This window comes from Populus nigra, chromosome 12 (assembly GCF_951802175.1).
Source record: "Populus nigra chromosome 12, ddPopNigr1.1, whole genome shotgun sequence".
Lineage (NCBI taxonomy): Eukaryota > Viridiplantae > Streptophyta > Magnoliopsida > Malpighiales > Salicaceae > Populus > Populus nigra.
Genome location: NC_084863.1, coordinates 14387933 through 14459602, shown reverse-complemented (window position 1 = coordinate 14459602; position 71670 = coordinate 14387933). Strand labels below are relative to the sequence as shown.

At 33.7% G+C, this 71670-nt stretch overlaps 5 protein-coding genes across 14 annotated transcripts; 3 read left to right on the top strand and 2 right to left on the bottom strand.

The window, feature by feature from the left end:
* Window positions 1–19735: 19735 nt before the first annotated feature.
* Window positions 19736–26371, bottom strand: LOC133669529 (uncharacterized). Of its 9 annotated transcripts, none has more exons than XM_062089710.1 (10): window positions 26056–26371; window positions 24836–24938; window positions 23818–23937; window positions 23377–23445; window positions 23079–23194; window positions 22859–22913; window positions 22581–22701; window positions 20852–20899; window positions 20610–20726; window positions 19736–20435 (listed from the first exon to the last, which is right to left on the bottom strand). In XM_062089710.1, exons 3-10 carry the CDS (start codon window positions 23929–23931, stop codon window positions 20218–20220), a joined length of 858 nt encoding a protein of 285 aa, XP_061945694.1. In that variant the 5' UTR covers window positions 23932–23937; window positions 24836–24938; window positions 26056–26371; the 3' UTR covers window positions 19736–20217. The 9 variants fall into 9 exon arrangements, with proteins under 9 accessions (XP_061945694.1, XP_061945696.1, XP_061945697.1 ...); XM_062089712.1 differs by having other exon boundaries at window positions 23818–23921; window positions 26056–26367; XM_062089713.1 differs by having other exon boundaries at window positions 20632–20726; window positions 26056–26357.
* Window positions 26372–30297: 3926 nt separating this feature from the next.
* On the bottom strand, window positions 30298–31157 carry LOC133669280 (protein EPIDERMAL PATTERNING FACTOR 1). Its single transcript, XM_062089351.1, has 2 exons — window positions 31008–31157; window positions 30298–30778 (listed from the first exon to the last, which is right to left on the bottom strand). The coding sequence occupies exons 1-2, from the start codon at window positions 31114–31116 to the stop codon at window positions 30501–30503; spliced, it is 387 nt and encodes a 128-aa protein (XP_061945335.1). The 5' UTR covers window positions 31117–31157; the 3' UTR covers window positions 30298–30500.
* Window positions 31158–38581: 7424 nt separating this feature from the next.
* On the top strand, window positions 38582–42540 carry LOC133669179 (lipoyl synthase 1, chloroplastic). 2 transcript variants are annotated; one of them, XM_062089230.1, is made up of 7 exons: window positions 38582–38729; window positions 39550–40240; window positions 40472–40562; window positions 40662–40819; window positions 41264–41435; window positions 41714–41824; window positions 42178–42540. In XM_062089230.1, the coding sequence occupies exons 2-7, from the start codon at window positions 39663–39665 to the stop codon at window positions 42259–42261; spliced, it is 1194 nt and encodes a 397-aa protein (XP_061945214.1). In that variant the 5' UTR covers window positions 38582–38729; window positions 39550–39662; the 3' UTR covers window positions 42262–42540. The 2 variants fall into 2 exon arrangements, with proteins under 2 accessions (XP_061945214.1, XP_061945213.1); XM_062089229.1 differs by having other exon boundaries at window positions 39425–40240.
* A 9180-nt stretch (window positions 42541–51720) lies between these two features.
* On the top strand, window positions 51721–54712 carry LOC133669066 (uncharacterized). The gene is made up of 6 exons (XM_062089077.1): window positions 51721–52003; window positions 52096–52228; window positions 52586–52689; window positions 52777–52948; window positions 53053–53184; window positions 53276–54712. Exons 1-6 carry the CDS (start codon window positions 51963–51965, stop codon window positions 54638–54640), a joined length of 1947 nt encoding a protein of 648 aa, XP_061945061.1. The 5' UTR covers window positions 51721–51962; the 3' UTR covers window positions 54641–54712.
* Window positions 54713–68729: 14017 nt separating this feature from the next.
* On the top strand, window positions 68730–71470 carry LOC133669364 (ethylene-responsive transcription factor ERF053-like). The gene is made up of 2 exons (XM_062089463.1): window positions 68730–69071; window positions 69223–71470. The coding sequence occupies exon 2, from the start codon at window positions 69250–69252 to the stop codon at window positions 70654–70656; it is 1407 nt and encodes a 468-aa protein (XP_061945447.1). The 5' UTR covers window positions 68730–69071; window positions 69223–69249; the 3' UTR covers window positions 70657–71470.
* Window positions 71471–71670: the final 200 nt, after the last annotated feature.

Genomic DNA, 71670 nt, shown 5'->3' with positions numbered 1-71670 from the left:
ATAGTAAAAATAAACCGAATGTACACAGCAAGGAAGAAACGGGTGCAACATATTTAAAGGCAGCAAAGGAAAAAAATAGTTAAGACTTACCTGCTGGTCTCACTGTTTTATTTTCTGCAGAAGATGAAATGAAACTAAGCGAACGTTTGTTTTCTCTATTCTCCTCTCTTCTCTACCAATAACCCCAGAATGCAAGATAGAAAACTCCCTCTATTTACTGCGTTTTTTACTCTGCCTCTCTTGTGTTTTTTTTTGTCTCTCTTTGCTGTGTTTTTCTGTCCCTTACTCTCTGTTTTTCTCCTATGTTTCTACTCTCTCTTTGCTATTTTTCTGCTCTCTTTCTGCCGCCTTCTGCTAGGTCATTAGAGGGGTTTATATATAGTCTAACATATCTCTATTTAGGAAAGATTTAATGCATTAATTCTAGGATATAAATCCCTACTGATTTGCAGTAAGAAAACGCAAAAGGAAGCTGCAATATTCTGATTTTGTGCTGGTGCTTTACGTCTGATTTCTTTCCAGTTTTAGAGGAGGATGTGGCTCTTTTCTTTCCTTCCATAGGGCCAGCTGCTCCCTTTGAAATGAGGCAAGAAAAAAACGTGGTTGCAGCTCCAAAATTCAGGCATGATGATAAAGGAAAAACAGCAGGAATTTGCAGCGAAAAAAAAGGAAAGAAATCAGCTGGAGGGTGCAGCTGCAAGGTCCTATTTTCCTTATTCGGTGTGGTAAAAATCCTGTCATTTATGATGATCCAACCCCCTTATCCAGCTTTCAATGTCCTTCTTCAATTCAATCCCTCAATTTAGCACATTTCGATTCAGTCCTTGGTCCAAAAAAAAATCCTTCGAATCAGTCCCGCGAACTTGGGCAAAAATCCTTCATCGCGGTCAGGAATCCCTGCTTTCACACTAGACTCCTGATCAATCCTAAGAAAACCTGATGATTTTGGTAGTAACGGGGAAGGATAAAAAAAAATAGCAGAAAACAGGTCAAACAAGGTTTCAAAACACAAAATATTTCTTTCTGTGCTTTTGTCAATCTTCTGGTGAATATGAGCTAAACTCCTATACTCTGTTTAAAAAAGGTATACACCGTCTCTAGCACGTGGGGTCCGAAAATGAGTAACAACACCTGTCGCCTGCCTCTCCTTTCTCCTCTTGTTTTTTTTTCACAGTGACGAAAGGTGTCGCGCATGAGCGACGTCGCTGCGATCGTCCACCCTCAATGTATATGGGGGGGTATATATATCTGGTAAATATAGGGAGACATGGAATTCTTTGTCTGTTAGCAATGAAAAATGGTGTGGGAGTCGCCACCTAGTATTTTGGTCACTAGGAACCCTAACTGGTCTCAGAGATCGGGCACGGGGACTGGTTGCGTAAAGGGAAGGTATTAGCACCCCAAATACGCCCTACCTAAGGTAAGCTGCATTGTTTATTTGTCTGATAAAATTCAAGGTCTCATTGTGTTTCCTAGTTGTTGGTCCGTCTATGGTTCAAGAAAAGTCCTCCTCAATAAGGAGGTCCTTATCTTATCGGGTAAAACCTAACCGTTCTAACGTCTATGTATGTTGGTCCGTCTATGGTTCAAGAAAAGTCCTCCTCAATAAGGAGGTCATTATCTTATCGGGTAAAACCTAACCGTTCTAATGTCTATGTAAAAAACCCATATTTTTAATATCAGGAATACGTTTTAGGTTTAAATTCGTAATCCCATATACTAAAATAAGACAAAAAGATTTTTTAGAATTTTTGAAATATTGGCCTAGTTCTCATGGCTTGAATAAACTGGTTATTAAAGCCAAAATGCATGCTAATACATGTATTGTTTTGAAACTTTCTTTGTGGTATGAAAAATATGATGTTATAATATTTATATATATATATTGGAGAGACTAGGCCGTATGCATGAAAACAAAACATTTTTAATTTATTTTATTTTTTATGTCTTGACGAAAACCGGGTATTTTAATACCGGATTTGTATCTTTACAGTATAAAAATACAAACCGATATTGATCAAAATACAGTAATAAAATTACAACAAAATCCCATATTTTTTAAATAATTTTTGCAGAATTTTCGTAATTTATATATATATATATATATATATATATATATATATATATATAATATTAAATGGGCTGGGCTGGTCCGGCCCAACCAACTGGGCCGGACTCAGCCCAAAAGGTGTTGGGCCGATCTCGGCCCAAAAACTATTATTCTCTTCTGGGCCAGGCCCGAACCAGAAGACAGGGCTGGGCCAGGATCTGCCTGGCCCAACAACCAAAATGGGCGGGGGGAATTATTTTCCCCCCCACCCCTGCATGCAGAACGCTATTCGTTTTGCATGCAGAGAAGGAAAAAAACAAACACCAGGATGGGGGGGAAGAAGGGTTACCTGGCGTGGAGGAGGCGGTGGCTTGCTGCGTTTCTGGCGGGGCTGTGGCGGAGGCCGGTGGCGGTGTCAAGCGGCGCTGTGGTTCCAATGGCAGTTCCAAGCGGTGCTACTGTCTCCAGCGGTTCGGCGACGTTCTTCCCGGTTCGTTGCGGTGCTTTCGTTTTCTACGTCCCCTCGCGGTTTCTAGCTTTCCTTCCTCTTAGTGTTGGGTTTTCGGTGTCTCTCTCCTCTGTTTCGGTTGTTTTTCTCTCCTCTTCTCTCTCTTTGTTTTTTTTTTTTGCTTCGGGTTCTCCCTCTTTCGGGTCTTTTCCCTCCTCTCCCTCCTCCTATTGCTGTTGTGTTGGGTGTTATTTATAGAGCCAAGTGAGTGGCTTTTCGCTGTGGATCATGGGGAGCGGGTCACGCGGCGGCTGGTTGGGGGCGCCGCTGTCCAGGCGTGCCTCCCTCGGTTTCGGCAGCGCGGCGGGTGGTTGGCCAGTGTCTTCGGTCGGTGGTCCAACGGCGTGGGGCTTCGGGTTGGCGGTGGGCTAGAGGGGCCAACAAAATTAAACAATACTTCTTTTTCCTTCTTCCCCGCTGCATGTTTGGGGGAAGAAGAAAGGGGAACAGTGTCATTCAAAACGGCACCGTTCATCCCTCTTTCCTTTTTTTTTTTTGATAAAATGTATGAAACGGCGTCGTTTTGGAGAAAACGCTCCGTTTCATTTAAATGTGGCGCCAGAATGTGCCAATTTTCAAATCAGCCCTCAATCATCTTTTGTTTATTTCAATTGTGTCCCTGCCAATTTCGGTCTCTGCCCCTCTTGTTGGCCGCGTTTTTCACTTTGGTCCTTGGCCTCTGATTTATGCAATTGAGCCCTCAATTGATTAATAAACTTTCAATTTCTTCAATTAGGCCCCTGAATCGAATAATTGCAGCCCCTCCATTTACGCGCCTCTTCCAATTTGGTCTCTGGTTTCGGATTTTCTCAATTAAGTCCCCAATTGGCCCTTAAACTTCAATATTTATGCAATTAAGCCCCTGATTTGACCTAATAAATTCCTAAAAAATATATTTGGCCCCAGAACTTAAATTTCTTCTAATTAAAGCCCAAATTGACTTAAAAATCAATTTTTCTAGCAATCAAATCCCCTATAAATTCATTTCAAAAACCAATTAAGTCCATAAACATCCAAATTTGGGCTTTTCTCCTCAAATTTCAAATTTTCCTTCTCAACAGGGCTCTCCTCCTTCAAGAATATACTGTCAAAAATCCAATCTTTGTATTTTTAACCTCGTTGACCAATTTTCCGACCATTTTCTGAGCGCTTCTGCCTCCTGTTATTTTTCTAACCTCCTTTGGCTATATATATATATATATATATATTGTGGGGACCCAAAAATGGGTTACAACAAAAGGATCAAAGAAAGAAACCCCTATGTTCCCCTGTTATCTGCGGTTTTTTAAACTCCCTACCTCTCTTGTGTTTTGCTTCTTTCTTTTGCTATTTTTTTCTGCTCCTCTTCCCCCGGTTTTCTCTTCTTTTTATGCTCTTTTTTTCTGCCCTTTGCTAGGTCATTAGAGGGGTTTATATATAGTCTAACATATCTCTATTTAGGAAAGATTCAATGCATTAATTCTAGGATGCAAATCCCTGCTGATGTGCAGTTGTTCTGAAGTGTATCTTGTATAGGGTCTTTGGTAGTGATTTTGGTTGTTTGACAGGTTATTTGTTCGATTAGGGGAAAAAGGTTGGTTAAAGTTCATGTGTGAGAATTGAGAGGTAGGTACTTGTGGATTGTGGGAATCTACTTTCTTGCCCTTATACCCGCCTTCCAAGTTGTTAATATCGCCTTCTCTCTTTCTTCCAATAAAGCCCTTCTTTTCCACCGGCACCGCTATACGCCCAGCTTTAATCCCTTGCTCTATCCTTTCAGCTATGCGTACCGTATCATAGAAATGTTGAGAGGAACTACCCATTAGGTGCTCATAATAAGGTGCCTTGAAGGTATTAGCAAACAAGCTCACCATCTCTGTTTCTATCAAAGAGGGTTGGACATGCATTGCCTCATCCCTCCACCTTTGTGCATAGGCCCTTACTGACTCTTGGCTCCTCTTCTCCATTGACATTAGACTTGTTCGATCTGGAGCAATTTCCAGGTTAAACTTGTACTGTTTAAGAAAAACCTCCACCAAATCTCTCCAGCTCTTGATCCTGATGCTGTCTAACCTCATGTACCAGCTTAAAGCGGATCCTGCTAGGCTATCTTGAAAGAAATAGATTAGCAATTTATCATCACGGATTACTTCCGCCATTTTATTGCAGTAGGATCGAAGGTGAATGTTTGGGCATTCCAAACCGGTATACTTAATGAATTCTGGTATCCGAAAATCTTTTGGCACTACAATGTTTGGTACCAAACATACTTCGGCTGCTCGCATAGGGTCAAACCAGTCATTACCCTCAACTGCCCTTAATCTTTCTTCCAGAGCAAATAGCTTGTCTTGGTCTATCAAACTGGGAGACCTATTATCCGGGACTCCCTCCGTTGTTAAGTCCACAGTGATTGGAGCGTGAGTTGGCTGGATAGGGGTGATAGGCACAAAATGTTGTTCATTGGCCGAGTTTGCCCCCTGGTTTTGAGATGCTTGAGGGATGTGAGCTGCTGGCACTCCTTCAAGTTGTTGTGCTGATGTTCCCTCCCCATTCTTAGCTCTTAGAAGCTGCTCAAGTAAGTCGGTTAGCCGAGAAACTTCATTCTTTACGGACTCCAACTCGGTCTGATAATGTGACTCTAAGTGAGCTCTCTCTTCGTTCTCCATTCTCGCTCTAGACCGGGTGTTGTGGATTTTGGATGTGGGACCTATGTTTCATGGTCTGGGATGCGTGGAAAAATATAAATGAATGTATGATAAAGAAACAATGTATGAATGTATATGTAATATGAGTTTGTTTTTTTTTTTTCAAAAAAACGATCGATGGCCAACATTCCTCTTGTGTAATGGGCATGGACTCTTGTTGTCGCATTCCTTATCAGGAGTAGTGCTACTCAAGTTGCTGCTTTGGTAGGCTTATATATATATATATACAAAAGATGGGTCAAAGCCCCTTTTCATTAATATTGGCTAATACATCTCTTGAAAAGATGGTACAAAATAATAAAAAGAAAAATACATCAATCTTCCTCTTCATCCATAACTCTAGCCACTGGTAGGAAAGCGAGGCCTCGATTCTCAATTTTCTCTAAGAAGGCATCTGTATCAGCCAAGCTTTATCGATAACGAAAGATGTCCCTTCCCACCCTTCGAGCATTGGCTCTAATAATCCGTGCGTGAATGGCAGCTTCATCCATTTGCTCATCTACTTTGGCCATCTTCTCTATAAGCAACATGTTGTTCTGATTCAAGGTATTGTTGTTGGTGTCGATCTGTTCTTTATGTTTTTCTGAAACTTCCAACTTTTTGGTCAACTGTTTCACCTTTTCTCGTTTTTTGTCAAACTTCACCTTCAGCGTTCTAATTTCAATTTTCTTGGCTGCCAAATCTACCTTCAAAACCTCCTCTTCATTCCCCTTTCTTTCGAACTCTCGTCATATATTTCTTGTTTAACTCATCATACTTCTCAATTCGGTCCAACAACTCTGTTTGAACATGCAAGAATTTGTCCTCGACATTCTCTTGATAGCCGTTGAAGTCGGCTTTCAACGCTTCCGATTTAGAGCTGCTTTGCATCCAATCCAAAATCAGTCTTCCTTTTTCTTTCTCGGACTCTTCTATTATGGCCTTTCCTTTGCTCAATTGCAACTCCCACATCCCTATTTTCACATCTCTGGATTAGAGCTGTTCATTTAGAAACACTTTGCTTTTATCTCCTTCCATCATCATCATTTCTAATGCTGCTTTATCTCCCTTACTCTTTCCCAATTCTATTTAAAGCCTTTCTAATTGCTCCATAAGGTCTTCCTCATTACTGACCTTTTTTCTTTTCAATGACCCTCCTTCAATTCGTGAAGGCCATCTTTAAGACATGGCTTTTTCGAAGCGGTAATCGGGGTCAAATTCCTCCACCTTTCATATCCTTCACTTGAGCTAGGGTCTCTCAAACTTTCCGACTCCTTTTGAATTACAGTCAAATGGCACCAATCTTGTTTGATGGTTTCAAGAACTTCTCTCGCGGATTGATCCTTAAAAAACCCAAAAAATTCAGCAAGTCCCACAGTTCTTGGGATGTGTTGTATGCCACCTAATTGTCTTATCACCAGAGCCGGAGCATAGCTGACATAACCTGTGATCCCAATTAAAGGTACCCAGCATTTTTGTCCACAACTTACTATGACATCAACTGATTTAACCCAAGGGGCCTTCCAACTAAAGCTGCTACTAGGTAACTCTTGTAGTTTTTTCATCTAACCTTGATCACCCAGGATTCCCCATTCTTCTTCCTCCACTATCTTCAAGGGTTTTTGGTTAAACCACCAAAAATTATTAAAGATCGGCTTCTTGGTTTCAACATGGCTTACCATCCAGATGTATAATAACTGAGTACAACATCTTACTGCGCCTTTCCCCGTCTTTCTAAAATGGTTGAGGGTCAGCAAGGTCTCAGCTAATATGGCAGTTGTAGGGTTGACATGAGTATTTTCATATTCCACGAATGCAGCAGCAGCTTTTAGACTTATAACCCCTTTTAAGCTTGGAAATAACACGAGACCATAGATCCCCAGAGCGATTAACCTGTCTCTTTCTAGCATTGAGACGTATTGCTCTTTTTTCCTTTCTAATTCAACTTCCAGAAATTTCCACTTTAAACCGCTGCCATTCTTCTCTAAAAATCTGCTCAGATGTGGAATCTTCAATAATTTTGACAACTCAGGAATCACCTTGTCATTTCTCAAAGGAAAATAAACTTGGTGCAGGTGTTTGGGAAACTCCATCAACATTCCATACTCCTCTATAGTGGGACACAAATCCACATTTCCAAAGGAAAAGCATCTGTAATCGGGATCCCAAAAGTTAATCAATGCTTTGATTGCTGGGTTCAATACTTCTATCTTTGCCATTTCCAACAATCGCCCATACTTCCCGAAAAATGCCGCCTCATCAATGTTCTGACTATGGCCCAATATTCTCTTCATCTCATATACTACGCAATTCAGGTCTTTGACTACTGGAAGCTTCCTTGCATCATATCTAGAGCAATCTCCCTCTGATAGTTGTGACAATTCAGAATTCTGCCCATATTCTACAGTAGAAAATTTGGTAATGATGGCCATCTTATCGTTTCAAAAGACCTGAAAACCAAATGTTTTATGGTTTAGGTTGTTTTATGCAAAATGTACTTTGTGGAGCATACACCCTATAGTCGGTTCTAAATCTTTTATGCTTGACGAGGGTAGGTTGGCTATTTAGTCTCTAAAAAGGGTCTCTTGTTGTCCCAGTGATTGCCCTCGTGGAGGCAATATGGGGGCTTGTAGGCAATGAGATGGCACATGTACCAACTATTGCCAGTCTAAGCACTCAGCGAAGAGTTGGGGTTTACACAAACTTAAACCTTGACTAACAGTCGTAAGGTAAGCTGTTAGTCCCCCACTTAACTTAAAGTTCGTGTGCTCTCAATAATCAAAGTAATGTGATGCATGAGATAGTTCTATATAATGCATGAACAATATGTGTAAAATATATGTAAAATATTTAAAGCATATACGCATAAGACAGTTCTATATTTAACAACAAACACACGAAAACAAAAACAAATCAGATAAAAACAAAGCTTAGTCCACAAGGTCCCCAGCGGGGTCGCCATTCTATCGCGCGTGAGCGACGTCGCGGCGATCGTCAACCCTCAATGCATATGGGGGGGTATATATATCTGGTAAATATAGGGAGACATGGAATTCTTTGTCTCTTAGCAATGAAAAATGGTGTGGGAGTCGCCACCTAGTATTTTGGTCACAGGAACCCTAACTGGTCTCAGAGATCGGGCACGGGGACTGGTTGCGTAAAGGGAAGGTATTAGCACCCCAAATACGCCCTAGCTAAGGTAAGCTGCATTGTTTATTTGTCTGATAAAATTCAAGGTCCCGTTGTGTTTCCTAGTTGTTGGTTCGTCTATGGTTCAAGAAAAGTCCTCCTCAATAAGGAGGTCCTTATCTTATCGGGTAAAACCTAACCGTTCTAACGTCTATGTATGTTGGTCCGTCTATGGTTCAAGAAAAGTTCTCCTCAATAAGGAGGTCCTTATCTTATCGGGTAAAACCTAACCGTTCTAATGTCTATGTAAAAAACCCATATTTTTAATATCAGGAATACGTTTTATGTTTAAATTCGTAATCCCATATACTAAAATAAGACAAAAAGATTTTTTAGAATTTTTGAAATATTGGCCTAGTTCTCATGCCTTGAATAAACTGGTTATTAAAGCCAAAATGCATGCTAATACATGTATTGTTTTGAAATTTTCTTTGTGGTATGAAAAATATGATGTTATAATATTTATATATATATATATATATTGGAGAGACTAGGCCGTATGCATGAAAACAAAATATTTTTAATTTATTTTATTTTTTATGTCTTGACGAAAACCGGGTATTTTAATACCGGATTTGTATCTTTACAGTATAAAAATACAAACCGATATTGATCAAAATACAGTAATAAAATTACAACAAAATCCCATATTTTTTAAATAATTTTTGCAGAATTTTCGTAATTTATATATATATATATATATATATATATATAATATTAAATGGGCTGGGCTGGTCCGGCCCAACCAACTGGGCCGAACTCAGCCCAAAAGGTGTTGGGCCGATCTCGGCCCAAAAACTATTATTCTCTTCTAGGCCAGGCCCGAACCAGAAGACAGGGCTGGGCCAGGATCTGCCTGGCCCAGCAACCAAAACGGGCGGGGGGAATTATTTTTCCCCCCACCCCTGCATGTCGAACGCTATTCGTTCTGCATGCAGAGAAGGAAAAAAATAAACACCAGGATAGGGGGAAGAAAGGGTTACCTAGCGTGGAGGAGGCGGTGGCTTGCTGCGTTTCTGGCGGGGCTGTGGCGGAGGCCGGTGGCGGTGTCAAGCGGCGTTGTGGTTCCAACGGCAGTTCCAAGCGGTGCTGCTGTCTCCAACAGTTCAGCGATGTTCTTCCCGGTTCGTTGCGGTGCTTTCGTTTTCTACGTTCCCTCGCGGTTTCTAGCTTTCCTTCCTCTCAGTGTTGGGTTTTTGGTGTCTCTCTCCTCTGTTTCGGTTGTTTTTCTCTCCTCTTCTCTCTCTTCATTTTTTTTTTGCTTCGGGTTCTCCCTTTTTCGGGTCTTTTCCCTCCTCTCCCTCCTCCTATTGCTGCTGTGTTGGGTGTTATTTATAGAGCCAAGTGAGTGGCTTTTCGCTGTGGATCATGGGGAGCGGGTCACGCGGCGGCTGGTTGGGGGCGCCGCTGTCCAGGCATGCCTCCCTCGGTTTCGGGTTGGTCGGTGGGCTAGAGGGACCAACAAAATTAAACAATACTTCTTTTTCCTTCTTCCCCGCTGCATGTTTGGGGGAAGAAGAAAGGGGAACAGTGTCGTTCAAAACGGCACCGTTCAGCCCTCTTTCCTTTTTTTTTTTGATTAAATGTATGAAACAGCGTCGTTTTGGAGAAAACGCGCCGTTTCATTTAAATGTGGCGCCAGAATGCGCCAATTTTCAAATTAGCCCTCAATCATCTTTTGTTTATTTCAATTGTGTCCCTGCCAATTTCGGTCTCTGCCCCTCTTGTTGGCCGCGTTTTTCACTTTGGTCCTTGGCCTCTGATTTATGCAATTGAGCCCTCAATTGATTAATAAACTTTCAATTTCTTCAATTAGGCCCCTGAATCGAATAATTGCAGCCCCTCCATTTACGCGCCTCTTCCAATTTGGTCCCTGGTTTCGGATTTTCTCAATTAAGTCCCCAATTGGCCCTTAAACTTCAATATTTATGCAATTAAGCCCCTGATTTGACCTAATAAATTCCTAAAAAATATATTTTGGCCCCAGAACTTAAATTTCTTCTAATTAAAGCCCAAATTGACTTAAAAATCAATTTTTCTGGCAATCAAATCCCCTATAAATTCATTTCAAAAACCAATTAAGTCCATAAACATCCAAATTTGGGCTTTTCTCCTCAAATTTCAAAATTTCCTTCTCAACAGGGCTCTCCTCCTTCAAGAATATACTGTCAAAAATCCAATCTTTGTATTTTTAACCTCGTTGACCAATTTTCCGACCATTTTCTGAGCGCTTCTGCCTCCTGTTATTTTTCTAACCTCCTTTGGCTATATTATATATATATATATATATATATATATATATATATATTGTGGAGACCCAAAAATGGGTTACAACAAAAGGATCAAAGAAAGAAACCCCTATGTTCCCCTGTTATCTGCGGTTTTTTAAACTCCCTACCTCTCTTGTGTTTTGCTTCTTTCTTTTGCTATTTTTTTCTGCTCCTCTTCCCCCGGTTTTCTCTTCTTTTTATGCTCTTTTTTTCTGCCCTTTGCTAGGTCATTAGAGGGGTTTATATATAGTCTAACATATCTCTATTTAGGAAAGATTCAATGCATTAATTCTAGGATGCAAATCCCTGCTGATGTGCAGTAAAAAAACGCAAAAAGGAAACTGAAATATTCTTATTCCTATTCTGATTTTCAGCACTTAATTTCCATTGATCAAAGGGTGGTACAACTCCTTTCTTTCCTTCCATAGCTGGGACCATGAGGCACCAGCTGTTTCCTTTGAAATGAATCAATAAAAACGTGGTCTGCAGCTCTCCAATCAAGTAGACAAACATGGAAACCAGCAGGAAATTTGTAGAGAGAAAAAAAAAGGAAAGAAATCAGATGGGTAAGGGTGCATACTGCAAAGTCTTATTTTCCTTATTCGGTGTGGTAAAAAATCCTGTGATTTATAATGATCCAACCCCCCTCTCCAGCTTTCAATATCCTTCTTCAATTCAGTCATTCATTTTAGCACTTTTTGATTCAGTCCTTGGTCCAAAAAAAATCCTTCGAATCAGGCCAGCGAACTTGGGCAAAAATCCTTCTCGCGGCAGGAATCCCTGCTTTCACACTAGATATTCAAACGGGAATATCTTGAGCTTCTGATATCAAAATCAACCAATTCAAAAGCCCAAATTCATCTATGTGTCCCAGACTACAACTTTGATGGAGGATTCAAATTGAGATAAAATCGTTTTAAAGAACAGAATCTAGCAGTAATCGGGTTGATCAAAAAGGATCTTCTGATCTAATTCAGAAACTGACAATGCTGAGAATCCCGATATGACTGAGAGTATGACCTAAGAACAAATCATCAAAATTTATGGCGGAAATAGAGTTTTTTTAGTGCAAAACTCGGGTCAGGATCCTTCTCGCAGCAGGAATCCTGCTTTCACACTAGATATTCAAACTGGAATATTTTGAGCTTCTGATATCGAAATCGACCGATCCAATGACCCAGTTGGGCAGCAGGCATGCGTGGTTCAAACCACGTGTGCGCTGCACAGGGCGAAGGTAATAAAATTACCTTCGCCCTGTTTTCTTTTTTTGCAACAAGAGATGCAGAAACAAAGGGAAAAGGAAAGCCTTAGCTGGTGATGATGAAGGAGAAGGTGGAGACGAAGATGAAAGTGATGGTCTTGTATAGAGAATGTTCTTCTTTCCTTTGCTCTTGTGTTTTTTTTTTGTTATGGATTCTCCTTTTCTTTGGTTTTTTTCAATTTTTTGTTCCCCTGTTTTCTGCTCGTTTTTTCTCGATCTCTCCTCTTTTTCCCCTCCTCTCCTCTAGTAACTCACTGGACCTTTATAGGGGCAGAATCAACTAGTTGTTCCCTAGTGTTGCAACCTAATTTTTGACTCATGTTTTGATAAAAAAAAATTAAAAATTTTTTAAAAAATAAAAATAAAAATAAAAAATAAGGATTTACATGTGGCGATAACATAGAACATCAGGGTTAAGGAAGCAATATGTCAAGGATATAATTACTAAATCATATATAATTACTGCAATATAAAATATCATAGATATATGATTTGATTCGTGCTGGTTATGGAAAATAATCACTATAGTAAAAAATACCATATATATAGGATTTGTTGGTGTTGGTTCTTGTAACCCATTTTTGGGTCCCCACAAATAAAATAAAAAGAAAATAATAAAAAAAGAAACATTGTTCATCTCTCTCTCTCTCTTTCTGCACGCTGCCTAAAGCCACACGCCCCTTAAAACATGGAACAGTGACCGAACCTAAAGCCTCACGCCCCTTAAAACATGGAAAACTGACCGAACCTAAAGCCCCACGCCTCCTGTCTTGAGACCTCACCCGCTCCCCTGCTCCCCACGCGCAACAGCAGCCCGCTCCCCTCTAGCCTATAAATACTGCTCTCAACACCATCACCCGCTCCCCTGCTCCCCACGCACAACAGCAGCCCGTTCCCCTCTAGCCTATAAATACTGCTCTCAACACCAGTAGGGAGAGGATTTTTTTGGAGGAAAGAGGGCTCTTTTGAAACTGAAAGGGGAAGGAAGTTTGAAATGAAGATAGCCACTGTGAGAGGTTAGAAAGAGAAGAAACGAAATAGAAAAAGAGAAGGGGAGAAAACGAGGAAGCTTTGAAACAGAGGGAGGGAAATACAAACACACGAACACTGCCAGGGATCGTCATTTTTTTTCCAGCTTCACCCATCCCGCTGCAGCACCATTGAAGAAAAGGCAGCAACCAGCTCCTCTGCAAGGAGAAGAAGAACGGTGCCTCACTCCTGGAACCGCTGCCATTCCCTTTCATCAACACTGCCAATAACAGCAGCACCATCACTGGAAAGAAGCCACGAAAAACACAGCAGAGAAGAGGAAGAGCAACCACAGCCAGCCGCCGCGACACCAACGCCACCTGGAGCGTGAACACAGCAGCACTGCCCACGCCACCACCAGCACCTCCACGAATCCGCTGCAGAGAAGGAAGAACATTGTTGACAGAGGGAACAAAGGAAACCAAGAGAAGAAGCAACGCCTCTGCAAAGGGGAAGAAGAAGAGGAAACAGCAGCTGTCATCGAGCTTCCCAGCCACTGCCACCGTCAGAACCACTGTGAGCCCTCGTCGGCTGCCTCTCCACCGCCACCAACATCACTGTGAGTGTTCGTCATCGCACTTCGCCCCTTTCGATTCCACGTCCAGGTATGCGTTTTACATCTCTGTGCATGTGATTTCCTGTGGCATTTTCACTGTTCAAGTGAATTATAATTCACTTGAACAGTACTATTTACATGTATTACTGAGCATGCACGCGTGAGCGTGCCTTTTGTTTTCCCAGGCGGGTCACTGGTATGGGCCAGTGACCCGGTTAGGCCTGCTGGGTCCAGCCCAGCCACAGGGACCGAACTGGATACAGCCCAAAATAAATAAATAAATAAAATAAAAAATGAAAATTCTTCAAAAATTAAATCAAAGAATCTGTGATTTTCCGCAATTTCATTACTGCATTTTGGTCAATATCGGTTTGTATTTTTATACTATAAAGATACAAATCCGGTATTAAAATACCTGGTTTTCGTCAAGTCATCAAAAATAAATAAATAAATAAATAAAATGTTTTGTTTTCATGCATACGGCCTAGTCTCTCCAATATATATATATATATATATATATATATATATATATATATATATTATAACATCATATTTTCACACAACAAAGGAAATTTCAAAACAATATATGTATTAGCATGCATTTTGGCTTTAATAACCAGTTTATTCAAGCCATGAGAAGTAGGCCAACATTTCAAAAATTCTAAAAAAATTATTTTGTTTTCTTTTAATATCTGGGGTTACGATCTTATACGTAAAACGTATTCCAAATATTAAATTTTTTGTTAACGTCAGAATTACCCAATAAGATAAGGATCTCCTTACCGAGGAGGACTTTTCTTGAACCATACCAACAACTAGGAAACACAACGAGACCTCAGATTTTATCAGACAAATAAACAATGCAGCTTACCTTAGGTAGGGCGTATTTGGGGTGCTAATACCTTCCCTTTACACAACCAGTCCCCGTGCCCGATCTCTGAGACTAGTTAGGGTTCCTAGTGACCAAAATACTAGGTGGCGACTCTCATTTCATTTTTCACCGCTAAGAGACAATATTTTCTTGTCTCCCCACATTTGCCAGATATGGATATTATACATTTCTTGATAAAGGGGAATATTCGCCACGACGCCGTACCCATGTGACACTGGTTATAGAAGACAATCTCTGCAATAATTATTGCAATATTTCCTTAAATAAAACGTGTAGAGATTTTTTATATAAGTGAATATCCAACCATATACACAAGGGGGATGAAAAATTGACATAGAACAATTTTTAAAGAGAGAAATTTAGAGCAACCACGAAAAAACCTAAACCTAATTTTTTGTATTCGGCCGAAACCAAGTCGTGCCTCCACCCGTGGCCTTTGATTTTTTTTACACGGAGACCAACCCCTCTCTCCTTCATCTAGCTGACTCTCCCTCACGAGCTCTCCTCTCTTTAGCCAAACTAGAGAAAACTTTGCTTTGGCCTTGGAAAATTTTTGGTTTCCCTCTTCAGCCAGCCATAGATCAATAGTCTCCTCTCAGCCGACCCGAGCCCCCATCACTCTACTCTCTCGGCCTTTCTTCCCTCTCTCAGTCGTCCCCATCTTCCCCCATAAACCACCCAAACCAGCCCTCTCTGTCTTCACCGATCTGTCATCCTCCAGCTCACTGAACAAGAGCTACCATTTCCCATCTCTCACTCAGCTGTTTCTCCTTGACCATCACCGCGCAGCTCGTGAAGACCCGTCCACCCCCGTTCTTTCCTTCATCTACTTCAACCAGCCCCGGAACCAGCCAAAGGACAGCAGCCCCACAGGCCATTCAACTTGATCCGCTCATTTCCCTCTAACCAAAGGGGAGCAGTCTGCAGGCCGTCGTCTTCGCCAAGACAAGAACTAGCCACCGACAGCTGCACAGACCGGACAAAAACCCAAAGCCTAGCAGCCAGCGACCCCCTGTGGTCTTGCCACCACCTGAGACAGAGAAGAATAGGAAAGGAAAAGAAAAGAACAAATTTGTAGAGAGAAGCAGATCCAAAACGGAGAAGAAGAGAAAGAAAACAGATTCGTGAACAAGAAACAAAAAAAACTTAAATCAACTGTTGTTTTGTGTGTTTTACTCTTGTTGCAGGTGATGGTGATCTTCACCGCCGGCGAGGAAGGGAAGAGGAGAAGAAGCCAGGCTAGATCCACCCGTTTCGAGACGTTCCCTGCAGAGGCGGGTGGAGGAGACGCGCCGCCACTGTTCAGGTGGTACTGAAGGCCTTCCCTGTAATTCCAGATTGTTTTAGAGCTATTTTGTAATTTTTTATTTGTGTGATGTGTTGTTGTTTTATTTTAAATTTTTGTTATTTGTAATTACATATGGGTGTATGAGAAAAAAAAAACATAATAAAAAGGGATGTGTGTGTTGTTTGTATTTTTTTTATGTATGTTATTGGATTAAAAAATAAAAAAAAAGAATTTGATGTTTTAATCTGCATATGATCAAGTATCTGAAGGACAAATAAAATTATGTTGTATTTCTCGTGAAAATGTAAGAACATGTTTCTACATATATTCTGGGATTTAATAGCTGATTTATTAAAGCCTTAAGAATTTGATTAATATGTTTAACTGCGATTAACTGTAATGTGTGTTTTTTTATAAAGAAAAATATAAAAAATATTTTTGTGTGTTGCATATGGCCAATACCTTAACATATTTTGAATGTTCTTTTAAAAAAAAAATTATTTGAAGTTTTAAAAATGTGTTTTCGCATGGATTTCTTAAACACAACAATAATTATTTTCTTGCATTTTCGGATTTTACAACATGTTTATAAAACTCCAAAAGGTATTGGCCAATATTCCAAAAAATACAAAAATCTTATTTTGGGGGAATTCATCTATTATTCACCGTTAATGTTTGGATAAAGAAATCCTAAAAGGATGAATATTCAAAATATTATTGGGAATAACTTCTTATTATTCACCGTTAATGTTTGGATAAAGAAATCCCAAAGGGATGAATATTCAAAATATTATTACGAATAACTTGTTATTATTCGCTGTTAATGTTTGGATAAATAAACCCTAAGTGGTAAATATCCAAAATATTTTCTAGAAATAATAAGTTATCACACATCCTTGAAAGAAGTCTCGATTAGAATCGAGGGCTTTTCAATTTTTTACTCCACGGTTTACGAGCCGTAAAAGTATGAAACACTAAGGCAAAAGGAGGCTTTTAAAGCGCTCTGAATTTCCTTAGATTTCTGAATTTTTGTCCCTCCTCCTTGCGATTTTCGAGTCGCAAAACTCTTGAAATACTAAGGGGAAAATGAGCTTTTAAAGCACATGGAATCTCCTTGGATTTCTATCTTAATAAATTTAGTTTGAATCAAACCTAGGAAAATTGATGGGATTATAAGACACCAACACCATAGCAATTATAAGGCAAACCAAACACCAAGCAGCTTACCTTAGGTAGGGCGTACTAGGGGTGCTAATACCTTCCCTTTACGCAACCAGTCCCTTGCCTTAGAATCTCTGAAAGACCAGTTAGGTTTTCTATTAACCATAATACTAGGTGATGATTCCCTTATTCACAAAAACAAGCAAAGACCCCGAAATCAATCGAGGATCACCGCGACGACACGCTCCGCTCGCGAAGGTACGACACCCAGTACGCCTCTTATTTCCTTGGCAGAGGATAAGTCCTACGGGGACTTGGATATGGGATTCAATCCTTATCTTCTCTGGGATCGTCATCCTGTGTAGAGTGAATCGGCTCCGTGTTTGGATGGAACAGAAACACCAACAGTCCTGCCATTGTTGGACTATTGGTGGCAGACTTCGACTCGGACTCCAACGGCCTGTTCGGAGGGGGAGCCTGATTGGATTGGGGACCTTAGCAGACCAAAATCTATCTGTCCGTGCTTGTGTTGAGTTGTCTTCCTAAGCAGGATTTCTTTTTTTTCCAGAGGAATAAGACGATGGCCATAAATGAAAAATGGCGTCGTTTCTGGACTGGGCAGCCGTTTTTCAATCTGGTCCTCCAAGTTTCAAAAACCCTTAATCTGATCCCTGGTAAGAAATGCAGTTCCTTTTACAAGATGGTCCCTGGAACTTAATCAATTGTAATTTCAACCTTAAATAGCTCGGAAATTTAATATTTATTCAATTATGCCCCTGATTTCATTAATTAAACTAAATCTAAGCTTAATTAAATCTTCAAACTTATTTGTTTTTCAATCGAACTCCCAATATCATTAATTAAACCGAATTAAAGTTTAATTGAAACCCCATACTTGTTAATTCTTTCGATTTCTTTCAAAATTAACTTTCAAAGTCATAAACCCAACATGATTAACCCCTCAAAACTTCCAATTTGTGTTGTCTTGATCCCGACCTTGATTTTTCATTAATTTCATTTTTTTGAATTTTATGTTGTCCAGAATCAGTTTATGACAAATATCATATAGGGTCAAGGGCACTTAGGTCTTTTGATAAATTGAATAAAAAATAGAGAAATTTTATGGCACCTGCAGCGCCTCCCGACATCAAAAAGGCTAATTGTTGTCTCTACTGACAGATCACGTGAAGGTGCATCTAATGGGGCTACGCATGTAATACGTATCGAAGTAGTTAGGCGGCAATAAGATTTTTTTCTCCCCCTTTCTTTTCTCTCTCTTCCTATCGAAAAATATGCCAGCCTAGCTAAAATTAAAGGTTATCCTCAATTTTCTTGTTATTTCGATTGTGGCTCTTAATCTTTATTTGTTTTTATTTTTATTTTTTTTTCAATTTTACCCCTTCGTATTTTCAATTATTTGGTATTTATATCAAATTTGATCCTCATTCTTTTTATTATAATTTTTTAATGTTGTTTTTAAACTTCATCCCTTATAATTTGATTTCATTTGATTTTTATGTCAAATTAAGTCCTTATTTTTTAATTTTTAATTTTTGCCTTGGTTCCTTGTTTTAAAATTGATTTTTTTTTTCAATTTCATCCTTCAATTTTTTTTTCTTTAGAATTGGGCTTCCTTATAATTGAAATATAAATTTAAAACTTATTTTAAAAAACATATAAAAATATTATTTTTAAAAAATGTCAAAATTAGAAGAAAATAAAGAAAGAAAGAAAGAAGAAAGAGGTCAGGCTCTGCTGGGCCAGCCAAGCTTGGCCCATTTAGAATGGGTCCACGTGTCAGTCCTTAATTGTTTTTTAAAAAAAAAGGCATGTCGTCTACCCTAAATTTCTTAAAAAGTCAGATGACATGTCATCCATTAATTTTCTCAGATTTCGACTACTATGATGATTGGAAAATCATTGTTTTTTTTTTTTTTGCTTAAAAACTAATTTTAAATTCATTTTTGACCCAAAATACCTAGAAGAAAGCCTAAATACGTTGTCAAATTCATAAATGGCTTTAAAATACCTAAAAAAACACACACATAAAAACTCAAGCTCAACTCGAAACCAAAAATCTTCTTGAGTTTAGATCTGTTTTTTAGGTATTTTCAAGGTGAAAAAAAACCTAAATAAAACTCTCATTGTCAAATGAAACTCATGAACTTCAAGATCAACCATTTTAGTACCCAAAATAGGTGTCAATACCAATTTTTTCTCTCTACCACTGGAATTCAGTGATCTCTCCTTCTCAACTCTTTCAAACTAGGGACTAAAAAATATAAAAGAAAATAAATTTTTATACCAAAACTGAATTGCAAAAATATTGAGGGATCGAATAGGTATATTTTAAAAAGTTGGAGGACTAACTTAAACTCTTTGTGATAACTTTGAAACCATCACCTATTTATGGAGTCTTTTCTACTTTTATTCTCTATCTTTTAATTTTGTTTTTATTTAACAAATTTAATTCAATTATCCTTTAATCTAGCCTAAAAAAAATGCAATTGTGGAAAAAAAATTTGAAAACCAAAAAAATTAAACAATAAGTCCACAGTAAAATATAAAATGATGAACAATATTGTTGTATATTATGTTTTACTTACAATGTTTAGATTTTTGTTAATTAGTTCAATGATGTGATGATTCTAAATTTCCGCTCCCCGCCTGAATTTAAAGAGTACACAGAATTCTTTTCCAAGAACTTTTGCAAAAATTTATGGATTTGCCTAACATCCAGTACTTAATGTAAGAGAGTTCTAATGTTTTCTTCAGTCATATTTTAATTATTAAGATTCAAATTTCATGTCATGTAAAGTTACAATGAGTAAAATATTTCTTGTGCCAGCAAAGGTTTCAGAATTGAGCTTCCACCAGAAAAATAGCACATCATCATGGGAATTTAATTTAAAAAAGTTGCAAATTACAATAAGTTCATACATTCTTCAAATCAAGTTTGCGTATGCAGGTGACTGCATGCATGTCTCCATCGTCTGTACAATGTGCCATCCTAATCCTCTCAAAACCTCTTTCCTCTCTGACTCAAAAGTGGAAACCATAGGAAACAGGAATACTGTTGGACACAGGGAAAACCCCCTCTGTCCTGGATACAACATTGCTTGTCATCAGTCGACTGCTGGAGGCCATAAATATTAATAAACATAAAAGAACCATGTATGTTAGGAATTAGAAGCAGTCCACCTACGTTGACACTAGTTAATTTTGGCCGCGAACAGCAGTTCATCAGATGGTTACAGGGTTCACTATCAGACTCAGCCTCAGCACCATTAACTTGTGAGAAGCTCATTGTATAGCATTACGCATAGCTATAACATCTTCAAAAATGGTTTCTACAGTTCAGCAGTTCGACACGTGAATTTATATCTAAACCTTTGGGTTCTCCGAAATGTTCTACTGGACCTAGCAAGTACTTTGAGGCATTTTAAGAGGACCTCGCTATAAATTGCTATTGATACAAAAGGTTGTATGCTGGTAAATCTTTTATTCGATGAACATCTTCCAAAGATAGTTCCCTCTCCAATTGTGTCCTTGTTACTTGTAAAACCTCCTGCAGGAATGAAAAAACATATGAAGCAGATGTCAATGGAGCGCCTCTATATCAAAGGCATGCAAATGACCCAATGTATGTAGGCAAATGGAAAATTTATAGATTCACTAGTGTTGAAAATAATGCTACTTTCAAATCATGGTAAATAAACACCAAAGTTTAAGAATCTAGTACTTTGCTGAGATAGAGGGTATACATTGAACTCCATGTAAGAAGCACGCATAGCAAGCCACTGAGCATCCATCATTTCGAAAGCTATACAGAATAGTACATCAAAGGCAGATTCATCTTCTGTGATTATAAACATGCTATTATGAGTGTATATCTTGGACAAAGAAGAAGCTTAAAAACCAAATTCATTTGCGTATATCAAAGAGCACTTGAGCATAATATAGTTGGAGCTGTAATCTCAATACCTCCTAGTAATTTAACAAAAGTGACTCCTGGAAGACATCTTGGTTTTTCTGCAAAAGAGATGATGGGAGAGATAAGTGGGAAACAAACGATACCGTTGCATCAAAAAAACCATGTGCTTATTTAAACTAGATGGAACTATTCATGCCCACAAAAGGAGACAATGAGCTTAAAATATGGTGCTGTTTCCATCATCATTGTCTTTAAAATTCTAAGCTCGAAATAAGGAAAATCTTGTGATGAAAAGAATTTTGGATACCCCATTGGTTTTAAAACTAAGACCCGGTTGTCCTTAAGCAGATAACATTCATTTTGTTAAGACATTGATGAAGGGGGGAAATAAGAGATTAGGAGAGAATGAAATGAAAAGGTGTTCCTAGATTCATAGTTTTAAAACCCGGACCGGCCCGGTGGGTCGACCCGGGACCCGGCCGACCCGGGCATGAAACCGGTCTGGGTCTTGGTAAAAACCCGCTTGGGAGTTAGCCCGGCGAAACCCGGTCGACCCGGCGGGTCAACCCGGAACCCAGGCGACCCGGGTAAACCCGGCTGAGACCCGGCCTCTTTTTTTCATATACATGGATGCGAAACGGCGTAGTTTTTTACTCTCATTTTCTATTGCTACATTTTCTCAGAAACCAAACTGAGGATATCAAACAGAGCAGAGGATTTCAAAGTAAATCAGGAAACATTTAAGTACCAATCATTTAATAAAAATATATCTTCGTACCAAGAGAAAGAAATTGTAAAGCCCTTAAATTTCAATTCAAAGAAAACGAAAAGAAGAAAAAATCATAATTTTAAACAGGCATGAAAAATATATAAAATCTCTTTTTGAGCATCAAAAACTCTGTTTCTTATGACAAAATCATTTTCTTGGAATATCTAAGAAGATATTGCCCCTCCAGATTTGCTCACAACGTTCCTATCATCCGTGTATCAACTCAACCAGAGAGCTCAACTCAGCTGCTATATTCACAAGAAAAAAGAGCTCCTTCTCTTCTTCTTCTTCTTCTTCGCAGCTAGAGAGATAAAGGGAGAGTCTTCTTCTTGGGTGATCCGTGTATATGAGAGGGGAGTTCAGAGTTGGAATATAAATGAAGGGATAGATATATGCCATGTTATGAAATGTTAGAAAAGTGTTTAGTGTTGATTATTACTGTGTGAATTTTGATTTTCCCAATACTCCTTTCATTAATTGTTTTAATTTAATTTAATTAAAGTGGAGGTAAGTGGATGGAGCTGGGAGGAGAATTCAAAGAAAGGGAGGCGCCTAAATAAATGCTAGCATTTAATGCTTTGACTTAATACTGACATGTGAGTTTTCATGGAGGGTGAGGATGCTTTGTAGACCTCTGGTTCAGTAAATGACAGACAAAAAAATAAGTTTCGAACTTTATTTGAAATTTGCAAGTTTTGAATAAGTTTGGTTTTTTTTTTGGGTTGACCCGGGTCAACCCGTCTAACCCGTGACCCGGTCATTAGACCGGGTCGATCACCGGGTCGGGTTTCAAAACTATGCCTAGATCCCACAGTGAAACAAAGCTCGGGGAAAGTAAGGTTTCACGAAAACTGTAAAAAATGTGTCAATTCTCGCATGACTTATAAATATAAAATATTTTACCCTCACTTGATAGTCAAACCCCTATGCAGCAGTTTTTACTTTTTCTATTTTTGGTTAATACTGAAGAAAAAGAATCTTGCAAATGATAAATGAACATTTCTGCATACCTGACCGTAAATCCAACATCTGGATCAACATAAAAGAAACATTAATGCCAGCAACAGCAAATGGGTATTCCCAAGTAGCTCGCTGCCCACCCTGCTTGAACAATAACCTATGAAAAGATGCCTTCATTTTGTATTTTCATAATCAGTAAAAATCACAGCTCACTCTGTGCAAATTCGTACTTTAGGGAAACTGGAACGAAGAGAAGCATGAACAGGCTCTGATAGGAATAAATAAAGCAATGCTTGCAAAAGTTTTGGCAGTAGTTTAAAAGTCATACCGGATAAGTCCTTGAAAAAAACAGCAAGTTCTCAAGAGAAATGAAACCACAGCCCCTAAGGAAAAAGTTGGAAAAGATGAGAGGCATGAACAATAGTTTAAGGAGGATTTCTAAATGAAATTATGGATTAAACCTCTATATTGATTCAGTTCTTTCTACATGACAGAATTCACTCCTTATCAGCGAAGGGCATGAAAAGAAGCCACTGAAAAAACTTTACCTGAAGTCAGTTGATGGATTAGCACCTTGCCACCCCATGTCTTTCCACTGCTCAGAGATCAAGCCTTTCAGAGGAATATCTGGAAAAGCTGCATTCCACAATGATCTGAGAGCTTCCTAACAATGACAAAGGATAATGAGATCTGGTAGTTATAATATCAAAGATTAATGATGGTGACATGCATGAAAGATGATAGTGTATAATCACCAAGCAATAGCTTATGTATGACAAAACCAAAGTCAAAGATAAAGTTCAAGAAAAAATTTTTGACAGAAATCATATCATATCAAGAAAGTACTTGATGATCAGGGCGTGTCTCGTCAAAAGGTGTTCTCATTCGTTCTTGAAGCTTTTGTAGTCTTTGTTCCTGGTAAGAATTAAAGAATAAAGTACAAGTTTAGTGAAGATGAGCATGGCATATTAAAATCATATTTAAGAATATTATGGCATAGCCATCCTGCAACAATCACAAATTTAAATTCTGAAAATTGAAACATAAATTCCCTGAACTGAAGCCCTAGAACAAAAGGCAATGGCTGGGACTATTGGTAACTTTGAGGAACCAGCTAACTGCAACAGTTGGTGCCACTACATGAATTCCACGATCAATTTTGACTACATACACATGCTGACACACACATAACTTAGAAGTAGGTGGGGGTTGTGCAAGTGTGTGTCCATCCTTCTATACAGGATTAGAGAGAAATGGCTCATTTCTTTACTTAATACTTCTACTTACCAAATGAGGGGTCAAGCAGAAGTCAAGAACTTTGTCGTTACGTTTATATGGTGAGCGAGTAAAGAGCCCTGCTATCCATGAACGTGGTCCAACCATAGCATTAGCTACAACCATCAGGAACTGATCAGCAAAAATCAAAAAAGTATCCAGTGAAATGTTTCAAGCTGGAAGAATCATATGGTAATGTTGGGCAGACTTATAGATATGTCACTGACTTATATAACATATCATACATCCATGTTATAAAGCTACGGTAGTATTAGTCCCTAGATTCTAAGATAGGGGACATGAGTATGAAAGAAGGAATGTAATTCGGATTAACATAATGCTTCTAACAACAAATTGCAAAGCACTTTCAATGCAAAGAAAATACATGTTTTTACATCATGAAGTTGAGATTGTATCATGAAGAATGCTAAAACCGCTAGCCATGGTAAATGCAAATGGATATTGCCTTCTGACATGAATGAAAGAAAGCTAGACAAGGCACCTATCCTTTCCCAGAAAACTGAAACTTAGACAATGAAAAAACAGAACACTCTTTATATCCAAAACGGTTTAAGCATTAAAATATTATTTATCTACTAACCTACAAACTACTATATTGTAGTCAAATATTTTCAGCAGCTTGCTAAGAGACCTAAGATGTCTGATAAAACATTTATGGAGCATAATGTAATATGACAGAAGAAGAGAATGGTAGCAGTTTTGTTCTTGCATATTGCATCATGCTGAACTCCACATTGCCAAATGTGCTCTGTGCGATTGAGAATTCAAGGCAGTGCCAGTAATTTTGGAGAAAAGAGCCCTTCCTAGTTGTTAAGCTATGTAAAGGTAATCATTATCAGCCCAGAGAATAACAAATTAATTGAATTGAAATACAGCACAATAATAATGCTGTGAATGTTCATACATAAAAATTAACCTGGCATATGACAGCACAAACTGAAGCTAGCGAATTGTTTAGATATAACAACAACAGTGAGTATTCAGAAGAGAGTAAAGAAACTGTACTCACCAAAACATTGAGTTAACTGCGAAATAACACGAGTGGAATTATGTGACCATTCCAACTCTTCACTACTCTTCTTTCGTTTCCAATAAACATCATCCTCATCAACCTACATTTCATTTTGAAAATGCGTTTCAGTATCAAATATTTGGTATGGATCATACACATCAGTGAGTTTCCAAAACAATAACAAGATCAAACCCTCTATGTTCAGGATTTAACTGTCTGATTTTCTTCACAAATTCAAGAGACGGGTGTTATCAAACAAATGTATTCAATGCAGAGCATAGAGACACTCCTCAAACAGGCTACGAAGTGAAGATAAGCTCACAAACATAAAAGAGAGCTTCAACTCATGAAAATAAGGTTTTGAAATTCAAAATTCTACACTCTTGAGAGGACACATGCTATCTTGATGTCAACACAGGAACTCAGAGTCTAATTACAAATAGTTAATTCACCTATAGATGCAAACGAAAGGCATATTGCGCATTATTCGTAGACTCTTGATATCAATTAAGAATTCTAAGAAAGACTACAAAAATGTCTCGAGACTGAAATGGATACGCAGGAGGTAATCAATGGCAAAAAAAAAAAAAAAAACAAAAAAAACCCTCCAATTATGAAAAATTAGTTTATCAATCAGCTGCAACAGGCATTACAAAATACCAACCAAAAAAAAACCAAATCTTTACCAAATGGGCATTTCCTAAAGTTTCTAAAATATCAAACAGAAGTGAGGATTTTTACTCTGTGACGAGAAGAACAAGAGGGAAAGCATTGTCTACTCTTTCTCAATCTCATGAGGAGACCATAAAAATTAAAGCTTTAGTTCTTTACTCTTTCTAACCAAAAGCAAAAGGCCAAGAGACAAAAAAAGAGAAGGCATTGAAAAAAAAAAGTGACATGATTGCAACCAAACCATGCTCTCCTCATAATATTCAAACACGCATCATTTTCTCTCATTAAGTCGAGGAATGCAATGATGGTATAAACACAGAGATGCTCAGAAGCTAACTTTTTGGAGAGGCAGAGATTTAACAAGCGCAATTACTGGGATCTTTATGCATCAACTTTTGCAATACAAAAAAGTTTGAAACTTTGTAAAAAGTGGTGGCATATGTCTCTGTATATGCAATAAAAACAGCAAACTAGACAAATTTTGCATATCCCCAATAAAACAAATAAGCACACAAAGCTATGAAGACAATAAAAAAGGATCAAACCTTTTATGGGGTTCGAGAGGATGGCATTGTGGTGGTGGTGGTGGTGGTGGTGGTGGTGTAATAATGTCCACAGAAGGGAGGTCAAGGGGAGACAAAAACTTGATTTTTCAATGAAGGGAAGGAGATAGAAAGAGAAGATAGCGAATGGCATTCTGTTTCGGATGGATTTTGGGATTCAAACAAAGTAATGTTTTTTAGGAAAGTTAAGAGTCATTTGAGGGTTGTTTTCTCTGTGCATCACTGCATTGTCTGTCTTTGGCTTTGTATACCAGCCAATTTCCTACAAACTTGGCTACATCGTAGGACTCGGGTCTTTCAGTCTGGCTTTATTCCTTATTGGTTGGACGTGGGTTTGGAACTTCAACTTTCCTCTAGGTTTTCATTAGGCTTAAACTTTAGTTGATTACAACTTAATTACAAGTCTAATCATGTCTCACTACACAAGTTTGATTTATGTTAATGGTGAAAAAGAAGAGACAACTTTCCTCTAGGATGCAGTTGTCGCTCATTATACAAATTTACATGTATTAGATTCCACTAGATATTTTATTCGCATTTCGTCGCGGGTCAAGAAAACTTTTCTTATATTAAAAAAAATGCTATGCTAAAAAGAATCTAAGTCTTGAATCATCCGTTCAAGTAATAATTTAAATAATATAAAAAAATAACAACAAAAAATAAACTGACAAAAAATAATAAAAAAAATCATATCTAAACCTGTTTGGATTATCAAACAATTCAATAATAAACTAATATTAGAAAACTGCAAAAAGTAAAAAGGTAAACTTCAAGAAAAGAAAAAAAAAACATCAACTTAAAAACCAAGAAAAGTCAGGCAAACCTCATAAACCTGATCTAATCTTAAGAACATGTAGCTTATTGAATCATAGATTCGAGTTTAATTAAAAAACTTAATTGTCAACCAATTTAATTTAAAAGGATGAAATCATTGAAAAATATTAATAAAAAACTTGCAAAAGCTAAAAAAAAGGAATAAAGATAAAATTTGAGAGAAAAATAGCTAGGGATGATGAAATTTGAAAAACAAAATAAATAGCAATTAAAAGAATGGGTACCAAATTTAAAAGATTAAGAAATCATAAGGGATGAAATTGAAAAATATTTATAATTTGATAAATTATTTATATATTGAAAAATGATATGGGATGAAATTGAAAAAACAATTATAGATGACTAACCCAATAGAATCATGCCCAAAAAATAAGAAAACAAAACCCAAAAAAAAATTAAAAATAAGAAAAATAAACTCAAAAAAAGGGAAAAGAAACCAAACAAGTCTGAAAAGAACCTCTTAAACCTACTCTAATCTTTAAAACCTGCAACTTGTGAAATCTTGGACATGTGTTCGATCAAGAAACTTAACTCTCAAGATATTTAATTTTGAGGGATGAAATCGTATAAAAATATTAATAAAAAAACTTTCAAAAGAAAAAAACAACAACAACAAGAATGTTGATAAAATTGATATAAAAAAAACCCGAAGATGATGAAATTTAAAAAAATAATAATTAAAAATGATCCTAAACAAAATAAATTACAATTAAAATAATGAGAATCAAATTTTAGAGATTAAAAAATCATAAGGGGTGAAATTAAAAAACATTTATAATTTGATAGATTATTTATATATTAAAAAAATAGTGGGGTGAAATAGAACGAAATTGTTGAGGGCTGACCTAATAGAATCAAAAGGCAAAAACTAAAAAAACAAAACCCAAAAGAAAAAGGATAAAAAATAAGAAAATATCAATTTAGAAAAAAGGAAAAAGAAACCTCACAAACTCAGAAAAGCTTTTAAATCTATTCTAATCTCTAAAAGTCATAACTTGTGAAATCTTTAACCCAGATTCAATTAAAAAGCCTAATTTCTCGACCACTTCAATAAAAAATAGTGAGGATAAGATTTAATAGAAAAAACCCAAGGAGGATGCAATTTTTTAAAAAAAAAATAAAAAATGATGCCAAATAAAATAAATAGTAATTAAAAGAATAGGGACCAAATTTTAAAGATGAAAAAAATCTTAGGGGTAAAATTAAAAAATATTTATAAGAACCAAGTAAACCCTAGCAAATATCTTAAACCTGCTCAAATTTAAAAAAACTCGTAACCCGTGAAACCCTGGATTCAGGTTCAATCAAGAAGTTTATTATGCTCCAATATAAAAATATAAATTTTAAAAACTTTTCAAAGCAAAAGGAAATTAGCAATTAAAAGAATATGGATTAAATTTGATAGAAAAAAAAACAAAGGAGGGTGAAATTATAAAATAAAATCATTTTATGATTTATTAAATTTGATAGGGAAAAAAAAAGCAAATGAGGGTGAAATCGTAATACTAAATCAATTGAAAAAATGGTTACCAATAAAAAAATAACAAACAAAAGAATTGAGATCAAATTCAATAAATTATTCAAGATAAAAAAAATATTATAATAAAAAGAACATGGATAAAATCTGAAGAACCAACAAAATGAAGGGTTGTTCTTAAATTTTTAAAGGGCTGATACAAAAATCAAAGTGGGGTTAAAGAGAAGAAGTGGGGAAGAAATGGTCGTTAATGCCAAACCATCGTGAATCTTGGCGCACACACCTCCTCGTCTGGTATGCGGTGCCAGGCCCTTTCAAATATCATCTTGGAAGACGAAGTTTAGTGGCTAGACGGCCCCTGCGCTAATAGGTTTTTTTAAAATTATATTTAATAAATTTAATTTACAAAAATATCTTCGAGCACCCTTGGAATTTACAATGAAAACAATGTAAAATGATAAAAAAAAAAAAAAAACCTTTGAGTTTTCAATTGGTTTTGTCTTTAAAGGCATCAAAGTAATTACATTATTCTAAAAAATTAAAAATACAAAAATATCCCTGAGTAGTAGATATAAAATTATTTTATTCTAGAATTAAATTAATAATTTTACTGTACAAAATAAAATAAAATTATTAATCTAACCTCATAAAATTATAAAAAAATTAATTGTGTTATGATGAAAAGACAATCTTACTCCAAATCTTAGTGCATTGCCTTTTTTTTTTTAAGAGCAAATTTATAGTTATACTATTATAATAAATAATAAATAGTAATTTGTATCTTTATACACATATAATTTCCTTATAGAAATTAGTTTGTTTTGTTAATTGAGGCATATCAATTACATGCTGTGGATTCAAATTCAGTTTTATACATGTTATTATTGTTTAAAAATTTTATTTCATCCAATATTTTTTTTATAATTTTAAAATTTAGATTGTAGATCGATAAATTAATCCAAATCAACCAAACTTTTATTTAAAATTTTTGAAACGATCAAGTTATAGAATATTATATTGATTTACGAAACTCAAAACTATAATTTTGATGTTGATGCATCAAATTTAATATTTCCAATTAAAATTTAGATTTGAATACCAGAGGAATGCTTTTAATAAGGATTGACGCTGGCAAGAGATGATCGTATACAGTCATTACATGAACAAGCATGCGTTAACAATTGTCAATAGTTTATCACAAAACATGAACTTATGCTCATATGATGCTTTCATTAAATTTATATCATACTTTATTTGTCACAAAACATGAACATATAAATCTTGGCAGTGAGTTTGTTAATTACCGCAAAACCAATTATATATCTTTTCTGTCAATTCTTTTAGAAATTAATTAGGTGCGCTATTTATCTTTGAGTTGAACTTAAAAAAATTAAATATAAAAAGATAATATTTAAGTTGCGGGAACTCTTTGGCATTATCATTAAACTTAGACTTTTTGTCAAGTTTAAATTTTAAATTAAATTGTGTAAAAATTATTTTGATATATATGATTCAATTAACTCGAAAAATCCAAAGAAAAAAAATTAAAGAACAAAAAAATAAAGACCAGACACATATGTTTAAAAGCAATCTGAATGATTTATAAAAAAAAATGGTTGAATTTTTTTTATAAAGCCAATATTTAAAAAAAAAACCATTGAGACAATATGATGTATTGGATTGCAAGGTTCAATAATATTTTTTATTTTAGATTTTTTCAAAATGTCATAAATTTTCCAAGGACTTAATTTATTTTTTTGGAGAATTAGGTTTAGTTGAATCTAAAGTTATTATATCATTTTCCCATAAGTAACTCCAAACATTAATATATATCTTCATAGCAAAGTTGTGGCTGCCAATTAATTAGACCAAGCAGCTAGCAACAAAAAAAAACACCAAAAACCTCATAATGATAAAGGAAACTAACTCTCTGGTTACACAAAAGAAAGGCATGTCTACAATAGAAAGGTAAAATTGGAGAAAAAAATGATACAAAAAAAAAACAGTTCTAATCTAGTAGTTAGGCTAAGTTAATTAAACATGTAGAGAGTTGAGTCAAGGGGAATGAACATTCTCTCTCAAAAAAAAAAAAAAAGAAGAAGAAGGGGGATGACCATCATGGGACAGGGTAAGACTTGTTATTACACATGCACTTATAAGCCATGGGACAAGTCTCAGCCTCTTCAAGTGCAGCACAAATAAAACTGACCATTACTAGTCTACACGGTGAGCATGACCCACATGCATGAGAACAATCTGGCAAACTTGATCCTGCAATTTGGACAGTATCAGCACCCCTTCTCTTTTGTGGCCACCTTTCCCTGTATAAAAAATTGGGTTTTGCGACTGTCCCGTCTTTAATTCGAGGCTGTGTCGAATGGTGGTGCCCATGGTCTGTTCAGCATTAAATGGGAAAAAAAAAAAAAAACGAAAGTTAGTCGCAATAGAAACCCTGGCAAAAGGTAAGAAAAGAGTACATCTAATACCACACTAGATTGAATTATATTGGCCATATATTTCCTCTCTTTTAAAAAAGTTTTGGGTTTCAACCATTTCCTTATAATTCCCTTTTAAAAAAACTAAGGAATTTGAAGTAGAAGGAGTAAACGAGAGGGGTTCATACGTGTTCGTGACCTGCCTATATGCCTCGCTGATACGGCCATTGGAAGAAGAAAGAGAGCAATGATGACTAATGCTGCAACAAAAATCTTCATGGCTTTGGTTTTTCTCATTTGTGTTAAGTAGTTGGAGTGCGTATATATGCGTTAAAAGAAAATTTGAGACAAAGGTTTGAGAGAGGAAGTGTAGACGCACTGGAATATATAAACTGGTGGGCAGGAGGAGATAGAATTGAAGCAAATCACAGGCAAGAGTGTGTGCCCAAGTAGTGTGACAAGAGAGGGTCACATGAAAAGGGATACACAAGCCAGGTTTGCTTACGAGAGTCACAGGACTCAAGCCTTGACATGGGTGTGGTTCCATGGAAGAAAGGTGGAATATATAGAATGAAAGAATTAACTGAATTCATGTGCTTTCTTTACGTGACTTTCTGACTAAGTATATAAATGTTAGGAGGGAGTTTCAAATTTATTGAATTTTTGAAGCTTAAAGGCATTATAGGAGCTAATAAATTAGACACTGTAGATTTAATGTGATTGCCATTAATGCCTTCTGCTTCTATAGTAGATGTGTATGTGCTTAAGTTCGGACCACCTTGAAGCTATTTAATTCCAGGAAAATAAGATACCTACTTCTGTTCAAATCTTACCCTGTCCACTTTGGTGTTTCTCCTATCCAGTAGCCTACATGTAGTTAACTAGCTATTTCACCCGTGTTACATTGCGGTCGTAATTTTTTTAAAAAAATATATTGGGTATGCACGTTATTTGGATGTGTTTTTTACATAAAAAAATTTAAAATATAAATAGAAAACTTTATGCATGTATATAATTAAATGAATCAATAACCATCTATGTAAATAAATGAAAGCAAATCACTAATAATAACTAAAAGAGATAGATCAAGATATTTAAACCTGTAAAATTAAACATCTACTCAGTTAGGTTTACTGAATTTATTTATTAAAATCAATAAGAGATAATAGAAATAGAAACACACATGAAGCTTATTTAATAAAATAAAATAAAAATTACACAAGGCTGAACATATTACAAATATTATTTAAAAATAAATATTTTTATTTTTAAAAATAGATTTTATATGTATAAAACAATAAAAAATCATAGATAAAACGAAATAATATCTTCAAATATAAAATACAAACAAAGATTAGAAAAAAAAAACCTCTATTCAAAAAAGGTATGCAAAGCCCGTGACTTTCATTATGAGACTGAGATAAACCAATAGAAAAAAAATTAAAGATAATCACAAAACCAATCTTAAAAAAAAATATAGAAAGATAAAATCATAAAAAAATGAGCTAAAAAAGATGTTGAAATGCATTAACTTTCAAAATTGTGACCATGTTCATTAGATTAAAAGCATTACAAATGGAAAAACCACGTAATTCAATTCCCAACAAATCAAACCCTAGAAAATAAAACTATAAAAAACAAATTGCACAAAAGAATCTAAAACAAAAAATTATATTTAAAATAATGAAGGTGAAAATTGAAATAAAATATAAATTAGAGGGCAATAAAAAAAGTTCAATTGGAGGGTTAAATTGAAAATAAAAATAACTTTAACAAAAGGAAAAACAAATAAAAAAATGAGGGTCAAATTGAAAAAAATAAAACAACATAAAATTTGATTGAATGATGAAACTGAAAACCAATAAAATTTTAACAAAAGGGGCAAGAGAAAAAAAAATAAAAAAAATAAGGACCAAAATGAAAAAGATAATTTATGAAAAATTGTAATTGATGGACTAAATTGAGAACAAACAAAACTTTTATAAAAGGAATAAAAACAAAAATCAAAAATCAAAAGAATAAGGAATGAAATTGAAAACCCAAAAACAAAAAGGACAACCACGTACCTTTTCAGGTAAGAGAGAGAAAAGAAAGGGGGGGGAAAGAAACGACTATTGGCTACAAAGCGTCCATCATTCATCGTCACACACCACACCATGAGGAAGAGGATGTGGTGGCGCTTTCAAAGACAGAACGAAATGGTAAGTTTGGCCAACAGGTGGATTCTTACATGTCTAAATGGTACAGATGTCACCCATTCACCCATTCACTAGCATGTAATGATCACGCATCAATAGTTTTTTCAAATAAAAGTTTAATTATCCAATGTAAAAATAATAAAATGCCCTTCATGACTCTGAAAATTAAAAAAAAAAACTACATAAAAGGACAACAATACCCCCTAGACGCATGACTTCCAATTTTTAAATAAAAAAGTAGAAAGATAATTTTATTATAGCCATCCACATAAATTTGTAATTTATATCTAGTATTACATTGAAAAACCCACACCCTATATATTTTCTATTAATAATTTGTAAGATCAGTAGTTAATTATCACAGGTTTGTAATTGATGGCCAGATTTTGCTCAATTAATTTGGTTTGAACATGATTGGTTACAAGTATATGGTACCGTTAAAACTCAATCATTTCCCCTTTTCTGCAGCAAGCTACGCCCTCAATGAGGTGATCCCCAGCTACACAAATAATTAAGTTGCAAAACTGGAAAGGGAGGCCCAAAATAATGTAGTAGAAGTTAATCAGTGTCCTCTCTTTTTGGCGAAAAATGAACTTTATGCATGCATTAATTATCGTTTCTCCTATTCATAAGAGATCATCATCACCTGTTGCAATTACAATTTCCAAAAAAGAAAAAAGAAATTACGTTTGGGAGCAATTAGGCCTTTTCAAATTTTGTCATTATGTATTTAGATGGGGCAATTAAGTGTTTGATCTCTCTCTCTCTCTCTCTCTCTCTCTCTCTCTCACACACACACACACACACACACACACACACACACACACACACACACATATATATATATATATATTAGGTAAACTGAAAGTACAAATTCAGTTGTGTTGGGGTTTTTTTGTAGTCGGCTATAGCCTCAACTCAAAACATCAATATATTGTACAGAATTAATTCATAAATGGTTTAGTTGTTCGGCATTTAAGTTGTGGGGTTTTTTAATACCCCAAAACTATAGTACATGTAAACCGAATACACACATATTTGTGAGGCACGATACGAGGACCGACCAAGAAAAAAATATATTTAATTTATTATATTAACTCAGGTTAATTAATATTTTTATTAAAATAATATTATTTTGTTTTCTTAAAAAACATTCTTTATTATTGACTCAAACAAGCTTGTCTATGTCAATTGGATTGTCTAAAATTTGATTAAATCAATTAGATTTCACCGAGATCATGCTTTTCTAGTTTACTTGAAGTCAGGCCTAGGTCAGCTTCTCGATCGTGAGCTTTTAAGGTTAATTTATTAGGTTAAGTTTAACAACTATGAATACATACATAATATTGTTTTTTCTCATGATATAGAATCTATTATATTCATGTCAATGCTAAAATTTAGGATAACAATTGTATTGTTAAAAGCAAAACCTAATTCTCCTTAAGAAATTATTATACATTGTCTAGTAATCCACACTGAATCCACACTTCTTTTTTATCCTTCAGTATGTTAGGTTTTGGTCATTCGATTTTTTATTTTATTTTACCTTTGGGCATTGCAATAATATGAGTTTAGGCTTTACATGTTGTTTGGTATTTATATGAATGGGGACCTCAAGGTGTCAATAAAATATATTGTTGCTCGGTTATGCTTAGCTTTGAAAAATAAAATTCAATTTTATTAGTTTATGGCGATTAAAGCTTTGGAAACCGAATTTAAAACTTTAATAAATATTGAACCTTTTTAATCTTGTCTTATAAGGGATTGGGTTGGACAATAAAAGCAAACATCTTTGTCCTTTTTTTTTCTAGTTTTTATTTTTTTAAAATTTGATCCTTTTTTTTTCTTTGGATTGCCTAGTTGGTTTATTTTGGTTGCCTAGTTATAGAGGTCACGTAATGTCGAGGAAAAGGTTTGGTGCTTGATTTGTCAAAAATATATTTAGATTGTTGATTTAGAATAATCAAGGCTCGAGAACCAAGGTGGATGCCGAAAGAAATACGGGTGAGTGTAGTTAACATTTAGGATAAGGTTGTCTAGCATGTACAGTGCATGCGCTAAAGGGCGAGGGAGACCGCCCTAGTACTCTGGCTATGCACTTAGCTTTATACGGTAGCCAAATTCAACCATCCACGATGGCAATAGATGTGGTGTAATGTGTTCTTCCACACAGGGAAGTGTATGTGGTTATTTTGATGGCGGTGTGTCACCGATATTATTTTTTTTTTCTATCTTTTTTGTCTTTCATTTCCTTGAAATTCAGACTAATCTATCAAAAAAATCAGAATTGTCCTCTCTCATATTATTATTATTTCAAATTTGATTCTTATTTTTTTGATTACTAAATTTTTAGTCTAGGTCATTTTGTAAAATTTTTTTTTCAATTTCACTCTTCAATTAAAAAATTGAAGTTTGTCATCTTATTTTATTTTTCAGATTTGATCCTATTCTTTTAATTGTTATTTTTTATTGTTCCTTTCATGTAAAACAATCCACCTTGATCTATGAGTTTTTTATTTTTACATTATTTGGTCCTTATAGTCTTTTTGTGTGTGCTTTTGTCCTCAAAGTTTATTTTCATTACATTTTTGTCCTTAGATTTAGAGAGATAAGAGAAAATATTGTAAAAAAAAGGGAGAGAAGAGATAGAATTCTTATTCATGTTTATTTTAGGTGCTAATAGTTTTGACATTTATCCATCTTGAAAAAATAGATCGAGATTTATCAATTTTGTTTAATTTTATTTTTTATTTTTTAAAGTGATTAAATGGTGGTTTGAGGTTGAAAATAAAATTATTGAGACTCTCAGGATGTTTTTCAAATGAAAACAAGTGAAAAATAGATTTTAGGGTAAAAAGCTTGGTGACCCGACTTGATCTTCTAGGCTCACGTGAACTTAGGATTTTTTTTTCTTTTAAACCAAGTTCATAAGGTTATCTTTTTTAGGCCCAAGTCCTTGGCATTATATATATATATATATATATATATATATATGATCCTTCCACATTTTTTTCTTTCTTTTTATCTTCTTAATAAAATTCTCTTTAAATAAAATTATTATAATAATATTTGAAAATGATTTGATTATGCCATAGTTTTCAAATAAATTTAGATTTTTGTGTTATTAACAAACACTTTATGAATATTTATATATGAAATTTAAATTTTTTATTTTCTTACATAGTTACATAAAAATAATCAAGATCATGATAATTTTTTATATAAATAATTAGGTTATGATAAAAAAAAAGCATTGTTTCTTAAAATAAAAATAAAAATAAATTGAGTAAATAATTCAGGTAGTGTAAACATGTTTTAAAGAAGGAAAAAAACCATGTAACTCGAGTCATAGACCAGATTGAATTAAATAAATTGATTTTATTTTAATTAAATGGAAAAGAAAATAGTAATGATAGAAAATAAATCAAATTAAAAAAAATGATGATGATAACCTATAAAAAACATTTTTGTAAAAAGTGATAAATAATGTAACTCAATTCTTAGCCCATTAAATATGAAAGGATAAAATAGGGTAAAAATGGACAAAAAAACCAAACTTGAGTTAATGTAAGTTAGCATGATAAACTTATAATTTGGGAAATAAAAGTCGAGCCAATTCAAGTTAACCTGAAAAACCCGTGGCCCAAGTCACAAGGTCGGGACAACCCGGTAGAAAAGAAAACATAAAAAATCACAAAGTTGAAAATAAAATAAAAAATGTTAATATGCGTTAATTTTGTAAATCTGTGACCCTGGACATTAGACTAGAAGTACCTTATCTAGAAAAATCATAAAACTCAATTTCCAACCAATTAAATGTTGAAAGATTAACTTAGAAAAAGAATATCAATTACACAAAAGGTTCCAAAACAAAAATTGACAATTAAAAGAACGAGGATTAAAATTAAAATACAAATAAATTTTATTTTTGATTGAAGGGTGAAATTGACAAGAAAAATCAATTTAACAATGGCAAAAAAATAATAATTAAAAGAATGAGTACCAAACTAAAAAAAAATATTTGAAAAGTTGGGATTGAAAAATAAAATTAAATACAAATAAAACTTCTATAAAATGACCAAAAACAATTCTAGAAATGAAAAGAATAAAAACTAAAGTTGAAATATTAACAATAATGAAGGTCATGCTATAATTTTCGGGTGGGGGGTAAGCCCACCAACAACAAACTGGACCACCATCACCTATACACACCTCTTGCATATACCGCAATACAAGGAAGAGGATGCGACATGGCTTTAAAAGACACGACAAAAAAATATTTTTGGATGTTGAAAGGCGTAAGATGCTTTAAAGATTGTGCCACTCACACACCAACCTTTTTTTTATTATTTGTTTTATATTTTGTCAAATATCAAACTACCCCTAAGCTAATATAATAATAATTAAAAAAAAACTATTGCAAAGATGAAAAAACCCCTTGATTCTAATTTTAATTTTGTTTTTACTTTTAAAGATATTTTAATCGTTTCACTGTACTTTTATATATATATATATATATATATATATATATATATATATATATATATATTTGATTAAATACTAAAGTGTTGCTTAGCTGAATTGATAATAATAAAAAAATTATTATGAAAAATACTAAATTACCCTTTGATATTAGTTTTGATTTTTTTAAAATTATTTTGATCGTTGCACTGTCAATTTAAAATAATAAAAGACTTTCTTTTCCTTAATAATTTAATAATAATTAATAAATCTTGTGAAAACATCTAAATATCCCCAATAACTAATATAAGGATTTTTCACGGGAAGGAAAAAAAATCACCATTTCATTGTTTTATTGAACAATGACAAGTATGTGTCTGCAATGTTTTTCCAAGCACATTTAGCTCTTGTTAATATCATTTAAGTTACTTATCATTCTATTTTTAAAATAAGATAAAAATACATTTAATAAAATTATTGTGTAAAATTTTCTATTATTAATTTTAAAATAATAAAATAGTTTTCTTCCCCAAAACAATTATCATATTATACTTCGTTAATTTTGTTTACTGACACACTAGTCTCCAATGCTACAGCGTCGATGCTATATTGATTTGTTTAATTTATTTTATGAATAATATTTTAATAATGCCTTTTTAATTAAAATTAAAAAAATATTTTAATAATTCTATTATTTTTTTTTCAAAATTAAAAAAAAATACAATGATATAAAATTTATTCAAATCAAATCCTTCCTAAATTCTATATTTTGAATGAATCAATTTTTCTCATATATATATATATATGAATATTAAAAAAATAAAAAAAATTCTTTTTGTCATATCAAGATATAAATCTATTAATATATGCGTCTATATATTTTAAATGTCCATAATAATTCGAATTTAAATGTTAAGATAAATAAATACCATATGGTGAGAAGTTAATTGGTGATGATAATGGATTTCTCTCTCACTTGCAAAATAAAAAAAATAAAATTCATAATCAATCTTTTTCTTGTGGAAAGACATGTCGTCTACCAACAATGCCTTCCATATTAGATAGGTTAACCGCCCAGTGACGGTTGCAACTACCAACGACAAACAAAAAGGGTTTTTCTTTTTTTTGGGACGGAGAATACAAGGACCCAAAACAAAAGCTCTCTCTCTCTCTCTCTAATCCCAGCATCATACCATTTCATCAAACACAAAGCCTGCATTTTTCATCACTGAATTCTCTCACTACGGTTGGGTCTGTACTTATCTTTCTCTCTTTCAAGCTCACTTACATTTTTCTTGTTTATATGTGTGTGAAAATAATGATGTTATGGGTTTTTGGTGTTTGTTAAAATGCATATTTGAACTTTCAAGGTTAAAACCTTTTCGGGTTTTGTTCTTTGATTTCTGTAAAAAATTTAAAAATGTGCAGTGTAGTTTGATTGTGGTGATGGGTTTTGAATACTTTGGTGATAAATTTGGTATTAGTCTCATTGTTAGATTCCTAGAGTTTTTTAAGTTTTAAGCTTGGTATGCTGTATCTTTGAATTTGATGATGCATATCATTTCTAATTGTGAAAGTTTATGGTCTTTGTTTTAGTTGGATTTTTGAGAAAATACTATGGACCAATATGAAACAAAATCAACTAACAACATAGAACTATCATCTATGAAGATTTCAAATAGTGTAGCTAGTAAAACCTCTGTGTTGTGCTAGAACCACTGGTTCTATAATTCTATGATTTCCTCCTGCAGAGGTGCGGTGATTAATGGAGTTGAGTTGCAGGATATGTGTGTTATAAATGTTTATCTTCTGTTAAGTTTCTTTTTTCATGCATGTCTTTATATCTTATGGGGTTTTCTTTCTCATATTCTTAATTTATGCTCTGTTCATCTGTGAGTCGACAATGCATCTTTCATTGTCTTGATAGATGATGTGCTTGGTGGCAGATTGAATTAAAGGCGTTAGGGTGGAACAATTTTGCTGAAAGTTGTGAATGAACATTGTAAGTCTGCTGTAGCAGAACAACTGGATGGAATTCTGATCTATGCCAATATCTTCTGAGTGGACACAGGAACAGTTGGTCGACAGGATTTAGATACAGCTGCAGCTACTCAGTTGAATAAACCAAAAGAAAGGAGGCCTTTTTATGCTCATTTTGAGTCAGTGAATAACCCAGAAGATAAAATGATAGAGCAATCCCTTTCAAAACCTTCATTCTCTTTTTCAATTCCTATTCCTCAACCCCCTAAATCCAAATCCTCCTTTTTATGCTCCTATTCAAAAATTCGATATGAATCGGTTGATTATCCCTCTTCATCAAAAATTGATGCAAAAAACCCACAAATTTCTTCCATTAACAGCAATGGTTCTTCACCATCAGCATTTGTGGATTCGAAGAACAAGGAGAAGGGTCCATACCCATATCCAGGAGGTGGGAAGATGGGGCCATATACCGGGAGGGATCCCAATGTGAAGAAGCCAGAGTGGTTGAGGCAGAAAGCTCCTCAAGGTGAACGGTATGACGAGGTAAAAGAATCTCTGTCTCGCTTGAAGCTCAACACTGTTTGCCAAGAAGCTCAATGCCCCAACATCGGAGAGTGTTGGAATGGTGGTGGTGATGGTATTGCAACAGCGACTATTATGGTTTTAGGTGATACTTGCACCCGAGGCTGTAGATTTTGTGCTGTTAAAACCAGCAGAAACCCTCCTCCTCCTGATCCCATGGAGCCCCTTAACACTGCTTTGGCCATTGCAAGTTGGGGGTAAGTTTGTTTCTTATAATTAACAATGAAAAGATTGTTTCTGTACTGTTTGCAAGTGTTTTGTTTTTTTTTTTTTATCAAATAAAAGCTTGTTTTTTCATTGCTTCTCAATACCATTGCCTTTAATATGTAAGAAGAAATAAAAAGATGGACCATATTTCAGCATATAGTGTTCCACTCAGTTTAAGCATCAAACTAATCTAGCATTTTGTTTGTTTCCTGATTTTGTAGTGTGGATTACATTGTTATTACAAGTGTGGATCGTGATGATCTGCCAGATGGAGGAAGTGGGCATTTTGCTCAAACTGTTAGAGCTATGAAGGTTTGCATATTATCTGGGCAGTCATGCTCCTATGTTACTGCGCAGAACAGTTACACAATATATGAATCACAAATTGGATCCTATACACCTTTCCTGCAGGAACTAAAGCCAGAGATCATGGTTGAATGCTTAACTTCTGATTTTCGTGGTGACCTAAAGGCTGTGGATACTCTGGTACATTCAGGATTGGATGTGTTTGCCCACAACGTTGAGACTGTTAAAAGCCTCCAACGAATTGTTAGAGATCCTCGGGCTGGGTGAGTAGCATGTTATTGCTTTTGAGCAAGAGTTCAACATCGGTCTGTGCCAGATCAGTTGCTTTGCTTTTGAAGCTAACCAGCCATGGTTGTACTTTGATAGTCAGTTCATAACATTTGAATACAAAAATTGGACCAAAATCATCAAAACCTTTGTGGTTGGTATCTTGTTCTACGCTAGCTCTGACTTTACAGATGACGGAAAACATAAACAATATTTAGTTTATAAAATTCATGATTATCTCCATTTAAAGCATACATATACAGATAATGCATAAAGGTATTCTATTATTTGTTGAGAACAGGTCAAAAATTGCATGAATAAACCATATCTAGCGGGTTGGTGTACTTATAGTAAGAAAGCTTATGCAGACTGGTTGTTCTTTCAAGAGAATTTGATGTGGATGCTAATTTTGATTCTAAGTTGTGGTTTGGAAAATTCAGGTATGAACAGAGTTTATCAGTTTTGAAACATGCAAAAATCAGTAAGAAGGGAATGATAACAAAAACCTCTATAATGTTGGGTCTGGGAGAATCTGATAATGAGGTGAAGGAAGCCATGGCTGATTTAAGGGCTATAGGTGTTGATATTCTGACATTTGGACAATACTTACAGGTAAAATGATATACCAATACACTTTGATGCCATTTGGTTTGAGTACTTTACATGTAGTATTATGCCTAGAATTGGGCTTTTTGCTTTCTTAAATATATTACACTTCTAAAGCTGGCCATAGTCTAGCGTTGTTGCCTGGCTATTCTCATGCTGTCATAAGATGGTTTCAGTTCAACACGGCTTAGACATTTGTTAGGCTGTCGTGTTATATATCACGCTACTATATTTACCTGACTACTATAGCCGGCTCTCAACATGGAACTGCTTGTCTCTTGCAGCCCACTCCGTTACATTTAACTGTCAAGGAGTATGTTACACCTGAGAAGTTTGCTTTTTGGAAAGAATATGGAGAGTCTATTGGATTCCGTTATGTGGCCAGTGGACCTCTGGTAAGTTCTTTGAGTAACTATATATTTTGGTGATTATATATGTTAAAATTTGAGTTCTTACACAAATTAACAAATAGGAAAACAGGCTAATTGTCAGAATCAAAATTCGTAAATGCATCAAGTTCCCTGTTCAAGTCCAGTTGTGTTCCTCCAAAATCCAGACTGTTCAAACTTTTAGTCTGCTACTATAACAAAAGCTTGCAAACCTATGTATTGTTTTGCTTCATATCCAATATTTATTATCTGTGTGCTTGAATTCATTTGGTAATATTCAAAACACCCTTTATCAACATCTTTTAATATTTACACCGCATTTATTTTCTTACAAGAGCTTTAAATTTTGATTTTTCCAGGTTCGATCCTCGTACAGAGCAGGGGAACTCTTTGTTAAGACAATGGTGAAAGAAAGTGTTAAAGAAGCTGCTGCCATATCCTAATCACCTATCGTAATCCTTTTTATTATTCCATCTTGATGGCCATGCAACAACAGCTTGGCGCCTCGGGCAGCTGGCTTTGGGACAAGTGGCGTAAGATATAGCAGTTTGAGTTTTTCTTTCTCTTGGTTTTTATCTTGCCAGCGGTAAATTTTACTCACAAATGGAAATATCATGAATGGATCTTTTTTTTTTCATTGCCATCCTTCTTGTAACCTCTCTTGCTACATTTTTCTTCTATATATATATAATGAAAATAAAGGCAAAATCTTAAAGACTGTACTTGTGTGGGATTTCACAGCGTTTTTTGTTTTTCAAATGTCATGTTTTGTAGCTCAGGCAATCATTCTTTCCTGAAGATATAGGGGCATAATGTAAAACCCCACTAATCTTAGGTCAGGATCGACTTCCATGTGATCATTCAGTTTGATTCATCTGGATGGATTCAATTTTATTTTATTTTTTTAATAAAATCAAAATGATGTTTTGACTAAAAATTTAAAAGAAGAGTCAAAGAGTTGATATCTAGGTTTTGACCTGTTGAGACCTAGGCTAACCAGGTTTTTGATTCAGTTAGTCAAGTTTTTTTTTTTTTGTTAATCTGGACCAATCCAAGTCTTGGGTTGGCTTAGTTTTGGGTTAATCTAGCTGGTCTAAGTTTTAAAATAATGATTTAATGTTTCACATGCTAAATATCTCAATTGGAATAATAATGAATCTAAATCGATTGGTGTTGAATAGAAAATAAATATAGATAAATCCAGGACTGAGATCACTTTTAGTAAAATAATTTCTTCTGCAAAATGCCCAAATTGCTACCTGTTGGATATTCTCCTCCATTTTTGTAGAAATTTTGGTAGCTGTAGCTATATTAAATGCAATATCTCCGATTTTTCTCAAGCAAAATTCTTGAATGGCTCTTAGTATAAGGGTAAGAAATTCAGGGTAGATATTCTCCAAATTGTGATTTTTCCACAAAAATATTATCACAATTTATTGTTTTCTTAATATAGATGCAGTCAAAGATGGAAGGTCATAAAAACATGGCACAAAATATTTAGCTTGGATGTGGCAGTTCTTGGCTTCTTGCTTAACAGGGTTGAAATTCTATAGGATAAGACAATCCAAACTATAATAAATTAAGACATAAAGAATTATAAAACATCAACTTGAATATGAACATTGTGAAGATACTTGCAAAAATATATATATTATTAACTAATCAATTGGCAGGTTTAGTGTTTGCCTGAGCTTGAGATATTGGCTTTGGGGAATGACAGGTTGTTGAGATTTGAATTTGCCTTTTTTTCTCCTCAATTAATGTTTAAATCATCGTCATAGTTATGTCAGTTTAAGGTATTCTTGGTGATAAAAATGCTTTAAGGTGCTTAGTAACGTGTTGTAAACTGTGTTCTTAAAAATTTTAATTTTTTGTTTAAAATAATTTTTTTTATGTTTTCAAATTGTTTTGATGTGTTAATGTCAAAAATAATTTTTTAAAAATAAAAATACTTTATTTTGATGTATTTTAAATAAAAAAAACTTTAAACCGTCACTACTACTATAATCTCAAACATGCTTATCTATGCTAAGCCTAGGTTATGAAAAGCTTTGTGCTCAAGAAAACATCAAAATATTTTGTTTGTAAGATATTAAAAACCTCCACATTTTGCCTAAGATAATAAATTCATTGTTGTAAAACTTGCTTGGTCTAACAAGTAAATCCAGAACTTGAACTGGTCTAATTAAAATAAAAATATAAAAAAAAAACTTGGATGATTTGGTGATATTGGCATGACCGGGTAAAACCCGGTCAAAATCCAATCATCAATGTTGACTTTTTTAAGAAATAATATTATTTTGATTTTTTTAGCATTAATTTAGATCAACCCTCCCGAGTTATATATAACCAATTATGCATATTCATGTCACCCAGTAGGAAACTTGGATGTTTCGCGTGAAAAAATATTTTCAAATTCAGGCTTACTCTGAATATACATGTTACCTTGGTGGTCAATGGTCAAAATAGGAAACTAAATGAACAAATTCATTGCCCATTTAACATCCAAGACAAGGTTTTGACTTGCTATAGATATAGTAGTAGTTTATGTACGGCCGCCAAGGAATGAAAACATGAAATTTATGGTAAGAAAGAGAACAATATTTAATAAAATCAAACATTAAACTTAGTTTTTCTGGTCTATATATGAGTACAACTAACCCCATGATCAAGGTCTTGTGATCTTGTCTACTATCTCTCAGCTTATACAGCGATGAACACCACCAGCAGCCTTGTCCATGACACCATAACAAAAAACTTTAGCCGTAGAATGAATGGTTATCAGCCTCTGGATCGATATGATTCTATGCATAGCAATGATCCTCATGACATGGGGTATAGAACTGCAAGGGCCAAGCAAAGGCAGGTTTTTCTGAAGTCTTACAGGTTAGCATCAAGAACCAAACTGAGAAGAAGGTCAAGATCATTGAAGCTAAAGAAGGTCGTGGCTAAGGTTAGGATGATTGTGTTGTCAGTAGTTTCATTTACGAGAGGAAATGCTTTAAAATCTTGTAATTCTAGGTCATCAATCTGTGCTTCTTCTCCTATGAAACTCAACAAGTCTTGTTAGTTTTTGTTATTTATTTATTCATTAATAAAGCATCTTCTGTTGCTGCAATTCTTTTGAGTTAGGTTATCTGCATCTGTATAATCTGTTTTAAGTAGACAGACTAGCAAAGATTCAACACTCTGGTTTTCATCAAGATGTATGACTTGAACTGTGTATAAGCTAGAGGCTTATTGCTTGTCTGATATATTCCTTAACAATCTTCTCCTCTCTCCCTCTGTCCTATCGGAGGAGATTGAACAGATACTTTTGTATGTTTGAAGTTGCCGTGTTCAGTCTCGTGTACCAAACACCGCCTATGACTTTCGTTATTGATTTCATATATGTGTGCATTAGGGTTATGGCTCATCATGTAATGTGGTTCTCATTCGTAGTTCCTAGGGTTTCAACTAGTTCTGTGTAGGTATAGCGCAAAATAGCTGGCCTAATCTGTAGTGCCAAGACTGATTTTTTTGCCCCGCTAAATATATTCAGCTTGTGACGCTGACGAAACAAATACAAGCCCTGTTTTTGTGTTTTAAAATTGGTTTTGAAAAACAATATTTATTTTTTATTTTTTTGTTTTAAATTATTTTTTTTAGTTCTTTTTAGATTATATTGATATTCTAATGTCAAAAATAATCTTTTAAAATAATAATAAAATATTATTTTAATGTATTTTTGAGCAAAATATACTTTAAAAAAAAACTCTATCGCAGTCCATTAAAAACAACAAGCAATAAAAATAAATAATTTTGACCAAGGGTTTCATCACAAGAATTTTATTTTGTATTTTATTAAATAAATAGTTTTTTATAATCAGGTTGGTTTATAATTTTTTTAAATAGGTTATAAACCAACCTTTATAAGGTAAAAAATCAAAATCTCAAATAAAAAAAAATTAAAATTAAACTTAAAATCTGAAAAAAAAAATTGACTCAAATAATATTTCCTATCCTAATTTGAAATTCTTCCAAGTTCATCTAGTTACAATTAACCGACCCTCTATAAAACTAGACCTGATAAAATTATCTAAGTAAAATGTGAGCCCTATATATCTAAAGTTTAGAACATGAACTTTTCTTATCAAGCTAGCGCAAATACATCTTTTTTAGACTTAGTCCTACCCCACTGATAGATAAAGGAGGAGTCAACTAGTGGAAGATCCAGATGACTATTTAGAATTATTAGATTCTTCAAACCTGCTACTTCAACTTGACAAACTGGCATTTTCTTTTGGGTGGCCTTACAAATGTTATGTGTTGGCTATTTTTATATATAGGCTGATCATTTACCATTTAGTAATTAACATGTATAACAGGCAGCAATTTGCCATTACTAGCTAGCATCTGCTTTGATTAATTGATTTTGTGCATGTAATCCATGCTTTTTCACAGTGATATGAAAAAAATATTTTTAGATTTTCCTAAATTGGCTCCTCCTTGGATGGTCTGGCAAATATCAGCAGAGTTTATCTGCCAAGAATAGAAGAATCAAGAGTTGTGTAACAACCATGCCATACGAAAATCTTCCATGTCCACACATTATGGAACAATACCCTAAACTAATGGAGAAAAACTCCCCAAAAAAGGCTCTCTCTCTCTCTCTTCTCTCCACCTCCAAGTTCAAGATTCTTGGATGAGAAAGGAAAGGGCTTTTCTTTCTTCTTCTCCTTTCTTGTATGGACTATGCTCATAGGTTTCATCCATCGACGTTAGGCAGCAATGGGCACTGCTCCTGAATACCAACCAAATTATGTTATGCTAAACTATAATAATTCTTCAAGCGTAAGACCTCCTCCTCAAAGGCGTAACATTCCTAGGTACCAATCAAACCATCATCATTCACATGGTGGTTGTTTAAAGTGTGTATGCTTTTGCTTTTGCTTCTTGATTGTTATGATCATCCTTCTTGCTAGTGTTATTGCCTTCATTTACATGACACTTAACCCCAAAATGCCTGAATATAATGTCGCAAGTTTCGATGTCAATGCTTTCAACATGGCTCCAGATTTTAGCCTCTATACAGAATTTGCCGTCACTGTGAAAGCTAACAATCCTAACACAGGCATTTCTTTCATCTACGGCAAGGAAAGCTCTGTCGTTGTAGCCTATTCAGACTCGACTCTTTGTTCGGGCAAGCTTCCTGCCTTTCACCAACCTGGCGTGAACACAACAATGATCCAAGTTGTTTTGAAAGGAAAAAGTGAGTTCGGTTCAGGACTTCAAGAAGTTCTTATGGACAACAGGGAAACAGGAAAGATCCCTTTGCTTGTAATGGTAAACGCACCTGTTTCTGTGGTGCTTAAAAGTTTTCCATTGAGAGAAGTTATAGTTAATGTCAACTGTTCTTTGGTTGTTGATAACTTGTCACCCAACAAGAGAGTTCGGATTTTATCAAGTGAATATGCCTATGCCGTTAATGGTATGAAGCTCCAAATGTAACTGACTCACATTTTTTCATTTTCCTTCTTCATTAACATCTTCGATTCCAGCTAGAAGGGAAAGGAGGAGCAGAATGGGCTAATAGCATCCATGCCATTTGTCTTCTCTCAGAGATTGCTGATTATAAAGCAAGTTTATGTTATGCAGTTTTAGCTTGTTCTGTGCAGGCTTTTGTTGGAATTTATTCTTAACTATATGCATTTTGTCAGCAGTATTGTAATTCTGTAATGTATATGTCACCCAGAACCTGTTATTGTTTTCACCACTTTAGAAAGCTTAATCCATGTTTGGTTCATTCCTTCTCAATTTCTTTTCCAATGACAGATTTTCTTAAATCGCAATCTCAGATATTGTTATTTCCACTTCTCTATTTTCTCTGCAACCAAACACATGGTGTCAAAATATAATGATAGAAGACCTGCTAGATATTAATTGGTAGAAAACCACTGCAGTAGAATCAGCCGAAGCTAAATCCATGAGGGTTCGCATAAGTGGTTTAAGACTTGGCTAAGGATCCATGATATCTTGGGTTTAAGTCTTGTTTTTGGATAGCTTGTAAATTTCCAACTCTTAAGGTGAACAAGCATGTTGACACGGCTAGTTCCAAGCAGTACTGGAGATATCTCTACTGCTTGTAAATATCAAAGCTCAGATCATGCAGTACTCCTTCTTGTCGATCATCCTGTATGTGCAGCAGGCATCTTATTTGTTTATTTATTTATTTAGCTGCTGAATAGGAGGGAAAAGCTGAGAAGTAGAGATTAGGATACAATTATGTGACAAAAACCTTGATCACCAAGATTTCCTTAGTTTTATTTGTACTTTGTAATTCGTTGTAAGACAGCAGTACTAAGTTGAGCAAGTTTGGAAAGCAATGAAACAAGAGATGCGCAAGAAAGAAATTCTCATTCGTGAATGTATTCAGGGTGTTCATGGTCTGTCTAAAATTCGGCATGCGACAGCTGACTTGATGATATGTCAACAAAAAAACAAGAAAAAAGAGAAGAACAGAAAGATTAACAAACACTATTTCACCACAAAAATCTATTATTCTACCTCTACAATAATTTAAACTTTTAAAAATTAATAATTTTTTAATATGATATTAAAATTTTAATGATTAAATGATAAAGAGTTTAAATCTAAACTATTTTTAGAATCTCTTAAAGATTATCAATGTTATCCCATTTTTATTAATATCATGGCATCCATTATTGAAATTTTTTTAATACCAAATGTTTTCAAAACATAATGACAATTTACATACAAGTAAATGTTTGTGAATAATACAAATTTATATATTTCAAATTATATTTTGAATTGAGATAATTTAGTATTAAAAATTTAATAATTAAATAATTAAAAGTTTGAATCTCATCATTCTAAAAATAATATAAAATTATTTTTAGAATTTCACTTAATAACTTAATTAAATTTTTAAGCTATTTCCAATGTTATAATCCCATTTTTGTTCCTATCAGGACATCCATTTTTTAATACCAAATGTTTCCAAAACATAATGACAATTTACATATAAGCAAATGTTTGTTTATATATATATATATATATATATATAGAGAGAGAGAGAGAGAGAGAGAGAGAGTTATATTTTGTTTAGATTTAATAATATTTATGTTTTATTTATTATTTATGAAGTAAAATAACTATTAAGAAAAATCATTAATTCAAAACGGTTCGTATCAATATCCATTCGAATTGAAATCAAATGAAATTGGCATGGTGAAGAGGATATCCTTTATCATATCTTAAAAAGCTTAATTAGAAGGGCATTCCCTCAACTCCTATTTAAAAATTTGAGCAAGATCATCCACCTAGCCTAGCAGACTCGGCCTCTCCCACAGATTGGGTCTCTAAGGTAAATGGGCTGCCTTGTTCTGGCAAGCCAATATTTTGCCAATCATCATAGTGGATCGCCCATTAAGCATTTCAATTTCAATGTGCATTGTTATTTCACCTCCTAGCCCTCAAAAAGTGTGAGAATTGTGACCATTTCTAAGAACATTTCAAGCTTTTCCAAGTTCCATAGGGATTTCTACTTTCGAAAGAATATGAACATGATCAATCCTATCTCCATTTTCACATCCCCTGTCACGAATCCCAGCAATGGACCATGTTCTACCAACATCCTAGATAAATGCTCACCATTAATAATTTGTTTTTTAAAAAAACCACAACACTAAAGAATGATGGTTAGATTATAGTGCAGTAATCATCATGAACATTCTCTTTAGCTCCTCGAAAAAGCAATCGTAAAAAACAATGTGAGAGCTCTGGTCTCCATCATTACAGACCCCCAAGCTTTCCTAACATGCCCAGACAAGGAACCACCTCTTGCACTTGCATGCCATGCCATGCCATGAGTTGGCCACCAGCCCAAAACTAGAAAAACATTTTAGTACGAGAGAGAGAGGGAGGGAGGGCGCGGGTTTGATCACCTGTTTCTTTGACTCCTGTGCTGACAACAACAGCAGCAAAATTCTTTTGTTTCTGTCTGTTTGCTATAAGTCTAAGCTCTTACAAGACAAGAACCAATCATGAGCAGGCGGCAACCTTGCTGCGTGTGAATTAAGGATGAGGTCTTGTGTCAGGCTGGCAGAAATGACCTGCAGCACTCCACTCCACTCCACACTTTGCTTCTTTAGCTGCCTCAAGCTTTTTTCTTCCCGTCTGTTCGCTATATATATTCTTGACCTTTTGCTCTTTCTCATTTCATCACACTACCTCTACAGCCGTGCTCAGGGCTTTTCTTCTTCTTCTTCTTCTTTTTCTTTTTTTCTTTTAATTTTTCGAACTTCTTGTTGTTTTCTAAATTCTAATCCATGATGGATAAATTCAATATTCTCTCAAGTAAGGTGAGTTTGGAATGCTAATCTCTGATAAATTGTTATATTTGAATTAAAAAAATAAAAACCATAACATAATTTAACATAAAGTTAATTTCATGATTAATACACACACACACATACGGTCTAAAGTTAATTTGGGCTATTTGTCATACAATAATGACCAAAATATCATTGATGTCAATTCTTTATTTATTTATTATTATTTTAACAGTAAAGAAGAATTAAAAAAAAAACCTAAGGTAAACAGATTTCAAACATGATGAAATAAATTGTAATTATGTTTAAAACTTAAATATATACTAAAGAATAATTTATACTAGATAAATCAATTTTGACACTTTCCCTTGAAAATATCAACCATGAACTTATATTAAAGAATATTTGTAAGACCCTACCTAAGATTTGGATAGTGGATTTCTGGGGATAACCTAGAATAATCTAAATCTATTTTAAAAGAATATTATTTTTTTTAAAAAAAATAGCATCTACAAAAAAATAAAATAAAAATTCTTAAAATTAATCCATTTAGATCTCATTTAGGACCAACTAAATTATTGAATGATTTATGAAAATATCCCAAAAGAAGCTCAATCCAATCAAGAATCTAAATCAAGAAGTCACCCAAAAAACCTATATATCATGCAAAATAAGTTCAATAACTAGGCTTTTCCATCATGATTAAAATGCGAATTAGTCTTCTAAAAGTTCTAATTAAAAAGACTAATGATCCAATTAGCAGAACCCATGTTCAAGATATTTTCATATTCCTCTCTCCCATGATGGCTGACTTATTCTCCCCCTATGACCCACTACCTTATCTCAATTCGGGAGGTGGGTTTGCTTACCACTGAAATTGCCAAATCAAACGAAAGTAGCCAACTTGCCTAAACCCAATTAAACACGGAAATTAGTCAATCACAGTGATTTCAAAATAAATATATAAATAAATAAATAATGAGACGGACAGGAACCTTAACCATAGTAACCAAAAATCTTCCTTAATCTGCTTTTCTTCAGTGGAGGTCCCTAAATTCTACCATGGAGTCACATGCAAACTTGGGGTTTAAGAAAAATGCAATTAGGTCCTTAATAAGTGATTTTCAGGACAAAAAGTTAGTCCCTCGATTTAATTTTGTGACCGATTTCTGCTAAAATTAACACTTAGTGGTCAAACTTTGATCAAAATCCAACCAATTAGCATTTGTCACATGTCCTATTTAAGCTAATAATTTTAACATTATTGGAGATTTCTAACAAAATTGAAGAGAGAGACTAAGGTTGTCATGAATCTTACATGTCAAGGATCTAATTGCTCATTTTGAAACTAGATGGTTCAATGTGACCGAATGATTGGACCATAGGGATCTCTACCGCGGAAGAACCGTGATAATCTGATATTTTTGTACATTGGTAAGAAGAAAAAAAGTCTTCATTAATTTGGGATTTCTCTTGGGCTTATGGGGGTGCATCAAGACAAGTGTTTCAAAATCAGACGTGGAGCAGTTTTTGGAAGGAGTGACAACGAAGCACAATGTTTTCTATGTGGTTCTTGTCAAACCCACTCCTCCTTGAAACTGACTCCCACACCACGTAAACTCCACAAACTGACGCTGTCATGTTGGTTCAGGTCGCTCTAACTTTCCCCCACTACACACAATCATCCAAACTGTCAATACCAGCTTTTTTCTATACTACTAACAAGGCTTAACATTAGTATTAGGTTGTTGTTGTTGTGTTTCTATAGTAGGATCAGAAAGAACCCATCAAGAAGACAGAAACTTTGAAACATGTTTTTTACATTGTTTGGGTGGAGAAAAGCTTCCAAGTGGTAAGTGACTAAGCTGCTTCATGGGTTTATAGCTTCCATGATGGTTCTTTTTTGGTTTTTGTTAAAAGGGTTTCTGTTATCTTGGGTTGCAGCAAGAGGCTGATGAAGCAAGTTCAATACCGGATTAACCTATTGAAGACGAAGAGGCATTCAATTGTTAAGCAGTTAAGGGAAGATGTTGCTCAGCTCATTAAGGCCGGCTATGAAAATATTGCATTTAATAGGGTAAGCATAAGCGATTTCTTTGCTGATATAGTAACATGTCATGTTAACTTGGAATCTCTTCTCTGTTATCTCCTCTGCTCATCTTTCTGTTGTTTCAAGTTTTATGAACTTTTTGAATGTTCGAGTCCTAGCACCTTTTTCTTGTTTAATAAATAAATAAGCAAGCTTTATTTTTTCATCAACATGATATGTGAAATGAAAGAGTCTTAATTTTGATAGCATTGATCATCTAAGCTTTACTGTTAAGTCTTAGCAGTATGCCATTGAAATTTGATGGAATAGAAGATATTGTTAGCATGAGAATTTGCAGAATGATCAAATGGGATTTTAACATATGATTATTATTGTGATTTTCAGGCTGAGCTTCTTTTCAAAGATGAAAATATTGTAGCGATTTATGAATTATTGGATGGTTTCTGCGAATTTATCGTTGCCAACCTGTCATATATCCGCTGGAACAAGTACGTATATAACTGAAAAGGAGTTTGTATTCACATCTAGATTACTCCATGTTAACCTGTTCCGTCTTCGGAATTTTGTGGCTTCAGGGATTGTCCTAATGATGTCAATGAAGCAGTTTCAACTCTTATATTTGCCTCTGCAAGATGTGGGGATATACCAGAGCTTCGTGCTGTTCGGAAGATCTTTGGACAGCATTATGGCCAAAGATTTGAAAAGACAGCTCTTGAACTATTGCCTGGGAACCTTGTTAATTTTCAGGTTCTTATATCTTGCTTATAAGTTATAACAAATATTTATAAGAAGTTTCTGCCATGATTTCGTCAGTATACATAAGTTAATGCACTGGAAAATTGTAACCACAGGTAAAAGAGAGACTTTCTATTCTGTCAGTTCCTGATGATGTGAAGCAAAGATTGGTGGATAAGATTGCTAAAGATTACTGCCTCCGACCAGAGATTTTGGCTCTTGAATACGCTTCCGAGCTGCAGCAGCAGGTCATTTTTTATACTTCTGTCAATCTGTCTAAACTAATGTTTGCCTATTCTAATGAGAAATACTGAAGATCTTTGTTCCTTGTAACCACAGGAAGAGGAACATAGAGATGTTCAAAATGATGGCAGTAAAATAGAAGAATCTAAGAGGGAAGTTTTAGATGGCAACGATCTAGAAGGGAAGGCTATATACATTGATTCAAGGTCAACAAGCCGAAGTTCAACAACATCAACTCACTCTGGTCAGAACAGTCATACAAGCAGTGGTTCCATTAATTCTTCTATAGCTCAGCAATCTTCACCTGATACACTGGAATCTCCGATGTGCAACAAGGCAGAGAAAGAGGACAATTTTGCAGAACTGCATTCACCATCAAAATTTAAAGTGGTTGCTTTAAGCACTGAAGAAAGTCAGGTGGCTAGTAGTGATTACTCTACCACCTCAAAACACAAGGAAGAGAGAAAGATGGCAGGAACTTCTTCAGAGAGTCTGCCTCAGTTGCCAGAGGAGATGATAGTCTATCTTGATGATGTAGAGGAGGTTCAATCCATCACAAAAGAAGGTAGCTGCCAGGACAAGAGAATTTTCAAGTTCAAATCATCTCGGTTCCTGCCTAAAAAAGAAAAAGTTGAAGACAGTTGCGATGTAAAACATATGGATCAGTATGAATCAGGGAGTGAGAAGTCAAGTTCAAGGAGCTCTAGAAGGAATACAAATGTTAAAAGATCAAGAAGGAGATCGATATCTCAAGAACATTCAAGTGCTGAGGATATCCAATGCATGCTTTATTACAACAAACCAAGCAAAAGATACACAACTGATCCCAAGCACAAATCACAGCTTCCCAGTAAGCATCAAAAGAATACTGCAATAGGAAAGAGTGAAGAAACATGTGATGCAGAGAAGAGGCAAAAACAACCTCACTACTCCAACCACTGCTGCTTAAACCATCCCTGTTACTTCTGCACCAATGATGGCAGAGTTGCTCATGAGGTTCCACTTTGGAACGAAAAGAGACTCCTCACTGTTGTTCATCATTGCCACTGTCCCACAATTGGAGAATCAGATGCAGAAATGGAACGGTATGCCTTCCCTCATCAGCCGCGGAGAAAAAGCTGTGAATTTGGTGCTTCCGCGTGTGATTTTTTTACCAGCCAAGATTGGCAGCCTGATCAGCAAAGGAAACGAAATTCTACATGCAGCAACGTTTCTTCTGCATATCCATGCCCCAAACCAACTAGTTCATTGACAGGAAAAGAACCAAAGGCTCCTTATCTAAGAGCCATGACAATGCCCCAAGAAAGGTCCAAGTACAGTAACAGAGAAAATGTTGAAAGGTGCAGTTCATTTCCCATTGAATCTCCCATTCATGTCCACCCTAAGTTGCCAGATTGTGATGATATAGCAGCTAAGTTCACAGCTCTCAAGAGAGAACATGCAAAGAACACACACACATAGACAGATTGAACTAGGTTGTAACAACAATGCACTTGTTTTGAGTTATTTGAAGGATTTTCTATTTCTACCCCAGATCAAGACTAGAATGATTTGATTTGTTTTATAATAGCAATTGATTGAAATATAGAAATTTGCTTGTCATACTCATGGCTCTTTATTGAAAGAAACTACATACTTTTTCATGTTAAAAGAAATTCCAATTTAGTTTAAGCTCTCCAACCAGATCAAACTAATCACATAAAGCAACATGATGAACCGCCAAACAACATCCTTTCTCCCATTCTCCCATAGTTATAAAACTCATTTGGAGTTTTGCTTAAGTTGGATCTCATTTTGATTTTTTTATCAAAATAATATCATTCTAATTAGAAAATCTTATTATGCATCATTTTCATAAATAAATAAATAAATAGAAAAAAAAATTGAATTGACTTATCGACTTGCTCATTAACTCAATCAATTCATGATTTAGACTTTGAATAGGTTAGTCTCTAAATTATATCTTATAATTATTATTTTTTCATAGTAAAAATAAATTGTCACTCATTTAAAAAGTAAATTCCTTTTCACAGAACAAAACTACTAAAAGAATCCGAGTTTATTACATTACTTCACTATTCATATAAATAATGAAACACCCACCCCCTCTCTCTTTTTCATCTTTTTTTTAAATCTCATTCTAAGATTTTTTTTTTTCCTTTTGACTTGATACTTTTGAGACCTAATTCTATGAGATAAAATTTTCAATTAAATTAAAAAGATAAAATTACAAGTGAACAACCATAATGTAAAATATGGAGAAAATACATGATCATTCTTAAGGTTTTTAGAATTTATATTTTGATCCAGAATTCTTTTTTAATTTTTCAGTTTTGAGTTAGAGAGAGAAGTGAGAAACTCGTTGAATAATGATAAAGTTGTTGTTTAACCACAATCTAGCCATAAAAAAAAAATATTTGTGTTAATGAGTTTCTTTTCTTGAGAAAAGTTTAATTAATGAAAGTTGTTTTTTCCTTAAGCATAGCAGAAAAAATAGATTGGATTTAATTTTGATTTTTCTCATTCAATTTATATATATATTATTGATTTAGGGTATTTTGAGGTTGTTAGATAGTTTTATAAGTTTTTATGGTATTTTTGCAACAAAATAGATTTTTAGGAAACCTCATTGATTTTTCATTTTGGATAGCAACCCAACAAGTAACTCGTCATCTGCTTAATAAAGAAATGGAGCAGAGGATGCATTGTTGACTCTTGAGCCAAAAGAAAAAAAAAAGGTGTGATTGAGCTTTTTATTCCTTTAATTTAATTTTTTAAAAATTAATTAATTTAAAATATTATAATTATATTAATTTATTAAGATTTTAAATTAATTAAAATTATTCATTACATATTTTTTTATTAAATATCATTCAATTTTTACTTCTTCTTTTTTTGAACAAGTGTGTTGTAGTTTTTTTATAATATTAGCCATTGTTTGACCCATCATTATCTCTTTTTTTTAAAAAAAAATTATTCGGTTATATTCTTGATAGCATGTATTTTTATTATCATGTGATTAAATCATGTTTTTTAGAAAAATGATGTTATTAACCTCAATAGGATCCGTGACCCAAGTTGTCGGTTTAATAGGTTAACTTGGATGGGTCTTGGTCTATTAAAGATGTCATCATCTTGATATTTTTTTAAAAAAAACAATTATTTTGTATACAATGGTATAAGAAAAAATAGATTTTTTACAAAAATAAAATAGTACCCCTTTTGAGTAGCAATCCAAATGGATTACACATTCCACTTCTCGATGTGAGCTGACATGATCAAGGTCGATAAATATCTTGGGTCACTAGGTAAACGAGAGAAGGATAATTTTTTCAAACTCAAAATATTGTCTTAATTCTCTCGCATATTATGTTTGTCACACATTTTCGAACTTAAATATTAGAGAGTCTCTTGTTTTATTAAAAAAATTATTTTTTTAGTAACCAATGCCAAAAAATCAAGCCCTTAATCAATTACACATGTATTGGTCCAAGATTTATGCATGTAGAAAGTTGGGTTTTTGTATGAAATCTTTTTACGAATTCATCAATATACATTAAATTTTGATTTTATAATCAAAATTTTACTTGCAAATAAAAAATATATTAGCAACATCTAGACAACTTTTTTTTTTTACATTTTAAAAAAATATTAGTTCAACCCGCAATAAAGTGCAAAATAATTACCCAATTCTAGTACATAATTATATTGCACATTGGCAATTAATTCAAATATTATTAACAAAAGCTAATTATAGAAGCAAAAACTTTGGTTATTGTTAGAGGATTCATTATTCAGTAAAATAGTATAATGATCATTTTATCTTTTCTTAAAAAATGATAAACTGACTGTTAGATGTAATATAATTTTTTTAGAAGATCCATTACTCATTATGAGATTGATTTGGTACTAGATAGTCCTTTTATATTTTAAAATTATAATAAAATGATTAAATTATCCTTAAAAAAGCATTTTTTTTATTTAATTAATGTTCTCGGACTTTTTTTATTGTTTTTTTAATCAAGTTGGATAAGAAAATTTTGATATTTTAATAAATAAAAAAAATAAATAAAAAAGATAAAACTAGCATGCACTCGAGTGTGTCAGCCACCTTGTAATATTTAAGTAGTGCTTACAGCGAATTAAGCAGCAACAATTCATTGATTTTTATGCATAACCCATCAATTTTTTTTTAGCAACCATTCATTTTTTTTTCCTTTACATGCTTTTTTTTTTAAAAAAATTATTTATAAAATTTATTTTTTTTAATTTTATTCTCCTTTATTTTTTTTCATCTATCAGATTTGTTTATATTTTTTTATTGCTATTTTTTTTTTGTTACTATCATCCTCTTTCAATTTTTTTAATAGCAATAAAATAAATAACAATAAAAAGAATATGAATAAAAAATTCTATTAATTCATTTAATTGGAGATCATGAAGTCCTTTTTTTAGAAGAATATCTTTTCATTATATTGATTGTTTATTTTTTATAGTTAATTATTGCTACTTTTTATGTTCAATTTATCTACTTTTTTTTATTTTTATCATATTATAAAATCAACCGAGTTTATTGGATCCAATCAAGTTAATGATGTAAATCTTGATATTTTTTATTAAAAAAAAGCTATCATCGCCTAAGTATCTTTTTTATTTAGAAAAAAATTGGTTTGCCCACAATATAGCACGGTACACTCATCTAGTTTCATCTAACCATTTCCCTTGAATTGAATATAAATTAGAAACTCAAAATTTCTAATAGCTTCATTTTTTTTATACAGGGAAGTAGCTTCAGTAAGTCCTGCTATTGTAAAACAATACGCTAATAAACATATAAATTGTATGAAAACAATGGCTGGTAAGGCTTGTACATTTTGATGGAACCTGTCATGGGCTCACCATTCTATTTCGGACTGGTGTGTCTTTCCTTGACTTTAGGGCTCCTCCCTTCTTTTACTTTTCTTTTTCGTTTTACTTTCTTCACAAAGAAAGAAACAAGTTAAATAGTTTCTCTAGATTTAAAAATCAATTAATTAATTTCAATATTTTTAAGTTTTATTTTTAAAACTATTTTTTTCTTTTTTTTTTAGAAATAAAAGAAGGTAGATGATATGGAAAGATTGCTGAGACAATTAGCATGCACATCGTCATTCCCATCCCCCGTTAAACTCTAGGCTCGAATTTCTATAAACCAAGAAAGAAATTTATAAACAGCTATGAGCACCAGTTCTCTCACGGCAGCGTATAATTCTAGATGTTAATACAATCATCTTAACATTGCAGTGGATACGCAGCATTAATTTCTTCATTCATGTTCATAATTGCTTGACAAATCATTTTAATGGTGGAGAGCACTTGCTTGGGCTAAGGGGCATCACTCAGTCTTAGCTGCATAGAAAATAACATGGAATATGGTCCCATCAATTTATTGATATAAGTCTATAACTATATGTACAGAATTTTCCTTCTTGCAACTTGCAGACAGAAGTTGCTGGATAACAAGTTCAAGAGTTTTCCTTCTTGATTGGTCTCTGTCTAGTTTAATTCATAGTTATTAAAGCCAGCCCGGGGATTGACCCGGCCAAGGGGCCGGGTCCCGGGTTTCATGGGTCAATTCGGGTCAACCCGGATTAACCCGGAAAAATTAAAAAATAAAATAAAATTTTAATATTTTATATGAAAAAATCCATGTAAATATAGATTATACATATTATGAAGTTTAAAAGAATATTTTAAAAAGTTTTTTATCCCACATTGAAAAAACATAACTTTTTCCTTGGAAACATAAAGTATATATATTAATAGGTTTCAAATCCCACATTGAAAAAACATAACTTTTTTCATGGGAACATAGAGTATATATATGAAAGGGCTTCAAATCCCACATTGAAAAGATACTATGTTATTTTTTTAAGTTGAAATATTTAAACCAAAAGGTTTTTTTATCCCACATCAAAAAAACATGATTTTTTTCTTGGGAACATAGAGTATATATACTAATGGGTTTCAAATCCCACATCAAAAAAACATAACTTTTTTCATGAGAACATAAAATATATATATGAAAGGGCTTTAAATACCACATTGAAAAGATACTATGTTATCCTTTTAAGTTGAAGTATTTAAACCAAAAAATTTTTTATCCCACATTGAAAAAATATGATTTTTTTCTTGGGAACATAGAGTATATATACTAATGGGTTTCAAATCCCACATCGAAAAAACATAATTTTTTTCATGGGAACATGGAGTATATATATGAAAGGGTTTCAAATCCCACATTGAAAAGATACTATGTTATTCTTTTAAGTTGAAGTATTTAAACCAAAAGGTTTTTTATCCCACATTGAAAAAACATGACTTTTTTCTTGGGAACATAGAGTATATATACCAATGGGTTTCAAATTCTACATTTGAAAAAAAAAAAAAACCGGGTCTCGTCCGGGTTCGCCCGGGTCCCGGGTCTACCGTCGAGTTGCCTGGGTTTGGCCGGGCTGTTGCCACAGCCGGTCTTTTACTAAACCCGGACCGGTCCAGCCACTGGATTGACTGAGTCCCGGGTCGACCCACCGGGCCGGGTCGGGCCAGGTTTAATAACAGTGGTTTAATTTCAACTAGAAAACGCCAAATCATTTATAGCTTGCTTAACTTGTAGGTCAGTTCCAGCCTCTAGGTCATTTTGCTTAGTTTCTAAACAAATCAATGGATGCTGTAGCAGCAACTTCATGAACATGCATGTGGGACATTGATTTTCTTCTGATTGTTTGCTTAATCCATTGACCTAGACAATAAAGTCTATAGATATTTATATATAGTTGGAGGAATTTGAGTATTTTTCCACCATAGATGCCACTGATTAGCACCTCTGTGGCATAAATACAACCTTGATAATTTCCTAAACGTTAACATATTTGGCATGAGAATGTAGATGAAGAATAAAAGAAAAGGTTACAAACAGATCAGAAGTGTTGTCCGGCTGTGTTTCGATGATCTAACTGAAGCGTGCATCATTTTTTAATGGAGAAACACTTTGCTTTTCCATGGTGACTCAGAGGCATGTTGATATCTCTATAAACATGCGTAAAAGTTGATAATTCTTACCTATAAAAAATTTGGTTTCGAAAACGACGCATGCAACCTGAAAAAAATCTCCAATCTCTATGAACTGAAGCATATAGCAAGTAGATTATGCTTCGATAAATTATGATAATCATCATATAATGGTTTGAGTTTGAGTGTGTTAATATTTTGTGTTATAATATATATCTTAAATTATCGGTGTTAAAATTTATATTACTAGAATTAGGAAAAGTTAAAGATCATACCTTCGTATAAATAATAACCATAATTGTTTTCTTTCTTCCATGGCCATCGTATCACTCTCTTTTTCTTTCTCTCATCCTCGCCGGCCACCAAAAAACTTTATAATCACTAACCACCGCCGTCATAAACAAGCTCAAAACTGATATCAACACCCAATGCCAAAACCAAAACAAATCTAAAACCTCCATTAACAACCATCGATGCCTGAAGTTGGAGATATATGGAAACCTTCATTTGTCTTTATATCATTAAGCAACTAAGCATAGAAAATCGACATAATTTTATTTTTTTTATGAGTTAAATCTATGTATGTGAGTTGTTTTGTTAGATGGTATAGAAAAAAGATTAAGCGAATTTGAAAGATTGAATTCTAGAGCTCGTGAGATACATGGAGAAGCCTAAAAAGAGAAAACTCAAAAAAGCTGATTGGAAGTCTGCAAAATGTATGAATCGAAGAACAAAATATTATCCAAAGAATCAATATACATTATTCAATATGTCAGGTTCTTTTTCAAATAATTAGACTCAACTTTTATATTTTTGTTTTTTATATATTTTTTGTGAATTTTATGACGAATTTGTGCTTTTTTATTATTATTAATGAATCATATTTCTGATAGAAAAAAATAAAAACTTCAATAATTACCAAAACCTGTTTGAAAACCTTTTTGGAATTTCAATTACTTTCTTATTATCTCAAACTCATAGCATCTACCAACTCCAAATATATTTCTCAAACCAATTAATTATTTATGAATTAAATTGAAAAGGAAACATAACAAGAGCAAGCATAAAAAATGAAAAAAATAGTAAATAATAAAAACATTTATTATCCAAATTAAAATACCATATATTAATTTTTTTTTTAAAAAAAGTTTGAGTACCTAAGTGTAGAAAAACTATAATAGAAAATTAAATTACACTATAATAAATGTTTTAACAACTTAAATGATCCCCAAATTCAAGTTAAATATTCTCAAGAAAAAACAATACATATTAGATTGAAGTTTAGAAAAAACAATCAACAACATTAACAGAATTAATTTACATTCAAATTTTATGTTCAGACAAATCTCTTTTACTTTAATTCTTTCTTCTTCTTTTTAATCAATTTTCCTTCAAACTTAACCCTAGAAATAACTCTATATTTATCAGACTCTGCGAATGGACTTTTCTACTAATCCTACGTGGCATTCAAGTTTTTTTATGTTTATGTGTTCCATAAAATCAATAAAGAATTATATATTTTAATAAATAATAATAAATTTATTAATTTAAACTAGAAATTAAGTCAAAGAGCTGAGATAAAAATGCATATTAATTATATATATGATTTATATTATATGTAACTCTTCAAATTCTTTTATTTAATTATAGAACAATAGCTTCTTCTTCTTCTTCTTCTTCTTCTTCTTTTGTTAAAAAAGTAAAATAAGTACATAACACATATTTTTCAAGTCTAAATTTTATTATTATTATTAATGTATCTCTTATTTATCTTAGTAAAACTATGTTTTTTCAACTAGAAATTTTTTTAAAATAAAAAAACAATTCATGATTGTTATACATATATTGTGTAGGCATGAAACTTAATAGGTCCTCAAAGGGCGTAGCGTGATGACAAAGAGCTTGAGATTTGCAGAGCAGATCTCGAGTTCGAGTCAGGGCGTGCATCTTTTATAAGAGCTCGGGACAACTAGGATTTTAATTTACTCGCTCACTTGGACCCACAAAGTGTGTTTTCTGGAGATGAGGTTTCCTCGAATTAAAAAAAATAAAACTTAATAAAATATTCATCTGTGCACGAATCACCCAAATCATCTTCCTAGTCCACCATAAAAAAAACATACGGCCACTTCATCAAGTTTAGCACACCAAATTATGGAAATCATCCTAGAACTTGCACCTATCAATAACTGTTTACTTTCGGCAGCATGACTAGTAGTCTAATAGATAACATTATATATATATATATATATATATATATATATATCGTCCTACAAATTCTTTAACCTAGGGATGATATTTGAATTTCTTGGAGAAATCTGTGAAATGAGGGGGTTATATAAAATTGGGCTGCTACAGCATTCACCATGAAAAGAATATAATATCTGTTGACCATGAGCACCGGGAGAAAGGTGGCATGGACTTTGTGCACAGCCACTCCCAATAAAACCTTTCGTGCACTCTCAAACTCTTGTAAAGAAGAAGACATGGCCCACCATTTCATGGTCTTAATGCATGAGGACCATACACAGAAATTGAGAGAGTGGAAAGCAAAGAAAAAAGAAGGATTTCTTTTGTTGAGCCATTACCAAAATGGGCCAATAAGGAAGTGTATGATAACACTGTTTCCATTACTCCCACTTCAAATCCTCAACCAAATATTAGGGTTGACTTCGCCATCCATTAATTTACTCCACCAATAAGAAATATTATATTAATATTTAGCTTCCTAATTTGATCCATTTCGAGGAAAACTACGTTGTGGCAACCAATGGCCAATCGAAAAGTCACCCACCCTCTTGTAATTAGTAATAAGCAATTACTTAAGCACTTCCTTAACTATTTTAAGAGCTATATATATATATATATATATATATATATATATATATATATATATATATATATATGATTAATGGGTTAAGTACTCTCACGATTAGAGCTATGTGTTAATCTCCACTTTGCATTTGAATTAAAGTGCTTTACCTAATATATTGGAAATGATCTAATTAGATAATCACATTACCATTATAGCTAACATATGATGTGAAATATTTGCCGTGTGTCACCCACTAGTTTTACAAATTGATTAAAAAAAAAGATTTTAAATTTTTTTATTCTATTTTTCTGTTGAGAAAGGAAATTGCAGTGTGTACGAGTTTTTAATTTTAAAATATAAAAAATATAGTTGTAAAACTTGACTTGGTCTCAATAATTCTAGAGCTTAGAATAACCTGAGTTGTGGAAACAAATAAAACGAAAAACTCAGGACATTCAAAAAATAAATAAAGGTTGACTTGATGACTCGATCTACTTAGGTTTGCTCTGATTAAATTCAATTTTCAACTTATTGATTTTTTTAATTAAAATGATATCATTTTAATTTTATTTTTTAAATAAAAATTTACCTAAGTTGATTTTTCCTACCAGTAACATAAATCTTATCTCGAGTTGACTGTTGAGTTTTAACTATATATAAAAAAAAAAGCATGCATTAGTTTAAACATACATAGACGAAGAGACTGCTGAAGCAGAGTCTCTTAGCTATAAATTAATTTACATGTCTATGAAACAAATTAATAGTTCTTCCAATTTTATAACTATTGAACCCTTCTCTGATTTCTCCATTACAGAGGTGATATTTCAAATCTTGAGTCTTGCACTTGAAATTAAATTGATTTTGTTTCGATACATCATGTCCAATTTTTTTCTTTTATAATTTAGGGATTAATTTCTAGTCTGGTGTGCAGTCCCTTTCTGGTAACAACCAAGATTTTTTTGAGTCGGGCATTCCAGCTCACAAACAAAGAGGGAGGCAGGAACCAATGAAAATACGTGTTGACTACATGAAATAAAAATTATTGAGTGAAGAATCAGCTTTGGATTATCTCCATTTAGATTCAATTAAATGATTAATAAAGAATTTGATGACTGAAATACATGACCGGTTCAGATTGATGCCGAGTTTCGAATATACAAAGAACCTCTTCAAACTTGATCGAACTCAGCTGGTTAGACCGATAGCTTAACCAAAATAAGACTATAAAATATCTTTAATCAACCGATTACAATTTGAATTGTTATTGATAACATTTATTTATCTATCAATTTGTTTTTTTTAATTCTATTATGACCCTCGATGATGACCACGAAAGTGCTTGCTATAAAATAAATAATCAAGAATAGAGTTTGTTTTCGTGGTTTAATCTATTTTTTAAATTGTTTTTAATATAAAAAAATTAAATTAATATTTTTTTAAATATTTTTCTCATGATTTTGATATGTTAACGATGATAAAAAATAAAAAATAAAAATATAAAAAACATGAATTGGTATGGATATAAACTTTAAAGTGATGCTTTAAAATGAATTAGAGGGAGCCTGGTTGCCTTCGTGTCAGCCAAAGTATGATGGTGCCATGGAATTATGCATGTGAAAGGAGTCCAATAATTTGAAAGATACTCATGCATGTTTCCCTTTGTCAGCAAATGTCAAAAGGTTCGATCACGAACTCCATGACATATTCATGCATGTGTCCCTGAAATTGAGTAGAGAGAGCGATCGAGAAGAAAGAGATTTCAAAATTGTCTCCATGTTCTTGAATGGCTCTAAGAGCTACTGAAGATTTTATTTTTTTTTTAATTTTTTTTCTATATTTTTAGTTCTCGAGAGAGATATTGATGTAGCCACAATCATGGAATGGGAACCACGTGTTCATCACTTGAGTCACCAACTTCAAAAGAAAGCTTTTCCTGTCTTGGTCACTAAGCGAGGGTGGCTTGATATTTTTCCATCTTTATAGTTTATTTTAAAGAGCAATTTCTTAATAGTCAGGTGCTGCTATCTTGGAATTGACTCTATATATATATATATATATATATATATATATATATATATATATATATATATACTCATTTACATTCTTAACAAAAACATTCTTTCTTATAATCGTCTACAGTGATATAAAATTATTATTATGATCTTATGTAATAATTTAAATTTTTGACTTATAATGATTATTACGAATCTCGTGTAGATGATTAAATTAATAAAATCAAGCATAAGTTAAACGTTAATTTATACAAGTTTTAAATTTAAAAAACTTTTACTTGAAATAGTGTATTAAAATAATATAACATCATTCTTAAAGTTTTATTTAATAATTTAAATTTTTGAATTAAAATGATTTTTTGTATTAAAAATTATAGAATTAAAAATCCATTTATTCTAGTCAATCTTAAAAACTATTCTTTCAAGAACATGAGGAAAACTTAGGTTCCATTTAGAAATGCAGTAGTTTTGAATTTTCGAGGCTTTTTAAAAATACATTTGCATTAAAAAAATCAAACAAATAAATAAATATAGTGTTTTTTAATGCATAGATTTTTAAAATAAAAGAATATTTTAATATATTTTTAAATAAAAAATATTTAAAAAAATTACACGCAATTAGTTTTCTCTTTCTAATGTGTCGAACTTGGAGAAATACAAAGAGACAAAGAAAGAAAAATGAAAATGATGATGATGAGGTAGGTGGGTGGGTGGGTGGACCGCCGACACGTGCCGATTTACACCGACTTTACAAAGAAACCGTTGTAATGTTGACTTTAGAAAGACAAAAAAACAGAGGAAGGATCTTATAGAAAATTTCTTTATTTCATATTCTTGAATGATTCCCTCTCACCGAAAGTGATGAGCCTTTAAAAACAGTGGATGGATTATCATTTATTTTATTTTTATTTTAAAAAAAAGTTTTTGGTGGCACAAGACAAAACCTTCAATATTCCTAATGTTTCACTCTCCTACATAAATTTATTATGAACCCTAGAATGGAGTGTAATAAATTTATCTGGAAAACAACCGCAACCATACTTTGATATATTTCTAAGTGAAAAGCACTTTGAAAAACAAGATAAGTGTATAGCTATTATTCGTGGTGAACATTGATTTAAACAGTTTGATGTGGATTTAAAAAAAAAAACAATCAAATTATTTTTAAGAAAATCTTAAACTGAATAGAATTGAAAGAAAGTCTCATTTGATTTGATAGACTTTTAATTGTATTACAATGAGAAGTTATCAAAAAAATGGGTCTGAGATTTTTTAGTTTTGTTTGGTTAAATTAGTTTTATTTGGTTCAATTTAATTCCATGATTTTTTTTTTTTTAAAATATAAAACTGAAATCAATATAAATTGAATTTAAAAAAATAATTGAAATTATACAACAAATTCAAAAAAATCATTTAATTCGGTTAATTTTGGGTCGATTTTTATAGATATTTGGTTTAATTCGTCTAATTAATTTGCTCACCCTTAGCTACTGTAATAGTTTTTTTATTTTTACTTGGTCAATGTCCTTGCCACGTGTAATTTTGGATTACTTGGAGAAAATGCATAAAGTGATGACGAGCCTTTACCAAAGTTGTATGAGTTATAGTTTTATGGACCGTGTATTATTGATGATGATAAATAATTAATTTCCGAGGGGCATGTTATTAGAAAAAGTCTCTTCATTTAACACATGTATATTTTATTTTCAAAGTTGGTGATGAGTATACCAAATTTAACCTTGAGTAATTAGAGTTTGAACCTACAGGAAATCGCAACGAGTGTTTTACCTAGAAATATTATCATATTTAACTTTATAGATATTTAAGGTTCAACTCGCAAACAAGTGTGTGAGTATGCTGGTTCAATAAGGTTTTTAGAGGGCTAAAAAATCTGTCCGAAATCTAATTAAATATCATATGATATACTCGAACTTGAAAGAATGTAATTTACATTTGAACTCTAGATACCCAGATGAGCCTCATGGGGCATTAAAAATTTAGATGTATATCCTTATATACCTTGTCATTTTAATTTTTTTTTTAACTTTTTGGAATGCTCATCCATTAAAATATGGATAGCTACATTCATAAAGAATTTCGTTACCGTGACTTCTACCGGAAATTCTGGTGGAAGCACCGCTTTCTGGCCGGAGCAAGTGTACATGTGTCTTCTGAGATCATCAATCATTAAGCAACATACTCAATAACGCCACTTGAAAACAATACAATATTCTCTTCATCATTGCACGGCCATTGAAATTTAAGTAGCAAGAGCAACTTATTCCGCCAACCCTCCATATCTTTTATAGGCACCTAATTGGTTATTCAATTTTAATATTGTTCTTAATATTATATTATTTATTTTTTAAATTATTTTTTATTTGAAAATATATTAAATTAAATAATTTATTTTTATTTTTAAAAATTTATTTTTGATACTAGTACATTAAAATGATTCAAAATTATAAAAAAATTAATTTAAAATAAAAAAATTCAAAAACATTTTTTAAACATAAAAACAATGACTATGAGTTGAAATATTGGAGAAAGAAAAATGTCACCAATCTCCGAAGATTTTAGCCAGGTGGTAGGTCTGTAATATCTTCTCAAAAGTGCTTGAATCTGAATTTCTCTGGGTAGATGGAGGAAGAAAGACCTTTCTTTGTGTATTTTAAACTTGTCCTCCCATGGCAGGAGGAGGTATGCCCCCACCTCAAGAACTTACTTTTAGCCATTGAGTTTGTTCGGTATTGTAAATGTTTTCTAAAAAATAAATTTAAAAAATTATATATTTTTGTACAATTTTAAAAAATATATTTTAGATTAAAACTATTGTGAAATAAACTTGTGTATGTAAATTAAATAAAAAATATATCTTCATGAATGAAAAGTAAATTATTATAGCTTTTACAAAACTAAGATTTGAAATACAATTATATATAAAGTTTAACACAAAAAAACATAAGTTATTTAATTAACCAAACGGTGTTTTTTCTCTGGCTAAAATATCAAACAGTCTCTTAATTTATCATGTTGGATTTATAATTTAAATAATTATCCATTTATTTATTTATTTAAATAAGTAGTTTAACTCAAAAGAAATAATTAAAAAATAGTCACGAGAAAATATATTTATTCTTGTCACTCTCTTATAAACAGTTAAAGAAGGTATTTTACTGTTAATATAGCATGGTCAATTAGACTTTTAATATGCGTGTGATATTGCAATACTGATTTGAAAAATAACTCGAGTACAAACTCTTAACGTAAAGCATGTATTAATAAGATTTTTTTAAAAAAAAATTAATATGATTTGTATGTTTTATATTTTGATTTATTAATATCAAAAATAATTTTTTAAAATTAAAAAAAATATAATTAATATATATTTTAACATGAAAAATTATTTAAAAAGCAACTAATACCATACCAAAAATACTCAATAAATTTTATAATAGGTTTTATCTGTAAATAAAATATTAATATCAAAAAATGGAAGTGTCTATTGCCATCTCTGTCAGAGAGCATAGGCAAATAAGAGTTGAACAACTAAAACGTGTGGGTCCCAAACTGAGCTAACCAACCACGAGGCTTCAAGAAATTCTCTACTCTCTCTCTACACGTCCCAAAAGTTTTTGCTTGAAAATCTTTTCCTGCTCGCATATAAACCCACGTCCTCTGCTTCTCCCCTTCTCAAAACTAAAAAATAAACTCTCCCCTGCTCTCTCTCTGTTTTCGAGCTCTCCAAAATTCACTCCACAAATACCAAAAGACAAGATTTCTTCATCACTACAAGCAGAAACACCAATAAACGAACAACAACAACACCCCTTTTGGATTTCTTTTACCTCTCTTCGTTGCGCTCTCTCTCTCTCTCTCTTTAGTATTCATTTTCTAGAGATGGATTGCTCAAGATTTGATATGTCTGGTATCCGATTCTGTTTTTACTTCAATCGGATTAGCCATTAATCCCATACAAGATTCTCAAATCTCTTTTTACCAAATTTGGATCTTGGTATTGTTGCTTTTCATTTTTCTTCTTTTGAGAATTGCTTTCTTGTTTTCGATACATTTGATTCCAATCTTCTTTACCACATTTTCTTTGGTATCTTGTCCTCTCTCAAAAATTCTCTTATATCCCTTTGCATATATTATAATATTTTCAGAGAGAGCGAGCGAGAAGGTAATTATCAATGGCTGCAGCTAAGAATAATTTTGGAAAATCCAAGAAGGGTGTTGTTGATGAAACTCGAAAGATGATGATGGAACAAGATTGGCAGCTTGATAGAGGCAAAAAAGAAGCTGATGTTAGCTTCGAGAGGAGGCAATGGAAACCAGTTTTTGGTGAAGCTTCCTTGATGGACAGGCCTTTGAAGAAAATCTGTAGCCCTGAACGTCAAGAACAGATACAATCCTCTGCATCTTTAGCTCATCAATTACCAACTTGTTTCTCTGTCTCTTCTAGCTCTGCCTCGACTCTGTCTCTGTATCCGCCTTATTCGTCGCCTTCACCTATGTCATCTTCAAGTTCAAGACTTGTGTTTCCTTTTGCCTTTGAAGGGTCTAGTCAACCTATTCAGTGCCCTCAACAATTTAGAACAAACCCTTCATTGCCAATTTTCCATCCACTGTCTCAAGTTGCACAGAATCAACAGCAAATGATTTCTTTTGGTCAAAACCAGCAACATGGCATTGCATATCCTCCGTTTTTTGCTGGAGGATTACCAATGGCTGACCACCAGCAGCAGCAGCAGCTGTTTCAGTACTGGAGTGATGCATTGAACTTAAGTCCGAGAGGAAGGATGATGATGATGAACAAGCTGGGGCCGGACGGGAGGCCATTGTTTAGGCCTCCGATTCAGCCTATAAACACAAGAAAGCTTTACAGGGGAGTGAGACAAAGGCATTGGGGAAAATGGGTTGCCGAGATTCGTCTCCCTCGAAATAGGACTCGCCTTTGGCTAGGCACATTTGATACTGCCGAAGATGCTGCCTTAGCTTATGATCGCGAGGCCTTCAAGTTAAGAGGAGAGAATGCTAGGCTGAATTTCCCTGAACTTTTCCTCAACAAAGAAAAAGCAACTTCCACAGCTCCAAGTTCAACAGTTTCTTCTCCGCCGACTTCCAATCAAAGTTTAAAGCCAAAACAAGCCCAAGAAGGCCTTAACTTGCAGGCAGAAACCATGTCACCACCAATATTACCACCACAACCACCACCAGAACAACCTCCAGGAGACCATCCTGATGATGATTCCGGGATGGGTTCGAGTGGGGCTACTGTGAGTGATGAGATTCAGGCAGTGGCAGAGGGGTCTAGTGCAGGGGAAGGCATTTCGGGGTCTCAAGAATTGGAGTGGGGAGACATGGCAGAAGCTTGGTATAATGCTATTCAAGCAGGTTGGGGTCCAGGGAGTCCTGTGTGGGACGATTTGGACTCCACTAACAATCTTTTATTACAATCTCACCTTCCTTTTGTTAATCCAAATCAACAGCAGTTTAATGATTCTTGTTGTGTTCTCCAAGACAACATGGGCTCAGCTTCTTCTTCTTCCTCCTCTTTCTTCCCAATGAAGTCATACTTTTTGAAGGATCAAGATTGATTGACACAGTCAAACATAAGTCTAGTTTCGCACTGGTATAGCATAGTAGCCTCTCTCTCTCTCTTACTTTTCTCTCTCAAATTTTAGTCTTTTCTAGGAGGTTTAGGACCATCCCCTTAGATTTTATTTTCCTCCACTGGTTGCTGATTTTTTTAATAAACCAATTTATGACTTTTGACCTGCCATGCTTAGGAAACTATGATCTCTAGACTCACCTTTTTCTTTACTCACTGGTTGCAGATTTTTCACAAACAACCTGTGATTCCCTTGGAGCCTTACTTCCTTTTCTTATCAGGATTCCAAAAGCTTCAAACCACTCATCCCTTTTTCTCCTTTCCAAACCTCCTTCACACATTTTCTTGTTCCTATCAATCCTTTTCCATTGCATCTATTGCACAAAGGCTGCATATTTCAGGCCTCTATGCAATGAAAATCTAGCTTTATAGCTCATGCATTTTCTTTCCTGCTGATTTATCTATCCAGTCTCTAGGTAGTCTCCCTCATCCTGCATTCACAGTCTTGGTTTTACATATTTTTTTCTTAGCTGTTTCAGTACGGGAGAGATGCATTGAAATACCGAGATCAGGACCAGCATAGAAGGAGACAGTTTGGTGATCTCCCTCTTCATTGGTCTATCCATCACAAGCTTAGTTTTTCTGCTTGGAGGATGGAATCAGACATTTGTAATTTTTGTACATTTTGGAGTTCGTTATGATCTTTATTAACGTTGTAATGATATGCCTCCTCTTTTATGAACAATAGTTGTAATGACAGATATTAAGTAATTTGCAGCACTATCATCTTTCATTATCAAGTTCTATTTTCATTCCATTTTAACCCTTCTTTTACATTGATCTTTGCTGGCAACCAGTTTTTTTTACATTTGATGAAACCCTATGTCATGGTAAAATAGTGTGGATTGATTGTAGTTATAATCAATTTGGCCTGCAACAAGGCATTACTGTCAAAAAAAAATCCCATACAATTTGTTCTGAAAAACCACAGCAAGATGAA

What these genes read in the sequence shown, in the direction of transcription:
- LOC133669179 (XM_062089230.1), top strand. Translation starts at nt 39,663, where the DNA reads ATGATAGAGCAATCCCTTTCAAAACCTTCATTCTCTTTTTCAATTCCT. An exon ending in GTTAGAGATCCTCGGGCTGG is followed by an intron (nt 40,820 to 41,263) that starts GTGAGTAGCATG and finishes TGGAAAATTCAG; the next exon opens with GTATGAACAGAGTTTATCAG. An exon ending in CATTTGGACAATACTTACAG is followed by an intron (nt 41,436 to 41,713) that starts GTAAAATGATAT and finishes TGTCTCTTGCAG; the next exon opens with CCCACTCCGTTACATTTAAC.
- LOC133669529 (XM_062089706.1), bottom strand. Translation starts at nt 25,633, where the DNA reads ATGAGATTGAGAAAGAGTAGACAATGCTTTCCCTCTTGTTCTTCTCGT. An exon ending in AGACACGCCCTGATCATCAA is followed by an intron (nt 23,195 to 23,376) that starts GTACTTTCTTGA and finishes TGTCATTGTTAG; the next exon opens with GAAGCTCTCAGATCATTGTG. An exon ending in ATACCCTCTATCTCAGCAAA is followed by an intron (nt 20,436 to 20,609) that starts GTACTAGATTCT and finishes TCATTCCTGCAG; the next exon opens with GAGGTTTTACAAGTAACAAG.
- LOC133669280 (XM_062089351.1), bottom strand. Translation starts at nt 31,116, where the DNA reads ATGAGAAAAACCAAAGCCATGAAGATTTTTGTTGCAGCATTAGTCATC. An exon ending in TATAGGCAGGTCACGAACAC is followed by an intron (nt 30,779 to 31,007) that starts GTATGAACCCCT and finishes AATGCTGAACAG; the next exon opens with ACCATGGGCACCACCATTCG.
- LOC133669364 (XM_062089463.1), top strand. Translation starts at nt 69,250, where the DNA reads ATGGCTGCAGCTAAGAATAATTTTGGAAAATCCAAGAAGGGTGTTGTT.
- LOC133669066 (XM_062089077.1), top strand. Translation starts at nt 51,963, where the DNA reads ATGTTTTTTACATTGTTTGGGTGGAGAAAAGCTTCCAAGTG. An exon ending in TCATATATCCGCTGGAACAA is followed by an intron (nt 52,690 to 52,776) that starts GTACGTATATAA and finishes TTGTGGCTTCAG; the next exon opens with GGATTGTCCTAATGATGTCA. An exon ending in GGAACCTTGTTAATTTTCAG is followed by an intron (nt 52,949 to 53,052) that starts GTTCTTATATCT and finishes TTGTAACCACAG; the next exon opens with GTAAAAGAGAGACTTTCTAT.